Genomic DNA, 71903 nt, shown 5'->3' with positions numbered 1-71903 from the left:
CAGGTGCCCTGCTTTTTAGCCTTAGTTCTGCCACCAAACTAACTCTGTGACCTTGAGAAGTGTACTTAACCTCCTCTCTGGATTTCAAGGTCACCACTTCTGTATCTCTAAAGGCCTTTCTTATTATTAATCTATTTCTTAGAGAAAATAGTCATCTGATTATTATGAGAAATAATTAAATTTTTAAAAGTTGATTCAGAACATAGGCCAGATATAAGAATGACAGGTTTCTCAACTTTCTGCCTCTACTAAGCCCTGGAAGAATGAAGGGAGGGGGGAACGCACTGTGACTATCATTAGTGTTTCCCTCTTGCCCTTTTCCTTTGGGAGGTAGTGAAATATAATGGTTAAGACACAGGCTCTGGGATAGACTGACACGTTCAAATTCAGCTCCATGACTGACTGGGGAATGTGACCTCTCTGAACCTCTGTGTCTTCATCTGTGAGATAGGGGTAATAAAACCTACTTCACCTGGTTGTTGTGAGGGTTAAATGAGAGATACCATGTGATACCGGGCCCATAGCAGGGCTCAGTGAATAAAGGGTAGTTAATACAATTTGCAGAGTCACTGAAAGTCTAGCTGTACAGAGCTTCTATGTCTAGATTCCAACGATTTTCTTTCATCATTATTTCTTGGCACTCCCAGCACCATATGAGGCTTATAGACCACAGGCTTTACGTGTTTAACTTGAAAAAGCAGCACTGTTTCCCCCTGGAGTGTGGTTCCACTGTGGTGTTCGGCTACACCCAGAGAAGGAGGTTGGTAAGTAGTCGTGGAAGCGCACCTTCTAGGGCAGGAAGGCTCCAACGGTTCTTCTTGGAGATTACCATTCTTCTACCCCATTTTCTGAGTCAGCACAACAAGCATTTAGAGGAAGTTCCCTTCTTTTCCTCCTGATTTCTTCTCTTCTATCCCTTTTCCATTTCATCCTCCCTAAAGTGTGTTCGATGGTCAGGAATGCAGGTGGAAAAGAGAAGGAGCCAGAGACATCTCTTCCTTTCCCCCAGCTTATGCAAAGATGCTTCTGAACACCCTTGAACGACATGGATCTTAAACTACATGGAGCTTTGTAAGCCTGCAGCCCTCTTGGTTATCTGCATTTCAGTTAGAAGGTCTAAATAGAAAGCCCCTATTACTTCAATTGCTTCTTCTCTGTTCCAGGTTAACAAGACCCCCAGAGGCCAAGGCATGAGCCCAAATGCCCCACAAACAGGACCTGTGTTAGCCTCAGTGGTTCCCAGTCCCAGGAGTCCCCCAGCTCCAAACCCTGAGCTCCATGCAGTAGGGGAATTCTTTCTTGGAACTCCCAGCACCATATGAGGTTTCACCTCACTGAGCCCCAGTTTTTATGGCAGAAAACCATAGTCCCTACCTTACAGAGGCAATGTGAATACTCACTTGATTTTCTCCTCCACTCATGGTCTTTCTCATCCCAGCACATGCCAATAACATCTGTCCAGTTGCTGAGGAATCATCCTCAACTCCTCTCCTTCTTTCGCCCATCCCCCCACACCCAATACAATATGTTAGCAAATCTTGTTGACTTTACCTTCAAAATATATCCAGCATCTCTGACTTCTTGTGACCTGCACCATTATCCCACAGATCCAAGTCACCACCCAGCTCACACTTGAGTTACTGAAAATTTCATACTGGCCTCCCTGCTTAAGCACTTGCTGCTGCGCTGTGGTCTTTTTTCAATACAAAAACCAGAGCAATCCCTGAAAATATGTCAGATCATGTCACACCTCTTTCCAAAACCCTCCAATGACTTTTCAAGATAGTCGGAGTCAAAGGCAGTTTCTACAATGACCTCCATGGTCCCCGTGTCCTGGCTCCCTACTGCCTCCCTGATCTCATCCCTTCTCACTTGCCCCCTTGATGACTGCCGTCCAGCCACACTGTCCTCCTATTGCTCCTCAATATGCCAGGTATGTTCCTACCTTGGGGGCCTTTGTAATTTTGTCCCCTGTGCCCAGTGAACTTTACCCCCAGGTATCCACGAGGTGGTGTTCTTCATTTCCTCAATTCAAATGTCACCTCTAGGCAAGCTCTTCCCTGACCATCTTATATAAAATAACAACTGCCCAACCTGAGACACTGTCGATCTCCCTTTCCCTGATTTTTTCCTCTGACCTACTATATATTTGCTTATTTAATTATTACTGCCTGTTTCTTCTCATTAGACTGTATGTTCCATGATTGGGAACTTTATTTAGCTCACTATTATATCCCCAGTACCTAGAACAATGTCTGGCACATAGTAGGAGCTCAATGAATATTATGAATCTCACATTATTTAGAATTTATCTATGTAGGGCCTTCTCTTTCATGAGATAACCACAGTGTCTTATGAAAGGAAGGACAGTGGAGGGGAGGAACCCAGTGAGAAATGATCTCCTAGAACTTCGATATCAAGATGATGGGGATGATGATGATGATAATAATGATGATGACGGCAACCATGGTGGGGAAGGGGATGACCCAGAGAGGATGGCTGCTGACACTGTGAGGCTGTGGGGGACCTGCAGTGTCACAGTCAGCTGACATTTACCGCTCGCTCACCGCAGGCACTATGCCAGGAATCTCACATGCTTCCCCCCGTCCATGCCCAGCGAGTCTTTGATGTAGGCATCACAGTGGTACTGATCCAGTTTACCGACGAGGGGGAACCACTCTTACACAAGGTGACGCATCTTGAGAATGGTGGGAGTCGGGCTAGAATCCAGGCGATTGATCCTGGAGCTCATACCCTCAACCAACACATGAATGTGTAGACCAGTAAGAAGACAAAGCCTAGTATGATGAGATAATTTATCCAAGGCTAGCCAGCCTTCTGATGAAATCCAGACTCTTAATAAGCACCATGAATCTCAGACCGGGAAGGACGGGAAGGGCTGTATCTCAACCTGACACTGGTGATTTACCTCCACAACTGCTTCTTCTCACCATGCTGCTGACGGACCTATTGTTCACCCCTCAGGAGTGCTGTAGGAGAAAAAGAATTATGAGAACCACTGCCTTAGCATGACATTAAAAAATCCTTCATAATCTGGGCCCTGCTTCTCTCTCTCTAGCCTCATGTCTTCCTCAAATCTCTTCCTACCCTACGTTTAGCCAGGCTCAGCTTTCCTATAGTTGCCCCAGTTTGCCATATTCTCTCAGGAACTCAGCTTCCTTGACCCTTTCCCTGCCCCACCCCCAGTCTGGATAAGATGTCCCTCCCTGGGCCTATCCCAGCTCCCAGATGGGTCATAGCACTTACTATGATGTACTATAATTGCCTGTTTGCTTACTGTCATTCACACTGAACCTTTCAGGGAAGAGGCTGTCATCTGTTCCTTTTTCTCATCCCTGGTGCCAGGCAGTTTGCCTGGATTGAGGAGGTGCTCAGTCCACAATGGATTGGTCATTGAATGGCTACAACACTGTGTGACTTAGGATGCCAGACTTCTGATTCTCAGCATCCCCCCTTTCAGGGTACCCACTCTTTAGTGGGTGGGGGTGTTGGGAAAGTCTCAAAGTTTTGAAAGTTTAGAAGTGGGTACTATGTGGAAATGCAATGTTTTGTGATAGGCTCAGATAATTTGTTAATTTAACCAAAAAACCGGAAGAGGTGTGTGGAGATGATGGATTCCTCAGTGAATGGAATGGAGAGGTAGCTGCAAAAACCGTACTCTTCAGAGACCATTTTCATCCTGCCCTGCCTTGCTCAAGCATCTCCCAAGTCTCCTTATTAGAGTCAAACCACAATGGCCAGGAGTGTGTTGGGGGGATGGGGCTGTGAGAACTAAGCCTCCCCACTCACCAAGGATTCTACTCAACCTACCTCTCCCTGACCTACAGCCGCCTGCAAGCCTTCGTTCTTTGTTCCAGCTCTTCTCCCCAGTCCTTCTGCCTGGAAGTTCCAACTGCCTCCTTCTCTAGGAAAATCTAGTCCCTGACAACCTCCTCCCACCACCCCAGTTAGTCCCTCCATCATGTGGGTTGTTCAGAATGAGGAAGGGTGGTAAGGATACAGATTGGGTTTGATGCTATGTGGTTGTGTCCCTCTGGAAAGTTGTTTAACTTCTCTAGTCCTCATTTATAGTGTAGGATGAATACTTCACAGGATTCATGGGAAGTAATGAGTATGAAAAAGACCATTATAACTGTAAGTTACATGTACATAATTATCATTAATGTGTGTCAACTAGATAAATCCAGCCCCTCTATAATTCAGAGCCTATCTGTGTATTTTCAGCTAGAAAACAAAAAAAAAAACATCCGTAAGCTGTGGCTTATAGTACCAATGGCCTAAGGTTGTGGTGAGGTTTCAGTGAAATAATATCAGTAAAGCACCCAGCATACCCTATTTCAGCAGAATGGAGATTATTATGTGATTAGTGTGATATCTTATCCCCACTAGGCCATGGACCTCTAGAGGGCAAAAACTTTGCCTCATTCACTGCATTATCCTTAGTGCTTATTGTTGTGTGGATAATTGACACTAAGAAAGTATTTCATGTGATTCATGCATTGGGCAAATTTGAGCATCTGACCTAGGCAAGGGGGCCAGAGCAGTGAACAAAGCCATCCAAAGTCCCTGCCCTCATGGAGCTTTCATGCCAGCAAGGGAGACCAGACAAATAACACATGAATAACTACAGCATGCTGGATAGTACTAAGTGCTAAGGGCAAAAAGTATAGTGAGGAAAGGGGAACAGGATGGCCATGGGATTGGGAGGGGGGTTGCAACTTTAGATTAGGTGGTCAGGGAGGTCTCACTGAGAAGGTGACATTTGAGTCAAGACCTGAAGGAAGCGAGGGGGCCAGCCATGCAGACATCTGGAAGAAGAGTCTTCCAAGTAGAGAAAAGAGTGAATGCAAAGTCCCTGAGATGAATCTGGGGAGCAGAGAGGTCAGTGTAGCTGGAGCAAGTGACTAGTTCAGTCAACAAGTATTTATGTAGCCCCTACTTTTTTTTTTTTTTTTTTTTGCGGTACGCGGGCCTCTCACTGCTGTGGCCTCTCCCGTTGTGGAGCACAGGCTCCGGACGCGCAGGTTCAGCAGCCATGGCTCACGGGCCCAGCCACTCCACGGCACGTGGGATCTTCCCGGACCGGGGCACGAACCCGTGTCCCCTGCATTGGCAGGCAGACTCTCAACAACTGCGCCACCAGGGAAGCCCGAGCCCCTACTATTTATTGAATAAATGAATACATGAGCACAATGCCTGGGATGTGGTCAGCTCTCAGCATGTGTTGCTGTTATTATCATCACTGTCTTCATCACTCTTATCTCTAGGCCACTCCCACCACCACCCAGTACCCAGCCCACAACCCTGCACCTAGTTAGAGCTCAGTAAACTGAATCTCACTATGTCCCTAACCATTAACACCTGGTTATCCCTTGAAGTTTGGCTTCATTGGAGATATGGTTTCCTGACGGCTGACCTTTTGCTCTGAAAATCCTTAGGTTTTAAAGTAATACCAGAATTGTATGTAAGTGCAGTATTGTATCACTTGGGTTGAATTCCTCAACCTTCAGAAAGGTAGACAGGGCAGACTCTACAGTTCAGATTCTGTGACTTCTGATTAGTCCTGGGCTTCTTCGTTTTATAGGGACAAACAGCAAGTGTCTGGGCTCTGGGCCCAGCATCCCCATCAGATCTGGGATATCACCTGGAACCCAGTGGCCAGAACGAGCAGCCTGCTGTCCGCAACTCAGATTAGCCTCTGAAAAGGTTTCTGCCTAAAAGGGGTGGATGAGAGTGAGGGAACTAGGAGCTCACCAGGAAACTTTCAAACACAGCGATCCTCACGGTGATTTGGGAGGCCTGTCCAGTGATGTGGAAACGATGTGGAAGAGCTTAAGAGTCACTAATGAACAAACGAACTCCTCTCTGAGTCTCTGCCAGCCAGGAGATTTCAGGTCACTTAGGAAGGAGACTCCTTGGTGAGGTAGGATAATCTCGTACTTTTCTCACAGCCAGGAAGTCAGTATTACTAATTTAAGCCCCTCTTGCTTCAATAAGCCTAGGTCCCCTTGTTCTCTCTTCAACTGAAAAAAATACCACCCCTCTCTTTGTCTATTTCTCTGACGTCCAATGAAGGCAAAGCAGACTTCTAATTATAGGAAGCTGGCAATTCAGTTGCAATGTCAGTCTTAATGCATTCATCCCTTCTGCAACTCAAGCCCCTCCAGGGCCTTCCAAGACCCCTGTTCTAAAGTGGACTGTGACCAGGGGGCAGAAGGGCCCTTCTTTTGCTGTCCCAATGTTTTCTCTCGTTGTTCCCAAACACACCCACCCCATAGGCAGCTGAGCTCTTTCTCTCTCCTCTCTGGTACCACACAAGTTCCTGCCTTCTAGAATGAATTCATTCATTCCTCCTCTCCACCCAAGAAAACACAGTTCTTCCAAGAAGAGAGCACTGGCTTTAGAGCAAAGAAGACATTCTCATTTTAAAGAAAAATAAGGATGGGGCCCAGAATGTTTTAGCGATTGGCCTAAAGTCACACAGCTCGTCCCTATAGTGTCAGGGTTTGAACTATGTGTGTCTTATTCCAAACCCCTCTCCCTTTCCACCAGTCCCCACTGCCTCTTGGATGAATGACCTCCAAGGAATACTGATTAGCACCCAATCCCAAAATAAATATTTGGTGTCAATTTGAAATGCAGGGAAGCATGGAAAACTGGTTTAAATGAGTACTATGTAGAGAACAGAAGTGATATCAAACAGAAGTGATATCAATAAATATTTGTCAAACCACTGAATGAATATCAGTGAAATGAAGTTAAGGCAGGTGGATCTTCTGAGAAGGAATGGCGTTTTCCATCCTCGAGAAAGGAGATTCTTTGCACTGTAAACAGATCTGCATGAGACGTTTTTTTTTAATGACTACGCCTGTGTTATTTTCACAACAGCTGTCCTTGGTTTACAGGCTAAGCTGCCCAGGGGCTGGGATTATCTGTGCCACTGGGTAGAGGTGGCCTGCAGTGGAGCCAGATTTTGCCTTTGCCTAGTTTATGAAGGCAAGGCCTTGGTAAAGTTCAAAGCGTCTCTCCATTTCTCTAAAGGAGAAGGGTTCCTTTCCTAAAAGGTACAGCATCTCTGAAGGTTTCTGAAATCTCTGGGATTAAAGGACGACCTGGACCTCTTTCCGTTTCTCACTCTGACATGTATTTGCATGTTTTCTCTGGAAATGTCTTACATCAGTTCATCCTGAAGCAGCCCTGTGCAAGCCAAAGATTCATTCAAGAGGAAGAGGGAAGAATTGTTTAATGTGTCAGGTGCTGAGCCAGGCATTTTATACCTAATTTCCCATTAAATCATCACAACCCTGTTAGGTAAATGTTATTAAGTCTGTTTAGGGCAGAAAAATAAGAAGACTCGGTGCGGACAAGCGATCTGCCTAGATAACAAAGCCTGCAAGTGGCAAAAATAGGATTGAAACCTATATCTGCCTGAGTCCAAAATCCACCCAGCTCTTTCTACTTCTTCCCCAGAGGCTTCCTGGACGTACAACTGAATTCAGCTTGGCACTCTCTCCATCAGCTCCCTACTTATCCAGTTAGCTTTATTCTCCACAGTTTTCTACATCATCAGTGCCCAGGGAGTTTTTAAAAACTAGACGAACACTGACCCCATATCAAAACTGCTAATGGGGCCTTCCCTGGTGGCGCAGTGGTTGAGAGTCCGCCTGCCGATGCAGGGGGACACAGGTTCGTGCCCCAGTCTGGGAGGATCCCACATGCTGCGGAGCGGCTGGGCCCGTGAGCCATGGCCGCTGAGCCTGCGCGTCCGGAGCCTGTGCTCCGCAACGGTAGAGGCCACAACAGTGAGAGGCCCGCGTACCGCAAAAAAAAAAAAAAAACCACTGCTAATGGTCTTGGACTTCTCAGCCTCCAGAACAGTGAGGAATTTCTGTTTACAAGGCACCCAGATTATGGTATTCTGTTATAGCAGCCTGAGTGGATTAAGGCACTCTTCATATTCTTCCTCAGTTTTCACAAAGAGAAAACATTTATTATTTGAAGGGAGATTTACTCCAAGTGTGCAGACGTATATTAAGATGTGGTTACGAGGCAGAAGACTTGACTTTCTCTATGTCCAGGGTAAAAAAAAGCTATTCATTTCTTACTGCATTGGCTTGTCCCCAAAGAACATCCTTGCAACCTGCAAGATTCAAGATTTCCGTACAAATACCTAGATTCAGAAAATCTCTCACGCGTACTTGAGAGTTGCAATATTAAGCATGAAAGTTATATGTAAATGTTAATCATGTTTGTCACTGTAAAATAAGAGTGGGGATTTGCATGATTTGCTATATCGGATGTACAATAGAGGCAAAATCTTTGGGCAATGCATCTTTTTAAAATAAATTTATTTATTTATTTTTGGCTGTGTTGGGTCTTTCTCTAGTTGCAGCTAACGTGGCCTACTCTTCACTGCGGTGCGCGGGCTTCTCATTGCTATGGCTTCTCTTGCGGAGCACGGGCTCTAGGCGTGCAGGCCTCAGTAGTTGTGGCACACAGGCTCAATAGCTGTGGCTCGTGGGCTCTAGAGCACAGCCTCAGTAGTTGTGGTGCACGGGCTTAGTTGCTCCGTGGTATGTGGGATCTTCCAGAACCAGGGCTAGAACTCGTGTCTCCTGCATTGGCAGGCGGATTCTTTCTTTCTTTTTTTTTAATTAATTAATTTATTATTTATTTATTTATTTTTGGCTGTGTTGGGTCTTTGTTGCAGTGCGCGGGCTTCTCATTGCGGTGGCTTCTCTTGTTGTGGAGCACGGGCTCTAGGCGTGCGGGCTTCAGGAGCTGCAGAGCACGGGCTCTAGGCGCGTGGGCTTCAGTATTGGTGGCACACAGGCTCAGTAGTTGTGGCTCGCGGGCTCTGGAGCACAGGCTCAGTAGTTGTGGCACACGGGCTTAGTTGCTCCTTGGCATGTGGGATCTTCCCGGACCAGGGCTCGAACCCATGTCCCCTGCATTGGCAGGCAGATTCTTAACCACTGTGCCACCAGGGAAGTCCCTGGATGATGCACTTTGAATTAACACAGTTGAAAAGAAAGAAGCTGACCTGTTGAAGGTTAGTAAGAAATTATTTTTTTACATGTTTCCACTTCTTATCTTCTAAAAATAATCCAAAAAAAAAAAAAAACCCATAAAGCTGCTAAGGACCAAGGCATGAGTACTTCTTTAAATCTTCACAGTCAATAGATATGTCCATCCCTGGTTAAGAATCACTACAACATATGGACCCTTTATTCCAGACAAACCCCCATTAGTGCCTTATATTTCCTCCCTTCCTCACCATTTCCCATGCAAGTTCCCTAAACTGAGCAATTCCAGTTGTCCTTCAACAACCCCTACCTCACCTCTCCATCAATGACAATTCTGTCTGTCATTTTTACTAATCAGTAAAGAAGACTTCAGTAAGTGTTAAATGTTTGGAAAAAAATGACCAATTTTGATGCTCAGATCACCCATACACTGTGACAAGCTACAAATGAATTAAATCATTAAATACAAAAGTTTCAACTTTAGGCAAATAGAAAATAAAGTGAATCATATCTTAAGATTTTGGTGAGGAAATGGAATTTAAACATGGAAGAAAAAGGTTTTATTAAAAGGGGGGAGTAGATCAGATTTAACTACACGAATACATAAGACTACTATATTAAAGAATAAGGAAAAATATAGGAAAAATATTTGTTGTAAATATGGCAAGCAAATGTTAGTATATTATTATCTAAAAAGGTCATACAAATAGGGTAAGTGCTCTGAAGACTGGAACCCTATCTTGTTTGCTATTGTATTTCCTAAATCTATAGATGCTTGCCCTATAATAACAGATCAGTAAATATTTGTCGAATGAAGAGATTTTTTTAGAAACCTTAAAACCCCAGGTGATAAGTGAGAAAGACATGAAAATAATTCACAAAAGAAATACGATTACTCAACACATAGGAGCATATTGCTAACCTCACTTGCATTATAAGAAATAGAAGTATTTAAAATACCAGTGGGTTATTATTTTTGCCTATGAAATTAGCTGAGATTTTTTTTTTTTTTTTTTTTTGCGTTACGCGGGCCTCTCACTGTTGTGGCCTCTCCCGTTGCGGACGCGCAGGCTCAGCGGCCATGGCTCATGGGCCCAGCCGCTCCGTGGCATGTGGCATCTTCCCAGACCGGGAGCATGAACCCGTGTCCCCCTGCATCGGCAGGCGGACTCTCAACAACTGCGCCACCAGGGAAGCCCTGAGATTTTTTTTTAAACCATGACATATAATGCCAAGGCAGGCTCCTTCATGCTGTCATTGATTCGGCCACTTTGGAGGCTAGTAGAAATGGGCTCCAGGTTCTAATGGTATCGAGATGATCACTGTAACGGGAATCATTGGTTGTATCTGACCGCAACCCTCCATCCCCCTCTTCTGACAGACCCTACGATGCTCAGGCAGTGCACCTACCTTCTGAGTCAAGGGGAAAGGACAAGATTAAAAGCCGCTTGACCCTTTGCTGGGACTTTCACACCAGCGCTGGCTGGAAGAGAAGCCCTTCCTTTTCTCTGGTTGTGATTCAGTAAAGATGTGACTCTGGAAGCTGCCAGCAGTCATCTCTGTTGAAGGATCACGAGAGTATATCTGTAGTAGAAAAAAACCCAAAGATTGGTTTGCAGAAAGAATCGGATTGGCACTAGATTCTCTGGTTCCCATCATTCCTGAGGTCATTTTCTGTGTCCCTGCCCTCCCCACGTGTTGTTGACATGAGCCAATCAACCCCCTCCCTAAGTGTACACCAGAGTGGGCTCCTTCTGGCTTGCAAGAGCCTATTGTTAAATTTTTAGGAATTTTGCCAACAGGTTGTTAAACAGTTAGAACTTGAAATCAGCCCTGTGAGAAGTATTTACTCTATAGCCACAGGGGAGTTTCCAGCCCATGGAAATCTGTAAACACTGCAAGTCAGGATTCTTTTTTTTTTTTTTTTTTTTTTTTTTCTGGAGAGACAGTTGTTAAACATTTACCAGCACACCCCTCTCTGTAAGCTACCTGAGCTGGATTTCTCTAGCAATCCAGAAACTTCGGGCAATGCAGCCAGAGATGCTGACAGCACCCAAATCCCACCTGAAACTTTTATTATCCCCAGTTTACAAATAAAGAAACCTCCCCAGGCAGTCCCCAAAGGAGGCAAAACTCCAAGGGGGAGTTTTATTTTTAGCTGGGCTTTAGGATCTGCACCTCAGAGCAGAACTCTGATGCATGACTGTTTAGCAAGGTCACAGCTAGACACCTAAGGGGGCAGCCTTCTCCCCTGACCTGAATTCTGGGTCAGCCATTTGCAAGGAAAGGTGATACAGTGCACATCCATCAGTGCTGGGTGAGGTGGAACCACAGAGAAAGAGATCTCAAGAAAATGTGCATTTGCCTCTGAGCCTAGCAGGGAGCCCTGGCAGGACCAGGGTGGGTCCCAGGCCTGCTTGCCATATGAGAGTTTGGGGAGCAAACAAAATTCCCGGGCATCCTTTGGGAGTTCATGCTGTGGGTCACCTGTTCTCTCAGACTGCATTCAACAGATCTGGCAGGAAAAAAAGAAACTGTACCCATCTCCAGACTTCGTTCTGCCTGGTGATTCTGCCCACTGGCAAAGATGACCCAATGAGTGCCTGGGCATCTGGTTAATCACTTCCCTCCTCTTCCACCTCCTCTTGGAAAAGAGGCAAAAAAGAGGGCTGTAAGGAAAGAATCTGGAGATAGGAACCCCTTCTCCAAATGCCCTCAGAATTCTCTTGACAAGTAGGAACATTAAAACTAGTCATACCTTCTACAGCAGGGATTTCATTTCTAAAGAAACAATACAAAATAACAGAAAAGGTTTGTGCACAGACTTGTTTATTATTGAGTTATTTTGAATAGGGGAAAAAACCCTGGAATCCACACAAATATCTAACAATAGGAGAATGATTTAGTAAATCACAATACATCAATTCAATTTAATGTATCGCAGTCATTAAAAATGCTTTGAAGAGATTATAATAAGATGGAAAAAATTCTTATGTTAACTAAATAAAAATTAGGGCTTAAATTTTATATTTGGAATGACTGGCAATATAAAAAGAAAAGAAAAAAGCTATCTAAACTATGCATTAATTGAAAACTGGAAAGGCATACTCCAAAATGTTAACTGTAGTTTTCTCCTTTGGGTGGTGGAACTATTGATGGTTTTCAGTTCTGCTTTCCTCTGTATTTTCCAAATTGCATTCAATAAACGTACATAAAAATGGATACCATATATTGAGTATTACTGAGTATTTACCTTGTGCCAGGCCCTATGCTAAGTACTTTTCATAGATTATTTTATTTAAATCTCCCAGCAAGCCTATGAGGCGGGTACTTTTAGTGTCTCCAGTTTACAAACTGAGGCTCAGAGCTTAAGTGACTTGCCCAGAGTCACACAGCTGATAGCCAGGATTTAGAGCCTGGCCTGTTTGATTTCAGAACCAAAGCCCTCTATGCACCCCACCTGCCCCAATAAGAGAAGAAAATAGATAAATACTTTATATATAACCATATATATAAAGTAAGCTTCTTTTAAGCAGTAGATCCACCCTTCAAGGCTAGTCCAAGGCCTACCTCTTTTGTGAGAACTTCTGTTCCTGTCCCTAACTCTGGCACTGATGTTTGCTCCCTTCTTTGACTCTTACATTGCTGGCTATCTTTTCTTCTCACTCTTATTCTTTCCTTCTTTTCTGCCTCTCCTCCCTTTTGCATCCTAGATATCGGCTACAGTGTCTCTGTACCATAAGGTAAAATGAGTTAGGTGTTCCCAAATTCATGTTCTAAGGGAAGTTTAAAAGCCTTACCCAAATATATGTGTTCTAAAAAAAAAAAGTGGTTCTGACGAACCTAGGGGCAGGGCAGGAATAAAGACACAGATGTAGAGAATGGACTTGAGGACACGGGGAGGAGGAAGCTGGGACGAAGTGAGAGTAGCATGGACATATATACACTATCAAATGTAAAATAGATAGCTAGTGGGAAGCAGCCGCATAGCACAGGGAGATCAGCTCAGTGCTTTGTGACCACCTAGAGGGGTGGGATAGGGAGGGTGGGAGAGAGACGCGAGAGGGAGGGGATATGGGGATATATGTATATGTATAGCTGATTCACTTTGTTATAAAGCAGAAACTAACACAACAATGTAAAGCAATTATACTCCAATAAAGATGTTAGGAAAAAAAAAGAATAAAAAAAAAGCTTTACCCAAGATTTCTCCAAATTCCCCGGGAGGCTCCTTTCTTAAGATTATTTTCTTAAGGCTGTTTCTGCCTCTAACTTCTGACTCCATTGAACTAGTTCATTCAGGAAATGGTCTCACCTTTCTGTCCCTGACCCAGATGGAAACTCAGCTCCTTCCTCAGTTTCTATAGAAAACCTACTCTACCAGGTGATCTGAACATGTAGACTTTATCAAAGGCATTGGAGGGCGAGGAGAGGTTTACACAGCTGAAACTCAAACAACTTCAACGGGAATATTTTTCCTGTGAAAACAAAACAAAACAGAACAAAACAAAACACAACACTCTGGCTCCCAGGCCCTGGAGAGAATGTATTATTTATTGGTTGCTTTGCTCTCTGACTATCTTATTGGATCATCCCTCCCTGCCTCCCTCCCATTGCCCTCCTGTCCCGCCCACACCCCACAGCCAACCCTAACTCTCTCTCCAGCATGCACAGCACAGGCAAGCCCCAACCCCCAGGCTCAGCTCCTGACGCTTCCAGGTGCCCAACTGAACAAAAGGACCTTTCATCGAAGCCGAATCCACTCCTTACAAAGCAGTTGTATTGGTGACTTCTTCTGTTACTCTTAAATATGTAAATATAATTGAGAACGTGCTTTGTGCCGGATGCTGGAGATATACAAAATTGGAAAAGTACGCAAGCAACAGTTCTAAGAATTTAATCATTAAGTTCCTTAGAACTCACAGCTTATGGAACAAGTAATCCCCATACCAGGTCATTGGTGCTATAAGAGAGATGGGGGCAAAGTGCCGTGGGACGTCAGGGGATGGAGCAGCCTGTAGATTGGGGCCCCTTAGAGACTCAAGGCCGAGACCCACAGGAGTCTTGAATTCTGAGTTCCTTTCTCAAGCCATGGGTTCAGCTGGTGTTCCTCACATTTCTCTTCTAAAAGCTGCTCTTTGGCTGTGGCTGGCAAGGTTCTTTCCATTGTATTACACGATATACAGCGTTTATGACTGACAATCACCCCAATTTGAAACGCGCAGAACATTAGCTCTGCACTAGTGCTGTACCACCCTGCAGGGTACTGTGAACATCTGCAAGTCTATTTGGTGGGTTGAGCAACAGAGGATATTGAGGGTTCTCCAAGGAAGTCAACGTGTGCTAAGATACTCAATAAAGTCCATTTTCAACCTAAGTTTCCTGTTTTTTTCCGCTCCCCCCTCCCCCCCCCCGCTTTCAAAACCAAGTGCAAACCAGAGCTCTTTTGTCAGATTCTTTCCAAATAAATGGGGGCGAGGGAGGGCTGGTGATCTCTGTTATCACAAAGGATGTTGCCTGTCTTGACACTGGTTTCGACAGTTCCTTTACAAAACACTGTGACTGTGCTTTATTTAGTTTTAGCTTGAATTTTGAGCATGGAACCATTGGTTGTCAAGACACTCAAACTGCTTGTCTTAGAAGTTCTAATATTTGTGAAACACGTTACACGCTAGTTATTGTGCTAAATATAATATCAAATTTAATCCCTAAAATGAGCCTATGGGGTGAAGGATATGTCAGATTTAAAAAAAAAAAAAAAGAAAGAAAACCGAAGCTCTGAGAATTTGCCCCAAATCACACAGCTGATAAGTAGAAGAGCTGGAGTTTGAAGCCAGGTTCATTTGAGTCTAAACTCAGGGTATCTCTCAAATGCAATAATCTAGTGAAATAAAAATATTGGTTTTGAGGTCATTACCCAGTAATTTGAGATTGGAAACCAAATATTTTACCTTTTAAGGATATAATCAGGATTTGCCTTCAGTATCATCATATACTACTATTAAGTTTGAAGTGCAGATTGTAATTATTATTGTACTCCAGATCGAGATGTTTTAAATTCATTTTATTATAAAAGAGATATACGGTTGCCATAAAAATTTTAAACGTTATGAAATATAAAGCGAAATAGAAATGTCAATAGCCCACAAAATGTGAATAGACACTTCACCAAAGAAGAGCTACAAATGGCAAATAAGTATAGAAAAACACACATCATTAATCATTAAAGAAATGAAATTTTAAACCACCCATTAGAAGAGCTAAAATTCTCAAAAGTCTGATCCTGCCAAATGCTGGCAAAGATATAGAGCAACTAGAACACTCATACAGGGCTGTTGGGATGTAAAGTGGTACAACCACTTTGAAAAAACAAATTTGCAGTTTCTTAAAAAGTTAAACATACACCTAACATGCGATCTAGCTATTCCATTCCTAGGTACTTACAAAAGAGAAATGAAAGCACATGCAAGTACAAAGAGTGGTCCATGAATGCTCATAGGAGCTTTATTTGTAATATCCCCAAACTATTTTTTTTAACAAATAATTTTTTTAAACTAATTTATTTTTATTTTTGGCTGCCTTGGGTCTTTGTTGCTGCATGCGGGCTTTTCTCTAGTTGCAGCAAGCAGGAGCTACTCTTCTTTGCGGTTCACAGGCTTCTCACTGGATGGCTTCTCTTGTTGCAGAGCACGGGCTCTAGGCGCGCGGGCTTCAGTAGTTGTGGCTCGCGGGCTCAATAGTTGTGGCTCATGGGCTCTAGAGCGCAGGCTCAGTAGTTGTGGCGCACGGGCTTAGTTGCTCCGCAGCATGTGGGATCTTCCTGGACCAGGGCTCGAACCCGTGTCCCCTGAACTGGCAGGCGGATTCTTAACCACTGTGCCACCAGGGAAGTCTCTCCCCAAACTATTAACACTCCAAATGTCAATCAGAAGAATGGATAAGCAAATTGTGGTACAATGATACAACGTAATGCTATTTAGCAATTAAAAGGAATTAATTACTGATACACTTAACAATATGGATGAATCTTACATTAATTTCATTAAATGAAAGAAGCAAGACCAAAAATTAAGACATATTGTCTGATTCCATTTATGTGAAATTCTAGAAAATTGAAATCTTTAGTGACAGAAAGCAGATCAGTGGTTGCCTGGAGATGGGGGTGGGGCAGGACGGGATGGTGGAGAGCGAATACCAACAGGTGTGAGGAAAATTTTGAGGGTGATGGATATGTTCACTATTGTGATTGTGGAAACAGTTCCATAGGGGTTCATATAGGTCAAATTTTATCAAATTGTACACTTTAAATACATGCAGCTTATTGTATGCCAATTACACCTCAATAAAACTGTTAGACACACACAGTGAGTAAGCCCAAAACCCTCTCTTGAATTTACCACTGATACCAATTTTATGATCATCTTTCTGAACATTTGCACAACAGGGATCATATTATACACTATGCTAACAACTTGCTTTTTTCACTTGGATATTTTTTATGTGGTACCCACAAATCCACCTCATTCCTCTAAATGGCTTACTGGTAATCCAGTGCGTGAATGTTTTGTGATATTTAACATATCCTCCATGTGAGGACATTTAAGTGACTTCCAGTTTTTGCTGGAGAATTTTTTTAATCAGTACAATTCTTTCCTGAGTTATGGGCACCTGACTTAAGAAACTTCCTGCCTGTGAAAACAACCCCTTGCTGGTGCTTTCTCCTCTTCTTCGCCAGCAACCAAGCTGTTCTGGCTTACTTACTCCACCTGGTGGGCAGTGTGGGAAACCACCAAAGATGTGTTATTTTTCCTGTGTGAGTGGGTCTTCTTGACACCAATTTGCCCTTGTCAAATCCATCTTGTCCCTGGATACCAGAGTGACGTTTCTAAACATAAATCTGATCCTCTCACTCTCCTGATGAAAACTCATCACCTAAAATAAACACAGAACCCCTTATCAGAACATACAAAGTATTAATACTCTGGCCCTTGCCCAGCTCTCCAGCCTCAATTTTGGTAACTCCCTTCCCGGCACTTTGCACTCCAGAAATACATAGCAAGTTATAATTCTCTAAACACACAGTGCTGCTTCATACAGCCACATCTTTGTATCTGCTATTTGCCCTCCCTGGAGTGTCACTCTGCCCTCTCCTATTCCATGTTTTCCTAGTAAAGCCCTATTCAGCCTTCACAACCCTACTGAAGAGTACCCTTCTCTCTGCAATGGGGTTTGGTTTGCAGTTTACAGTCTTGTCCGTTTGGAGGCTACAAGGAAACTATCCTAGCAAATGGAGAGTTTCCTGACTTCTTCCCTATTTCCTCAGGAGAGAAATTGTGGAGTCATCATGACTCTCCTTTTGCTTCATTTGGGATCCAAAGGAAGGTATTTCATCCCTTTACTCATTCACTCAGCAAATATTTATTTGTTTCACTTTTTCAGGCACCAATATAGGCACATAGGATACATAAGTGAACAAAACAATGAACCCTGCAGTAATGGAGGTTAATTCTAATGGAGAAAGAAAAACAATACTAATAAACATAAGTAAGCACATTTTGTACTATGCTAGAAGATGTTAGGGAGAAAAGAAAAAGTCAAGCAGATCAGAGGGTTCTGTCTATAAAGATATGCATATCAAAATGTACAAGTAGGCTTCCCTGGTGGCGCAGTAGTTGAGGGTCCGCCTGCCGATGCAGGGGATGTGGGTTCGTACCCCGGTCTGGGAAGATCCCACATGCTGCGGAGCGGCTAGGCCCATGAGCCATGGCCACTGAGCCTGCATGTCCGGAGCCTGTGCTCTGCAACGGGAGGGGCCACAACAGTGAGAGGCCTGCGTACTGCAAAAAAAAAAAAAAAAAAAAAAAAAAAAATGTACAAGCAAACAGAATATTGCTGCTATGGGAGATGATTTCCCCTCTGTTTAAGCCAGTTTGAATTGGATTTCTGTTCCTCAAAAGCATCTGAACTAAGCCAAGGCACCCGCCTTGGCATGCCTTCCTTAAGAGCAATGGTTGACATCCACTAGTTCCATCTGTTCCTTTCACAAGGAAAAATTAATTACAAGGAGGTGCCATAGTCTCGGATTCCACTTGGGGATTTTCCTGAGGGCCTTTGATGACACTATGTTCTTACTCACGTACCATTCAGTTATATCCATCCCAGGTAATCTCCTTCTCGCTGTCAGGCATGGAATTAAGACAGCTTCACCTCAAAGGGAACTCCCAGGTCAGGATTCCAAAGGAGCACAGCCAACTGTTATTCATAGGCATGATCTACGCAAGGGTCAAGGCCACCAGCACAACCCCAGGATAACCAGCATCATCTCCAGCCTGAATCGCAACCTCAGCCTCCCAACAGTTCTTCTTGCTTCCTTCTTGCTCTGCTAGGCTGTTACCTTCACGCAGTCAGGGTGACTCTTTTAAAACATCTATCACATCCTGTCCTTTCTCTCCAATCGCTTTTTATCACTTACAGGCCTTGTGTGATCTGGCCCTGGGTTACTTCCCACCTCCCACCCCTAACCCCTTCCCCACCACATTCCAGCCATGCTTGCTGCCTAGCTGTTTTTTTAAGTATGCCAATGTGCTCCCACCCCCTTTGCACTTCTTCCCTAACATCTCTTTTTTCTCCATTTTCCATAGGATTAAAAAAAAAAGTAGATTGGCGAGTCTAACAAAGAGAAAACAACTAAATAATGCGGGATGTAGCCATTTGCCCTTGCTTTTAAAGTCTGCACACATTCCTATTTCTCACCTCTGTGCCTTTGGTCATGCTGTCTTCTTATTCAGAACACTGACTCCCTTTCTTCTTCCAGCTAACGCACTAATTCACCCATCAAGACAGCCTCATTCATTCATTCATTCACAAAATATTTATGAGGAAACAAAACAATGCACCAGATATTACACCAGGCACCAGAGAGACAGCCATGAAGAGTGATGCAGCCCTTACCTGCATGGGGTCCAAGTGGAAGGAAGAGATTTAATAGGATATTTAATGAGACAGCGATGGTATCCGTTTCATCTGCAGCCACAAGAAAGTGGCCGACAACTACTCCCCTGTCTCTAAGAGAGACGTCAGACTACTTGGATAGGACCTACAAATGAGGCAGTCAAAAACAAGTTTTGTGACTGGTGGCTCCTCATCCACTCAAAGGTAGAGAGGGTTAGACTTAGAGAGTCCAGGAGAGACACAACACATAAATAGGGAAATCATGGAAGGGGACGAGGGTACCTGTGGAAGAGATGTGGGCAGGTCGAGAACAAGAGGGACAAGTCATCTAAAGGGCTCATCAGGGGAAGAAGAACCTGCAAAGACTGGGAAGGAATAGACAGAGAGGTGGGAGAGTCTGATGCACAGAAACAAAGCAAAGAATGTGCTTGAAGATGGGGAGAGTGTTGAAACTGCGACATTTGCTATACAGAGGTCAAGTAGCTTGAGGACTGAGAATTCACCATTGGATTTGGCACCTGGAGGTTTTCCAGGAACCTCCCTCACAATTCTCAAACTAGCCTAAATGTACTTCTTCTGTGCTCCCTTGGCATCCCGGGTGCTTTTAAAAAACGGTACTCCCTTGAAATTATCTGTGTTATTCTCTCCCATCAGACCATAGCTATTTAAATTTAAATTAGTTAAAGGGAAATAAAATTCAACATTGTGTTCCTCAGTTGCACTAGCCACATTTTAAGTTCTTGATAGCCACCTGTGGCTTGAGTACACTGAGATCAAAGAATAGTTCCATCATTGCTGAAAGTTCTGTCGGACAGTGTTGCTCCAATCTCGGCCACTGACCACAACAGTAGCATTTCCGAAGTATCACATCAAGTGACATTCTTAGGTCACTACTTCCCATCTTCCTTCTTCCTCCAGTGTCCCCGTCCTAAAGGATTTTCATTCCCACAGAACCTCAAGCCCCTTGACTTTATCCGCAGAGCTGAGCCTCAGACCTCAGCTGGGGCACCCATGGAGGGGCTTAACATATCCCTTCCAGCCTCATTGTCTCCCTCTAGCGCACAACCCCACCCCAATTGTCATAGCCTTAACAGGGAGCCCCTAGCAAAGGAGAAATGTAATCTGTAGGGTCTCAGCCTCAGCCTTTTCATGCATTACAAATCAGAGCACAGAAGGTGGGTTAGGGGTGAGAGTCAATCATTTAATAACTGGCTGACACCCTAACAAACCTTCCCTGACCATTCTCCCATCCACCTCCCCCATCATTTCAGTCCCCTTTCTGGGCATTATTTTTTCCATAGCTTATTGATACCTAAAGTCATAGTATATATTTGTGATTTGTTATCCACCTTCCTTCCTAAGTTGTAAGCGCTTGGAGGTCTGGGCCCTTCCTTGACTATCTTGTATCTCGAATGCCTAGGATAGAGCTTGACACATGGTAATTGTTCTATAAAAGCATGCTCTATATTTATCATATGTTATGTAAATGTTATATGTCATGTATGTTATTATTAAAAATTATATTTAATAAAGGTATATAATACAGCTATATTTTATATAGTTTATATATATTTATTACATGTCATAATAAATGAAATGTTATACATTTATTTTATATATTGTATATATAATAAATGAAGGTATATATAATTATAATCTATTATTATATATGTATATTATGTATTGATTATATTAATATACTTTTAAATTTTATATGTATATACTAAATGAAGTTAAAGCCAACTGTTCCAAATCTAAATAACAGCTTACTTCTCACTCTCATAAAGTCCGAATGGAATTTCCCGACTAGCAGGCATCCAGAGACCCAGGTTCCTTCCATCCTATGACTTCTATCTTCTAGGGGAGAGTGGTGTCTAAGGGCCATCCTGGAAAGGGGCACCCATCCCTCCCCTCCCCTTCCATTGGCCAGAACTCGGTCACATGTTAACATCTAACCTCTGGGAGGCAGTGCACCAGAAGGAAAAGGAAACACAGGTATGAGTGGCTAGACAATCTCGGCACATATTCACATAGACATACATTTCATTTTATTTTCATGGGATTTCCAAGTAGTTGGGCATTATTCTTCTCATTTTATAGATAAGATTGTTCAGACTCTGTAAGGTTAAACTGCTTGTCTAAAATTATATAGCTAATAGGTGGTAAGGCTGGGATTCAAATCTAGATTCATTTTAATAAACCCGCCTTCTTTTATGCTAATTTAATTTTTGCTAATTTCTCCCACTCCAGCTACTATCCCCCAAAGAAAATGCTTACATTGTTAGGTGTCTTCATAAATAGCTTTAGAATGGTTTGAAACACTGGTTGATCAAACACCAATTTTCACAAAGTTCTGGGTAGTCCTAACTGATCTTTAATCTTTCTTGGCTTGCCTGGGGCTTATTTCAGCTTATCCTAGGTCCAGAAAATCTACATAGATTTTCCTCAAGAACCTCTCTGGTCAGCTCCTATGTAGTTCTGATCTTATTTAGAGAGATAGCGAGCTATGTTTCCCATTTAAACAGAAATAGGGGAATGTATTTCCTTCCTACTTTCACAGCTAGCTCCCTAATCCCTCTGACTACCTTGTATATTTCCTGGTTTTCAATCAAAGCAAAAAGGAAAAGGGGGAAAAGAGTTATATTTAAAGTTGTCAGAGTTATTTCTCTTCCCTTCCCTGCTCTGCTCTGGGTTCTTGGGGACTACATTTCCCAGCCTCCTTTGCCAACTGGCTTCAGGGTTTGGCACTGGAGGGAGACAGGAGGGTAGGAAGAGGGGAGACGCACCCACTCTTGTCCCTCCTCCTCCCCTCTTCCACCCTCCACCTTTAGAGAGCCTCTCCAGCAAGGCTTATCTCCTCTATGGCTTCACCTCCTACTCCTCAGTTCCTCCTTCTCTGGCCTCACTTCCCACTGGACAGTCCTGACACCCAGGCTCTGCTTTTGTCCTTTTATTCCTTTAGCTCTAGAGATGGAAGTAGCTTTCCACTGATTCTATTATCTGGATTGTTTCGCCAGCCCGTAACAGGACTTTTAGCTCTTCCTTCCTGTCTATAATTTGTTCTCCCTATTGAATTCCCTGTGTTTAACTATATGGAACAGACTCTCGTTTTCCTGAATGGATCTTGAGTTATTGGCCTAATGGATAGAGAATAGTAATATTCACATTGATATGTCAATACTGGCTGCTCTGTCAGGCTCATTCATTAGCTAAGTAAATGGCTCCTGTAGCACGAACTTGATGGATTCAAATTTGTTCCTTGGCAGAATTTTAAATTATCACATGTCACAGATCTTTAAGTCACTCAGGAAACTGTTGCCCAGTTGAAACTATAAATATTAAATCAGTATATAACGAGTATAATAATAGTAGCTATAGTTTATTGATCCATACAATGTACGTGGCAATCTGCTCAACTCCTTATAAACATTATCTCTGAGTTCTCTGACGAACTATGGGGTATTTGTTCTAGTCAACATTCTTAGTGGCAAATTATAGACACCTACTTTGAATAGATACTAGAAAGCTCTTGGGTACTTCATGGAATTAACAGGAAGGCTGAAGATCCAGGCTTGGGAAAGAACAAAAGGAAGTCAGGCATAGCTATCTTGTCCCAGGGATGATCTGCTTAGGACTCCATGCATTGGGACACCACCACTGCAGGCTCTGTGAATCATCCCTACCTGCCCGTGGTGGGCAGCATCTAATAGGTATGCTTAGGTCCCATGCCCATGGCCCAGTGAGGGTCTGGGAAGAATGTCTTCTCTCCTTTCAGCTTCGGTAGTAAAGTATTAATGGGATTACCATATTACCCCCTTTTTGGCTTCTATAGTAAATAGTAATAATGGGACTACCATTTGGGAAGCTGGACCACCAAAATGACAAATGGCCCCCACAATATCACTATCCATATTTTATACCTATGAAGGTAAAGCATGTGTATCAATATAATGAGTGATACATGCGAGCCCTCTGGTATGTACGAATCCAAAGCATCCCCTCTTTCCACCAGAATACATTTGTTCTTTATATACAGGTAGTTGGTACCTGAATTGATTTTCTCTTTGAAAACTTTGATCTACATATATCTGTAAAATTTTAAAAATCATTTTTAATTTACAAGTATAATCACAATAGCCTTCTATTAAATAAAGAAGTCAGCTTGAGCATTAAAATTCATTTGACCACAATTATGTTGTACCCAGATTTTCAGGATTTGCTGATTATGTAGTTAGAGGTATACTCTTAACATGAACAATCCCTATCAGGGAATCGGCCAGAGACACCTTGCTGTTTACTTGCTTCTTTACTCCAGATTTTCTTAGCAGAATTTACTTTTTTTTCTTTTTCTGACTGCTTCATATATACATATGAGAGATGCATGGGCAGCTTCATATTTTAAGAGAGTTGGCACCATTTCATTCTCCTTGCTACCTGGAAGGCACAGCCACCCCGGTACCTGGTCCAAGCACCCTTCTAGAGTAATGCAATGTGATTATAAATACTTTGGGCACTTAGTTGATACAGTGCTGGTATGCTTGTTGGCATGTTGTTATGGAAATTAAATAATAATGCCAATAGGTAATACTTTGCATGTGACTCTGTGTGTGTGTGTGTGTGTGTGTGTGTGTGTATGTAGAGAAGGCACGAAATGAGCTTTGTTTTCTATTCTTGACCAGCCACTTCAGTGAGTCACTCAGTATCCCTTTGCTCAGTCATAAACCCTGTAATACCTTCTACTCGAACCCTCTGGAACTTAAGTAAAAACTATTGTACAGACACCTGAATGTTCGGGGCTCTCAATTTTTTATCCTCAAAAAGTAATATAATTACTTAAGTCCCATACCACTTTGGTTTATCATCAAAGGAAAGAAACCCTTAGAGGTTGCAGGTGGGGCAAAACATGTTTTTAAAATCAAAGGAAACTCCATGCACCTTGACTGTCTAAGAATTGGGCTTGAAGGGAACAACTTAAAAAGTAAAGTTGAGTATTCCACCCCCCAGCATAAATAATTTTGACATACCTTAGTGAAGGGCCTTTTGCAAATCTATTCCTTTCCAGAGTTTACATAAAAAGCTCCTTTTCTTATCATGACTTTAAAAAAATATGAGTACAAAGGAGATGGGAAAACTATTGTGTAGTGTTAATAGCCCTCCATCACTAAGGCATATTGAGGAGGACATTCAATGATAAGAGTAGTATCATTGTGAGGCCATGTGAAATTACATTAATAATGTATGAATGAATACATTCTCATTGTAAAAAAAACAAGCCATTTGTATGTATATAGAATAAAGGAGGAACATCTCCCAACTTCCTTCCTTTACAGTTGGGAGGCTAACTTTTTAGTCCATTTTTATGCATGTCATGTATACAAAATACATACATGTGCTCTCTAGTGCCAGCTCTCTCTCAAGCATAAATGGTATCACCGCACAGTGACTGTTCTATAATTCATGTTTTTATGTTGAACGCTGTATCTGAAGAGTCACATTTCTTAATCTTTTCCTTTATGTCTTCTGGGTTTTGCCTTTACTTTTAGAAGCTCTTCCCCCACCCCGCTGGGTGTTCCAATTGATTTTTAAATTGAGGGCCCAAATCTTCATCCATGGTTGAAGGACTATGAAGACATTTAGAAAACAGCTGCCTGCTGGCCCAGAGGTGGGATAGAGAGTATGGCTGTCTTGGCTGAGCTCTGAGCCATCATCTCTTTGGCCTCGCATAGGTGTTCCTTTGAGCTTCATCTCTCCTTGGCCCCTCCCACTTCCTGCCCAGAGCTGTCCTCATTGCTGGCCCTCGCTCTCTTTTTTGGCTTTCCGAGGGACAACCGTGGTTGTCAGGTAAGTGGAGGGGGCCCATGGAGGGTGAGGGGGGTACTAGTTAAGAATGGTTTTCTTTTTAGTATGGTAGGTGTGAGGCAATTGGAATGAGAAATAATCTCCAATTTTACACCAATTCAGTTGAGTAGAGTCAGGGGAAAAACTGGTTTTGGTGAGTTGGAAACTTGATCAAGAATCAACATTTTGATTCTCTCTCAGAACTGGTAAATGATCTAAATCTGCCTTATATTCAAGACCAAAAGAAAAAAAAAGAAAGACAAATCTGCCAAGAAGGTGTGGCTAAATTTTGAACATTTAGTAACGGATCATCTTGTTCATATACTAGCCGAATTATTTTTCTTCCTTCTACTTTCTATTGCCCTTCCCCCCCCCGCCCTTATTGCTTTTTAGTCCTTCCTAGCACGTTAAGATGGACAGGGGAGAGAAAAAGAGATGGGATTCCATTTAATCAATTTTTCTACTTACAGTGGAGTCATATATTATGTGAGGGGTTAGGTTCTAAAGAGAGATCATAAGGTCAAAATCATGTGCAATCAAAGTTATCCTTGAAAATTCCTTAAGTGGACCATAAGACCTTGGAAACACCTTTTTTCTTTTCTTTTCCTTTTCCAGCTGTTCAGCTTTCAGGATCTTAGTTCCCCTACCAGGGATTGAACCCCGGCCCCGGCAGTGAAAGCACCGAGTCCTAACCACTGGACCACCAGGGGATTCCTGGAAACATATATATTTCTTCACCTGAGCACTATATAAAGTAATTGTCTTGTATTTGAGGACAGATAAAGGGAAAACAAGCACCTTAAACACTAGACTCATATTCTGTGTGGTGAGATCAGAACCAGCGACATGATTTTCGAGGTCTTGTGCAAAATGAAAATGCAGAGCTTCTTGTTTAAAAAATATTGAGAATTTCAAGTTGGCAGCATCAGAGCATTAAACCTAGTATGGGGCTCTTCCAAGGTCAGGGTCTTGAGCCACTGCATGCTCACGAAACCAGCCTTGGATAAGAAGTTTGGAACATAATTGAGAAGCTTGGAAACTGAGATCAACTCAGGAAAGCGAAGCCTCACAACTCCCACAGAGAGAAGAAGGGGTTAAAATCATTGGCAGAGTTCCAGTTATGCTGCTGTGCTCCACACTCCCCATCCTATCTCTGTCTAGTTGAATTTGCATTATGCTAGATCAGCACAAGATGCAGCCCTGCTATAAAAGTTAAATGGCTGAGAGGTTGCAAATCCATATTAAAATTACATTTTGGGATTTTCTGATTTATACAAGGCTTCACTGTAATTTAAAACTCAGATTTAAGATGTGTCAAAAGAAAAGTAGTATTTACATTTCTTTACCAAGCAAAAATTTTGATCTGTCCTTTGTTATTTGCCAAAGGTAACAGATCAAATTTAATCTATTGTGTTAACTTAAACAAACTGCATTACCATGAGTTCTCTAAGTGATTCAAAACAGAAAAGTTAGAAAAATTAGGTGTGATGTCTTCTTCAAATAAAAAGCTAATTATTTTACTTACTAAAGAGGTTGCCTTTTCAGACAGTTTTTTTGGAAGGTCATGAACATAATCTGAGCAAGGAGGACTTTATTCTACGACGGCCTGAGCTCTCTGAGTAAGAATATGATACAAGGCTCTTTTTTTTTTTAAGGAAACTACCTAATGCTTTACAGTACTGTATTTCTTCAAAGTGATTTTATATACAAGCCAGGCTAAGGACAATTAGTCAGGTAATTGACCCAAAGGTTTCCAGATAGCAAGTTATTTAACGTTGATGTAATAGAAGATTGTTTTTCCAGGAGAATTTTTCTCCTTAGCATGGGTCTCTGGTTTTACCCTACCTCTTCTGCCTCAAGGTTCTCACCCCAGCAAAGGCTGAAACTTGACTCATCTGCTTTGATAAAAATTGCTTCCTCGTGGCTTTGAGAGTTACATATTTGAGCTTTAAAGTAAGTGTCATGCCCAGGGTCAGGCAGCTGGTGACCCAGGTAGACTGGACAACTCTCCCGACTAATGCTTACCTGCTTCACGTTATGTAATACGGCAAAACAATACTTAAGCTCCTGCAAAGCTAACAAAGGAAGCAAAGCTGCAATGTGTCATTGTCACAGTGTCCAGAAGTCTGGGGGATATTTTTAGTTAATCTTTCTATTGTGGAATCTTTAGGGTGGTGATGGCAGTTGTGTGGTGGTTGTTATTTGGCAAGAATTGAAATTAGAGGCTTCTGTCAACCTGACTTCTGATTCCAACAAACGGTATAAACAAGGTTCATAGGAAAGAACCTGGGTGGCAATAGCATTTTCTCTTTAATCTCTTGATTTGTAACAAGTTGTGTATTTTAGGAGAAGGGAGGAGAGAGTGGCATAAGGAGACACAAGTACTACAAATTTATACAGATCACCAGCTAAGGTTGTTCAGAGTGGTTTGCCAAATAGTTTCAACAACACTGATTGAGTGCTTACTGTGTACAGCTCTAAGCACTGCTTTATCTCATTTCATCCTCACAAAAACCCAATGAGACAGTTATCATGTTTCCCCATTGACCAAGATCTCATAGCAGTATGAGCCCATGTTGTGACACTGAATGATTCCATCTAGGTTAACTGGCTTTCTGCCCTCCTTTAAAATGTTGCTTGTCTGGTTCTTTTTCTAGAACCAATTTTGCTTTCACAATCCAGACATGATTTCAGCACTAAATGGAAGTACTTGAGCCTATACAAAAGTCACTTACATTCTTGCATGAAACTGTCTCTCAAATAACACCAATGTACACCTGACAGAAGATACAGTGGCTTTCGTGTGTGCGGTTGGGGGAAGGGTGTTTCTGTACACTCTGAAGCACACCCACAGCAAAGCCGAACAGTAGGCCTGACCGCACCGAGCTCCCTGGGACTGCTTATTTACATTAACCGCTGTCGAAACTTCTCCGGGAGATAGATGCCCAAGAACCCTAGGGGAAGTAAGATGCTTTATCTTTTGCGTCCACACGAAGTTTACGTCTTCAGAGAGCCTGGGTGGGTGTGACTTCCAGGAGCTAATCGTTCTGTCCAGCCATATGCAAATCTGGACTCCTGCTTCTGTGGAGGTGCAGACACAAACATAGGTGACAAGTTGGCTGCTGACGTGAGTGGGAATGCACTTGCCCGTTTGTGGGTTGGGTTGTCTCAGTTTAGACCTTGTGATAGTGGGCACTTAACTTGGATCGCCCGGTCTAGATGAGGGGTGTTCGGGCTGTAAAAGTTCCACGCGCGGCCGGGGACCTAGCAGCATTGCTTACGGTGGTGCGCCCCGGGAGCCCGGGGTCGGGGGGGGGGGTCAATCCAGCGCTCCACAAGCACCTCCGCCGGTGGCTCCGCCCTGTCCCCAGAATCCCCGCTCCGCCCCAAGAATCCCCGCTCCGCCCCGTCCCCAGCGTCCCGACAGGCCCCGCCTCCAACACGGAGAGCTGAGGATGGCACCGCTGCCCCAGTTCCGTAAACACTTCTCTCCCCGCCCCTAGCAGTCCCCGGACCGCACCACTCTCAGCCCACGGGGGGGAAACCGTTCCCTCTCGCACCCAGAACACACCCAATCCGAGCTCTCCTTGGGCTCTTTCATCCGAAGCTGAGGGAAATGTCCTGTATTAGGTCAGATCTGTCAGAGCTCGGACATGGAAGCTGAAGTGCCCTAGATTTCCCCTTCTCCCCGATGCCGTCTTCCCCCCTCTCTCCGGTTACGTGATGGCCACGCCGTGGCTGCCTCTCTAGAGTCCCTCCCGGCCCTTTAAATGCCGCGTGGGGGTGGGAGGGGGCCGGGGAGGTTGAGGGTTGCTGGACTCGTGGGCTTCTGAGGTGTTTATGCCGTGCTGGGCGAGGGAACACGCAGAGACGCCCGAACCGGGCTCACTCAGTCGCCTTTCTCCTCCGTCTGTCGCCGCGTCGGAGCCGGTGCGTACCATCCCGGGGAAGGGGGTCGCGGGCTCTGAGGCGATGGGCCCGGATCGGCGGAGGGACACGTCGCCCCCGGGCAGCCTGAGGGTCTCCCCCACCCCACCTTGGAGCGCCGTCCTGGGACCCGGGGGCAGGGGCGGTAAAGGCCCGCTCCTTGCTCCCCCAACCCGCCACATCACCTTGTTTGACCTCGAACCGCTGTCCCGCGTGGGAGCGGGACGCGGGCGCCGAGTTGCCACGGTGGGTGTTGGAGCTGCCGTGGGCTTTGGGCCCTGGAGGCGCCAGGGTCGGGGCCGCTTGGCCTCTGCTTACATCCCCCTGGGTCCGTGCCAGCGACCGCGCCGCGAGCGGCTTCCCACCATCGGGGCTCCGGGAGCGGGCATCCTGTCGCCTGCAACCCCTGGCCCGGGTGGGCGAACTGAGTCGCTGTCGGGGCCGGGAGGGGCCCCACCTGTGTGTTTGGGGGTTGTTGCCCGGGTTTCCTCGGTGCTCGGCTCGGCCTACGCCGTCCCCTCCCCCAAGAGTTTGTTTTGACAGGAAACGTGCTGCTGGAGGGGAGGGGCGCCCAGAGGACGTGGGCGAGGGGTGTGCTGATGCGTCCCCACGACTGTACCCTCAGTTGCGGGGAAGAGGCGGGACATGCCCACCAGGCCCGGGCTCGAACCCCTGGGGCGGTCAGGGTTGCCTTGTGCTTCCCAAGGCTGCTACTCTGTGTGGCGCCACTTCGGGTCACAGCGATGATTTGAGGTGGCACGTGGACGAACGTGGTTAAGTGTTTTCGTTAGTATTAAGAAACACTGTTCCCTTAAGCCGAGCGACTTCACAATGATATAAAGTTTCCTTTCAAACTAAGTGTATCTAAATGCAAAAATCTAGTTCAGATAAAGAGAAGTGTTTGATAGAGCACAGGTGAGGATGGAAATGTGGAAACAGGCGTGAAGAGTGGCCCTCAAGTGACTAAAGTTTATGCTGTCTTCGATGGTTATCCAGTTACTTTCACCTTGAAGAAACTAGACAAGCTGTCCTTGTCCCCGGTCGGCCCCTCGGCCCCCAAGATCCTCTTGGTCCCGTGGGTCTCCAGCCCAGTCAGAGACCTTGCTCTGTCCCACCTGCAAACTTAATGAGGTTATGACAGTGGTTCCCACTGCAGGAGGCGCTCGGCCTGCCTTTTCCTCTTGCCTCCAGGGATTTCATCTATCACCCTGGCAGCCCGTGGAGTTTGCCTGACTTGAAGTGGCCCAGAGCTGAAGATACCCAGTCGTGTGTGGAAGCAGCTTCAATGCCATTTTGTGGAGGGTTGAGGGCCCAGAGGGGGAAACAGGTACTAAAACAGGCCAACCAGGGGTGGGAGAAGAAGTGTTTTCAAGTGTGAAAAGTGCCTAGAAATCCTTCTCCCTGACGTTGTAATGTTATGTGTGGCGTGAACATCTGCTTTTTTAGACAATGACTGGCTTTGTTGGCTTTTATCTAGCTCTTTGTTGGCTCTAATTTGATGAAGACCAGTATTCTCTAGCTGAATGGAGCAGGCACCTACCTCTCTGCCCTGTGGTTTTTGCTTTGCTGCGTGTGAATAACTTTTTAAGCGCTGCTGCTGTTTAGGACTGGTTCTAAAGCAGCACTTTGCAGAAGATGAAGATTTTTCCTTATCATCTGCAGTGTTTTCTTCAGAGCCCAGTCCTACTCCTCTGACTCCCTGCCCTTTACTACAAATATATGAATGCTTGTCTTTGCAGCTGACCTTGATCTGGTCTTGAAGAATGATACCCGCTAGATATTTCTTGAAATATTCTCTTTTCATGACTTAACCTTAATTGAATGGGTTCCATTCCTCAGGCCCCTGCTGGATAATCTGAATAATTCACTTCAAAATGCTTTTGACTCATGCTAACTATAAGCAATTAACCCTTTTGATAATATTTGGGTTTTAAGGAGGGATTTTGCAGTGCATAAAGAATGGCTCCCTGATAGAGGATTTTCAGTCAATCTAGTGGGGTGGTTGAGAATAAGTTTGGTCAATGGACTCTTTCAGTGATGCCCTTCACAGTATAGCACTTAAGCAGACACCCTGGGGGTAAGGTCAGCTTGTTACCACATGTGCAAGTGTCCACATGGTAGTGCGTGGATCGATGGCAGAGTGGGAGAGGAAAGAACGAGCAGTACACCAAATTTTCTGCAGCCATCCTAGAGTGGTAAAGAGCACAGGCTTTAAGGATCCACTGCCTGGATTAGAGTTGTGCCTCTGCCGCTGCTATGAACCCTCGAGCAAATAACTTAACCTCTCTGAGCCTCAGGTTCTTATCTATAAAACAGGGATAATGATGATACCTTAGCTAACAAGGTTATGATGAAGATTCAAGAAGATAAAACATTTTAAGCACTTATCATGGGGGCCGAGCCATGGTAAGTATTCAATAACTGTTAACTCCAATTGTTATTATGTGCTATCAGTTAGCATCAGGAGGTTGGAAAGGCACAATGTAAAAGTTTCTCTAAGCTCTGGGACTGTGAGTCTTTGCTAATTTGCACTGGGAATTGGAGAAGGGAGATGTAGCTTCTTCCCACAAGGAGCTTAAAATTTAGTGGCGAGGCAGATTTGCAGAAAACAACTATCGTACTTTAAATGACTGCATAATGGGAATATGAGCAGTGTGAGTGAGGCAGAGAAGGGCGGCCCAAGTTGTCTTTTGAATAGAACGTGGCTTAATTTGTTCATCAGTGATGCTCACTGAGCTCCTTCTCTATCCCATGCGGTGTTCTAAGCTCTAAGATGACAAATTTAAATGGAATTAGTGGAGATATTAAGGAAGGTCACTTTGAAGTTGTAACATTTGCTTTCAAATCTGAATGACAACAAGGCTCCAACCACACAGAGATCAGGGAGAAGAACATCCCATTGGAAGAGAAAAGCAGGTGCAAGTGCTCCAAAGGAGGAAGTTTGGCATGTCTGAGGAGCCCAAAGAAGGCCATTGTGTCCAGAGCATGAAGGATTAGGGGGAGAGTGGTAACAGAATGAAGTGGGCAGAGGCCAGATCACAGAGGGGTTATAAACCACTGCCAGGAGACTTCTTAAGAAAAGGAAACCCACCTGGAGAAGAACTCTTAAAAAGGATGATTTCTTTTGCCTTTTCAGAAGGACTCTGGACGATTTCCTGTTTTATTCACTAGGCACTGTTCAAGAAGGACATTGGGATGGGTTTAACTGTCTAGAAGAGTTTCTGTAATAGAGTGGATCTAAGCTATTGTAATGGTGGGAACAATCAAGATCTGAAAACTACAGGAGACTGGGCTGTTCTGAAGTAGACTTGAACTTTTGGTTCAGTACTTCTTCTCTTTTAACCTTTTGCTTGGAAATAATTTCAAATTTACAGAAAAAGTTGCAAGAACAGTACAAAGAACTCCCTGTTGTCTACCTTTTACTCATATTCACCTATTAACCTTTTGCTCCATAGGCTTTATTGTTTTGTCTTTTTCTCTCTCGTTGGAGAGAAAGTTGCATGTATCGCTGGCCTTTTTTCCTAAATGCACAATCACAGCACATTTATCAACTTCAGTAAATTTAACATTGTAATACAGACAGTAGATTCAAGTATTGTAACCATGTTGTCAATTGATGTAATGATGTTCTTTTTTTTTTTTTTTTTTTTTTTTTGGGGTACGTACGCGGGCTTCTCACTGCTGTGGCCTCTCCCATTGCAGAGCACAGGCTCTGGACGCGCAGGCTCAGCAGCCATGGCTCACGGGCCCAGCCGCTCCGCCGGCATGTGGGATCTTCTCGGACCAGGGCACGAACCCGTGTCCCCTGCATCGGCAGGCAGACTCTCAACCACTGCACCACCAGGGAAGCCCTAATAATGTTCTTTGTAGCATTTTTTTCTTTGGTACAGGATGCAATCTAGGATCATCTATTGCAGGCGGTTGTCAAGTCCTCTTTCATCTGGAACATATCCTCAACCTTTCTTTGTTTTTTATGACATTGATATATTTTTTTAATTCATGACTTCCTCTAATAAGAATAAAATAATAATTGGTATCTGTCGAGCACTTAGTAGGTGTTTAAGTACTTGACATAGACTATTTCAATTAATCTTCACAACAATTCTACAAGGTAGATAATAGTATTGTCCCCAATTCATAAATGGTAAGTTCCCTGTCTCCAGTCAGTAAATATCTCGAGTCGAGATCAAGGAACCAGTCCATCTGGCTCCAGAGCCGGTGTTCTAACTGCTTCGGTGACATGTGCATTGTCACTGGTGGATCTTTGCAGTCCTGAACCAGCACAGGATCATTTGCAGATAGAGTTTGCTGCAGAAAGGAAATAGGAAGTAAAGTCGGTAATCTGGATGCAGCCTGAGGATCACTGGCAAATTAAAAACTGATCTCTGCTCCATATGTGCTGGAACACAGGACTAGCCCCTTCAGGTCTCTGTACCTGTTCCCTCCTCTCTAAAATGTCAGTGGTCATACTGCCATTCATTCAACAATAAGTATTCAAGTGCCTGCTGCCTCCCAGTCATTGACCTTGGAAAGAATGACATAATACTGCCTTTATTATTATAAAATGTGGAACGGTACAATGAAAAATGTGATGATTCTCTTTGAATAGTGACTCACTGGAGTGTTGGAGGCTTTGTTTTGGCGTTATCTTCTCTCTTCACATTGACTTTACATTTGGCCAGTGAGTAAATCCTCCCAGGTAGGATGAGAAGTGGTGTTCCTGGAAAGTTGTTTGGTTGGTTTGTGAGTCGCAATGGTGAAGGTTAAGTAAATCTGGGTTTGTCAGTATGAGAAACATTACCTTTCTTAAAGAAACAACCTGTTTTCGTTATCACTATTCTAAGAGAGAATCCAAAATAGCTTTAAAAACAGTCTAATTACCGTCAGTGTCTTTGAGTCAAGTAGCTTTGTCCCCAGATGACCTGTATGGAAACCAGAGACCAAGAAAGGTAAGAGCAAGTGTGAAGGAACTTACAGAAAACTGTTTACACCGTGATGGGCCATTTGCTTTTGATTTTTGTATTTCAAACAAATGCAAGAATTCTGTCCTAGGTTAAATACCGGTCTTTGTTATCTGTAGGGTAACATGCTTTTATCATCATGGAATAGAGCTGTTCTTCCCTCTAGAGTTTTTAATGACTGAAATGATGATAATAACAACTACTAAAGCAAATAATACTAACAATAGCAAACATCTGTATCCTGTTTACTCTGTGTCAGACACTGTTCCAAGCACTCTACATAGATTGACTGAATGAAATCTCACACCAACCCTGTGAGTTAGGTATTATTAATATGAGGACGCAGGCGATTTCTTGATAGAGTAATAGTGTGCATTTTGGCTTCAAAGAAAAGTTTCTGCTTGGATCCACTAAAACCCAGATGTAATGTGGAGGCTTAACTAAACAAGAGTCTCTAAACATTTTGATGCTTTTACATTTTCTGTTACATCCCCTATGCCAGAAGCTCTACCTCCAGTGAATTGTTGGAAGAAAGCGTAGTTGCATGTTATTAAGTATGTCTGCCATGAGCGCATTTAATTTCTCAGAGCTTCTAGTGATGCCTCATGGAACTCTGGGTTTATAGCATGTTAGCAATTCCTCACTAAAAGGCACCTGGTAGCTGGCCCAGCCCCCTCAGAAAAATGAGGTGAAGAGAGCAGACTCGATGTGGATAAAGTCATGCAGCACATCAACAACAGACCCAGGCCTTACACCCAGGACTTCTACCTCCTAACCTAGAGCTTTTTATTTTTTTTAATCTTTGTACTTAGCTGCCTTGTTAGACACAGTTAAGAAACCTATGAAGTGTGCTGTTCAGCTGGAGTAGAAAAGTGAAATGGAGAGTTATAGCTATTAACCCAGTTCATAAATTCCAATGGATGGAAGCTCTTATTCACTCTTACTTGGAAAAATAGCCAAAGTGAAGAGAAATTGAGGGCAGAGCATCACAGCACAGTTGTTACAGTTGAATGAATGAAATAATAAAATGGAAACAGAGTTTAAGATATTCTAGTAAGAGTGTGACAGGACCAGGGAATATTGAGTCTTAAGCCTAATAAAGCAGGTTGAGGTGGTAGGTACTCTGCTCCAGGCCTTGAACTTTGACAGCAGCAGGGCTGTAAATGTGAAGTGATAATCAGTTTGCAAATGTTCTGGCTGCAGCTGTACCAGATGGGATTCAGTGATTCCCATTCAGCTAACACCAAATGAATATTTGTCACATACTTGACACTGATGATGGTGGGACGAGACACAGTTCCTGCCTATTAAGGAGAGTCGGAAGTAGCCACAGGAGGAAAATAGCTACAAGGGTCTAAGTGCTATTGTGCAGATACAAGAAATGTGCTGCAGGTGTACAAAGAAGAGTGCCCTTAGCTCTGGCCACGGCGTAGAGGGAAGGCTTCCTGGAGAAGCTAGCATTTTCGAGAAATGCCATCAGTGAGAAGTAAAATGTTGGCGAAGAGAGAAGCCTAGAGGGAAGGGTAAGCGCACCAGTTGGGATCTGGGGTTCGGTGGAATTGAAAGGGTTGGAGCAGACCCTTTTCTTCTGTCCTCTATCCTCACCCGCACCTGTCCCCCTTCCAGCAGATGGGAGTTAACGCTCAAGGAGAATCTAGTTTGCCTGTGGTAAAGGAGGTGAGTTCACTGCCGAGGATGTCAGGGGTCGGCCCTCAGTCTGTGTCCGAGATGGTTGGCTTCTGGGCTTTAGGAGAAGGCGAGTGTATCTACCGGGGAGCTTCCTGGCAGCTCGTCCCCACTCCCTGCCCTTCGGTTTGCAGAGGCAGCCTCCAAGTTGGTGGTTTTCTGTTTGCGAAAGTGGTGGGCTGAGCACGGGTGCATTTCTACAAGTGGCAGGACTGGAGAGGTTGTTTAGGTGAGACCAGGGGCAAGTGCCCTTGGCTTTTGACCTTTAGTAGGTCCCTCTCAGGCCCATCCATTTCTCTGTCATCACCCAAAGGATAAAGAATAGCACTGTTTCTCTCAGCAGAGGCTCGATCCCCCTACCTTGGTCCCAACCCTGCCTCTCCTTTCGCGTGCTTCCTCAGCAATGCCTTGGTTTCCCGTTCCTTGTCCTCTAGCATCTGGCACACGCAATTTTAGGTAACTGGACTTGAGAGCCATGAGAGGATGGCCCTGTGTATTTTGTTCACTGTTACTTTTCCCAGTGCCTGGTGCATAGTAGGCACTTAATACACATCAAAGGAATCATTGAAGAAACTGCAGGCATTTCCAGGCATTCCATGGGTAGTTGTGGTTTCCCATTCTGATAGCTTTAAAAGCTCTGAGTATCTCATTGCTGGCTCAGGTTTAAAGAGATTCAGTGAACCCTTACTATCATTACCATCTGTTCAGGATTTGAGGTGCCTTTCTCCTCGGGCCCAGGTTTCCCCTCAGTGTCAGCTATCACCACACTCATATCAGGGCCAGCTTCCTCCCAGGCCTGGCTGAGGATCCTGGGATCAGGCCTGAGCGTCCTGGGTACCCAGGATCTCCTTTCCAGTGGCTGACTGGGCCCAACTGCCCTGCCCTTCCCTGGGAAGCAATCTGATGTCCCAGAAACAGCCGTGGATATAGAGTCCAGGGACTGGTTTTATGGCACAATATGTCTCCTGGTGTCTGTTCTCCCCCCAACCTGTGAATCAGGATCTTTTGTGCCTGTTTGTTCATTGGATGGCGGTAGGTACTGTCTAAAGCACAAACGAAATACCAGGCCTTAGTCTTCATAGCGTGACAGTTCATGGGAAAATGGAGGAGAAAAACCTATATACTTGCTGGCCAGAAATTTTAATTAGTCTTCCTCTTCCCCTAGGAGGCTCACAGACAACTAAAAAGGCTGATTTCAAAAATATTTTATTTAAAACAAAGACAGAGGAACAATAATAATAGCAAACATTTGAATGCTGTGCTAAGCACTTTAATAAGATTAATCCTGTTTCATCTTCAAGCAACCCTATGAGGTTAGTCTTTCAGCCCAGCTTGACTCATAAGGTAGGGAGTTAAGTGACTTCTCCAAGGTCACATGTCAAAAGACAGAACAAGCTTCAAACCCAGAGCCCCCCACTCTCACTCTTACCCTCCCACGCTTTAGCACCCTCAGGAGGAGAGAGTGTGTGCTCTGCGCGTTGTTTTTTGAGGATGCTTTACTGCTGGGGGCTGCTCCACGTTCACACCAAGTATGTCCTGTGTGAGCTCACACCTTGGCTGTGGAATCCCTTTCTGGAAGGCAGTCTTGCAGGCCTAGTGATAGCCTGGCCCGGGTGCCATGAGAGGAAGGAGGTCATCTTCTGGGGGCCTTTCCAGTGCTGTGACACATGCGACACGGCTTTCTACATTGAACGAAGCACCAGCACCACTGGAGGGAGTACCGCAGAACGTTGACACAGGGTCTGTTTGTTTGTGCAGGTGCTGTCTCTTTACCCACACTCCAGTGACACAAAATGCCCTTCAATGGTGAGAAGCAGTGTGTGGGCGAGGACCAGCCAAGTGATTCAGACTCTTCCCGGTTTTCCGAAAGCATGGCTTCGCTCAGTGACTATGAGTGCTCCAGGCAGAGCTTTACAAGTGACTCTTCTAGCAAATCCAGCTCTCCTGCTTGTAAGCCAATGGGGAGTGGAGGTGGTTCTAGACACACATGTTGGATTTTAAAACTCGGAAATGAATGAGAGCAAAGTACTGACTTTTCCCTTCTAGATGTACTGGAATGGCACTGCCAGGGCCCTGCAGCTGTCTTGTACATGCTCTCAGCAATAAATTGCCACTGATGTTTACAATCTGCCCATTTTTATTTTCATCATTGTCTCTGATCTGCTTTGGTTTGGCTATAAATCAGGTCTGCCAACCCCACCTGTCTTCTCTCTAGATTAGCAGAAAGCTACTCCTTCTTGAGATCATTTTTTGAGCCACATTCAAGGGTAAATTCAAATCGGTCCTTTCTTGCTTACATAGAACGAAACTTGCCCCAACTCAAGGGTCAGGCAGGAAATGAAATAATCTAAAGGGTTTCCTACTGATTTCAAAAACTGTTGTGCAAATCACCCCAGAAAAGTGCCCACGAGGAGAATTACTGCACCAGGAGTACGAGAAGGAATGAAAGGAGTGCCATGGTGAAGGGAGATGTCTTTTTCCTTTTTTGTGTGTGATAGCTAGAAATGTGTGAAGACGTGTGTTTGTCATTTTTTTTTTAGCTTTTTAATTGACATTTTGTATGGGAAATATAACTCCTTAAGCTGCCCAAGCAAATGCAGAGAGAAGCAACTAGCATTTAATATGATCAAATGCCCACTTCAGAAAAAGTTTGTTCATTTGTATTTATTTATTTTAACATCTTTATTGGAGTATAATTGCATTACAATGGTGTGTTAGTTTCTGCTTTATAACAAAGTGAATCAGTTATACATATACATATATTCCCATATCTCTTCCCTCTTGCATCTCCCTCCCTCCCACCTTCCCTATCCCACCCCTCCAGGCGGTCACAAAGCACGGAGCTGATTTCCCTGTGCCATGCAGCTGCTTCCCACTAGCTATCTGTTTTACATTTGATAGTGTATATATGTCCATGCCACTCTCTCACTTTGTCCCAGCTTACCCTTTCCCCTCCCAGTGTCCTCAAGTCTGTTCTCTAGTAGGTCTGCATCTTTATTCCTGTCTTGCCCCTAGGTTCCTCATGACCTTTTTTTTTTTTTTTAGATTCCATATATATGGGTTAGCATACGGTCTTTGTTTTTCTCTTTCTGACTTACTTCACGCTGTATGACAGACTATATATAGGTCCATCCACCTCACTACAAATAACTCAATTTCGTTTCTTTTTATGGCTGAGTAATATTCCATTGCATATATGTGCCATATCTTCTTTATCCATTCATCTGTCGTGTATTTATTCTAAATTAGTACATTCTCATTTAAAAAAATGGAAAGGTAGATAAGTAGAAAGAAAAGAAATTATCGCCTATAATGTCACCCAAAGATGACAGGTGATAGTGCTTTGTCATATCTTCATACTGCAGATAGATATACATTTGTATATGTATGTGGACTTTTTTCACTTATTATTATAACTAAAATATTTACTCATGATAATGTTTTTTTTAAAACGTTTTTATGACTGCTTACTACTTTACCAAGTGAAAATACCATCAATTTATTTAACCTCTGATTTATCATTGGGCATTTAGTTCATTTCCTTTTTTTTTTTTTTTTTTGCTGTTACAAATAGTGCTTTATGAACATCGTGGTGCATAAAGCCTTTCTAGGAATTCCTTTGGATATAATTGGATTGCTGGACCAAAGGATACAGACAGTTTTAAGGAGAATCTTAATGGGAAAGAGAATTGGCAAAAGAATTTATTAGCAGCCCCCCAGCTTTCAGTGCTTTTTCTCACTCTTTATTACTATACATGGAGTTGATGTCTCCAGCAGGGTACCTAGGTGTCCTGAAGAAGGGTTTTACTAATTGTATATCAGCATTCCTTCCTCCTCCTCTTCTTCCTCTTCCATCTCCACCTTCTCCACTACCTCCTCCTCTTCTTATTTCTAAAATTATTTTAAGGACTTCCCTGGCAGTCCAGTGGTTAAGGCTCCATGCTTCCAATGCAGGGGGTGCAGTTTTGATCCCTGGTCTGGGAATTAAGATTTTATATGCCGCGTGACGCAGCCAAAAATTTTTTTAAAAATAAATTATTTTAGGTAGCAAAGTATTGCCAGTCAGGATTGTTGTTTGAGGTAATGATTTTTAATTAACAGAAGCCAAGAGTTCCAACAACAATTTCAAAAAGACATGACTTGTTAATTTTTTGAATAATCTTTACAGATAACTAAAATAATTCTTTACCCACTATTTCCTACTGAGAAGTAGATTATCAGCTTATCAGATTTATTTTATTTTAATTATCTACATTTATTGAGTTCTTACCATGTTCTTTACTTAAATTATCTTGTTTAGTCACCTCAGGACAGTCCTACGAGGAGGTAAGTTATGCTTCAACGAAGTCAAATGATAACTACCAATTAGCAAAACTTAGAATTGTGCTATACGGCATATACTTTTCAAAATTATAGTTTTAAAAAATCAGTTCATTTTGAGTCTGCTTAAATTAATGGGAGTTATGAATTACAGAATAAAAAGTAGTCATCAATTTCCTGTAGAGTACATGTAATAAATGCAGATATCAATATTCGCTAAAAAATGAGGTGATTTAATTTTTAAAAATAACTTATAATAGGCTATATTAATAAAATTTTCTCAGAAACATTTGACAATTTATTTTCTTTATTTTTTTTTGAAGTTGTAAAGAATAGTTTTATTGCTTTGCCAAGCAAAGGGGCCACAGGGGGCTAATGCTCTCAAAACTGAGTGTCCTGACCTGGAGGGGTTAGTGAGGAGTTTTATAGTGATGGTTCAAAGAGGAGGACGTGATCAGCTCGTGGGCTTTCTTCTGATTGGCTGGTGGTGAGGTACGTGGGAGTCAGCAGCCTCAACCTTCTGGTTCCAACTGGTCCTGGGTCTGAGCGTTGTGGCAGCATATAGTTAACTTCTCCCACCTGGTGGGGGTTTCAGTATCTGGTTTCAGGATTTAATGAAGCTCAGGTTCTTGATGTCTCATGGCAGAAAGAATTCAGTGAGAGACAAAGTGATAGGTAAGAAGTGGATTTATTTAGAGAGAAACACACTCCACAGACAGAGCGTGGGCTATCTCAGAAGGCGAGAGCGACCAACAATTTATTTTCAATACAGTAACTGAAGCTATCAAAGGAGTTCTTAAATTTTTGGAGCCTTAAGTATTAAGTGGGGGAATCGATCTATTTTGATATATATTCTTCTTACTGAAAATATATGTTGGAGTAACTTAAACCCTGTGTGCATCAGGAGGCTTCATTGGATGACAACTCCTTCCAGAGCATTAACTGGTTTTTGTCTTCCTTTCAGCAACAAGCCCTCCCAGAGTTGTAACATTTGATGAAGTGATGGCTGCAGCAAGGAACTTATCAAACATGACTCTTGCTCATGAGATTGCTGTAAATGAGAACTTTCAATTGAAACAAGATGCCCTCCCTGAGAACAGGTAACCTGGAGGCATGTGTTGTGCATAACCTGTGCTGCAGATGTGTGTGTGTGTGTGTGTGTGTGTGTGTGTGTACTGCAAACACAGATTTTCACACTGATTCCTGGACAGTCTCATATAATATCCACTGGGAGTTAACAGTATTTATTTTAGTTCTCTAACAAGGTCTTATAGTTGTTTTTAAAACCACTCCTCTAGGGTATATGTTACTCATAATCTTTAGAATTCAGCTTATATGTCTCTTCCTGAAGGAAGCTTTTCCTGACATTCCTGAGCTCACTAGACTACATTAAATCCCCTTCTAAAGACTCCTATAGCCCCCTCTACCTCCCTCTTGTTAAGATGTTTTATAATTTTAGGTTCAAAGTCTGTCTTTCCCACTTGACCAAAAGCCCCATTAACGGAGAAACTATGTCTATGTTGTTTGCTCTGTCCTTATTGCCTAGCAGAGTGCCTGACATATAGTACCTGCTCAAGAAATATTTGCAGCCTGACTTATTAAAAACTAATATTCAGGTTGTGAAAGATAAGTAAGTGCAGCTGAGCTGCCAAAGTGGTAAGAGGTGATCCAGAAGCCTCTGGAGGGAGGAATCACAGCTGCATAGGCACCCCTGGTTAACCTCATGCCCAAGGGGTCTCTAGTTAGAGCCATGCCCTTATATCCTACCTCAGTCTTTCTGGTTTTAGTGGCTCACAGGTCCCCTGGCACAAAAAGGAGAAAAGTCTTGTAGCCATTACTGCAGGTAAATAGTCTTTAGAGGGAAAATTGGCTCATGGGGGCTTCCCTGGTGGCGCAGTGGTTGAGAGTCCGCCTGCCGATGCGGGGGACGCAGATTCGTGCCCCGGTCGAGGAGGATCCCATGTGCCGCGGAGCGGCTGGGCCCGTGAGCCATGGCCGCGCTGAGCCTGCGCGTCCGGAGCCTGTGCTCCGCAACGGGAGAGGCCACAGCAGTCAGAGGCCCGTGTACCGCAAAAAAAAAAAAAAAAAAAAAAAAAAAGGCTCATGGATAACGGCACTGAATCTTAAAACTCACAGTGCCATTCATAAATTGGGAGGCATTCTCTCTGTCAATTAAGACAACATATAATATTTGATTCCATTCAGAACTTTTTTTGTTTTAAAGCAGGAAATTAGTAAACACAATAATTTTCCTTCTTTAAAATATGGATCATAGACTTCCTCCTGGGGATGTTGTTTATAATAATCACTAATACTTTTTAGGATTACTGGCCAAAGTAGGTTTATCTGTTTGGTTTTCTATGGTGACTGCATTTTACCATGATCCTTTATATCAGCTGGGCTGCTTACACCCCCAGGCCAGGCCACCATCGTCTCTGACCTGTACTCTTTGTGTCCTAACTAGTTGCCCGGTCTCCATCCTTAGCTCCTGCATTGTCCATCCTCCACATCCACAGGTAGCCACAGTGATCTTTCTAATGGGTAAATCAGATTAGATCATGTCTTTGCTTATAGAACCCTTCAATGGTTCTATTACACTTAGAATAAAAATGCAAACTCTTTAGTATGGTGAGCAAGGCCCCCCTTCACTGACCATGTCTCTTCCTCCTTTTCCTGCTGCCTGCTGTGCTTCAGCCACACTGAAGCTTCCTTGCTGATCCTGGAGTACACCAGCTTGATCCCGTCCCAGGGACTTGGACCTTCTTCCTTCCTTTTTTTTTTTTTTTTTGCGGTACGTGGGCCTCTCACTGTTGTGGCCTCTCCCGTTGTGGAGCACAGGCTCCGGACGCACAGGCGCAGCGGCCATAGCTCACGGGCCCAGCCACTCCGCGGCATGTGGGATCTTCCCGGACTGGGGCACGAACCCGCGTCCCCTGCATCGGCAGGCGGACTCTCAACCACTGCGCCACCAGGGAAGCCCCTTCCTTTTTTTTTTAATGTTTTTCCCGTAGATCTTCACCAGCTGCTTTCTTTTCCCCATTTGGGTCTCAGCTCTAAGGTTGCTTACTGTCTTAGAGAAGCTTTCTTCAACCACCCCGCCAAATCGGCACCTCTTCATCACTGTGGACCACATTGTCTTCCTCTGCCTTCCTTGTGGCTCTGAAATTGTCTTACTCCCTTTCAGTGTGTTTTTCTTCTGTCTCTGCTAACATGTAAGCTTTTTGAGAACAGAGGCTTTCTTTTCACTACACCCAAGCGCCTGAAACAGGGCCTACCACATATTGAATTTTGAATAAACATTTATTGACTAATAAAAATGAATTTTTGAAGTTAAAATAAGTATGTTTTATGCAGTACAGAAAAGACAAATTGGGAGTGTTTGTGCTTTAAATTCAAAAGTTGCAAATACAGGCTGAATGAAGGCCCTTTAGGATCAGACAGACCCCGGGGTTTGAATCCTGGCTCTGCTGTGACCATATCTGAGCCTCGCATTCTCCACAACACTCACTCTAAATGCATGTTCCTGGGCATATAAGTGCCTTGCATGTAAGTACTTTGATACTGTGGAAGGTACGAATTCCCCTTCTCTTCATTTTCTGCCACGGCTAGAAAATGTGAGCAAGGGAAACAACATGTAGAGTTGGGACACATTACGTTTGTTTAAAAGTGAATTAGCGTATCATTAGCTGCTGATTTTTCAGATGACCGTCCACAATGACCAAGTCGTTACTTTTTTTTCTTTTTTTTATCAAAGCATAAGCGTTTATTATTTGTGACAAATAAGGAGACAGGGTGATAGCTCTCAAAGCACTGTCTCTTGTTACTCTTTAAAATATGGCCGACTCTCATATTTTACCAAGTGGGGGGAAACACTTGGTAAAATAAGTCAGATTTCTGATACCAGGTAGGAATGCTCATAAATGATTTGACTGATTTCATCTCCACCCCTTCCTCCCTACCTCTCCCACTCCCCAAAATTAAAAAGCTTGTAGCCTTTGGGAAAACTTAAACTCCGACATCCCTCAAGGAGCTGTGATGTCGTTTTAGCTCACTCCTGGTTGGTGCCTTCAAGCCAAGTACACGAGGCCTGTAAAGTTCAGAGCGAAAGTCTGTCCCAGCAACGTTTGTCCTTCTCATTGTTCTGTAATTGCTCGAGAGAGTCTCAAACATTGGAAATGGCATTTATGTTGAATAAGTCTATTCAGGCAACTAGAATAAGTTTTTACATTTAAAGTGGCTGAGTAGAATATAGTATTTGCACTTACGGAAACCGTTTTAACTCATACTCCTCAGAAAGCTAATTTTCACTTCTCATAGCATTATTGTATATTTAGCTATTTGTACTTTAAAAGAAAAATTAGGAGATATGCTTAACTATCAAATTACTAATTCATTCACCATGCATTCAGTGAACCCTCAGTAAATGACAAGTGTTATGCTAGGTACAGTGGCAGGTACCTAGAAGAAATGACCTCTACCTGAGAGAGGTGTATAGCCCTGTGTGGGATAGAGACTTGCAGGTAATTACAGTTCAGGGAAATATGCGCTTTTCTAAAAGCTGTTGCAAAATGGTGTAGGAGTTCAGTAGGAATGTGTGTTTTATTTATTTATTTATTTTAAATTTTATTTATTTATTTTTATGGCTGCGTCAGGTCTTAGTTGTGGCACGCAGGATCTTCGTTGAGGCATGCAGGATCTTTTGTTGCGGTGCACGGGCTTCTCTTTAGTTGTGGCGGGTGGGCTCTGTAGTTTGTGGCTCACGGGCTCTAGTTGAGGCACGCAAGCCCAGTAGCTGTGGCGTGTGGGCTGAGCTGCCCCGCGGCCTGTGGCATCTTAGTTCCCCGACCAGGGATTGAACCTGCGTCCCCTGCACTGGAAGGTGGATTCTTTACCATTGGATCACCAGAGAGGTCCCTGTGTGTTTTAACATACACCTATTTTAGGGCATTGACGTACAGGGTAAAGCAAGGTGGCCACCTACTCTATTGTTAGCTTTTCCTAGGAAGGCTCCTATTTCAGCAGTTTTGGTCTGGCCAACTTTAAATGGGACATCTAAGCTGAAGCTGGCAGGCAATCAAATGCATGTCTCCATGGGCCAATCTGTTCTGTTCCATGCCATGAAACTTCAGCTGTTAAGGAAAGAGCAATTTTGCCATCTCATCCCCAAAATCTAGACCAAGTCTAAAAGTCTGTGTAGAAGAGTAGCTAGGTAAATTATGGTATCTCCTTAGGACGAAATTTTATGAACATATCAAAAGCTATACGGAGGAAGCATTTAAAAAATCTAGGGGAGACACTTAAGACAGAGTACTAAATGAAATAATATTGTACAGACTCAGTATTAAAACAATTATATTAAAACAATGCATTCATTGAACATATGTCAAATACGTCAAAAGATTAATAACAGGATTATGAGCAATTTTTATTCTCTGTTTTTCTGCATTTTCTAAGATTTCTACAATAAGCATCTTTCTTTTATAATCAGGAGAAATAGTGCTTATTTTAAAATTGATCCATTTCATTCCTGTAGCTTGGCCGGTAGAGTGAGGCACGTTGTCCACCAGGCCTTCTGGGACGTCTTGGAATCAGAACTGAACGCTGAGCCCCCTGAGTATGAACACGCCATCAAGCTGTTTGAAGAAATCAGAGAGGCAAGTTGATGTTGTCTGTATTAATTAGTAATTTTCCCCCCAAAGGCTGTTTTCGTGTCCTGCAGAGAGTATTGGAGACTCTTCTGAAACCCTGAGCCAGTTCAGTCACCGAAAGGGTTTTTTCCTGCACCTCCTGGAATGGGGTGCAGGCTGGGAAAACAGGGCAGCGGCAGGAACTCAAGCCAATGCTTAGCATGTAGGGCAGTGGCTGTGGTGCTTCAGAGCACGGAGCCTGAGTTAGATAGACCTGCTTTAGTGACAGGCTCTCTCTTCTTAAGTCTGTCTCCGGAGTAGTTGTGAGAATTAAATCAGATGACAGTCATAGCTAACTTTTACAAGACACTTGCTCTGTGCCAAGCACTAGATTATTCATTTATCCTTACTATAATGCTGTGAGGTAGTTATGCCTGTTATTATCTTATATAAAGAAACCAAGTTCCCTGACTCACCCAAGGTCATGCAGCTTTGAGGGGTGGAAGGGATTTGAACTGAGGCACTCCGGCTCAGAGCTTGTTCTCCTAACCACGTGCTGTGTCTGTAAGTACAGTGTCTGCTGTGTAGTGAATACACAATATAGGTTGCTCATATAATATGTAATATTTCACATGTAAATATATTATACTAATAGAGCCCATGGGGATGTTTCTATTCGCCCTTCTTTAAAGGGTTCTTTTGGAGCCATGATCTGCAACTTGTCTGTGCACGTTTTCTCTGTAAACTTTTTGAAGTTCTTTCAATAGTATTGCTTCCTTGCCAGTTGTTTTCATTCTTATAGTGTTAGTAACTTCCCATGGGAGGGGAGGGGAGGCTTTCATTCAGAAGACAGAGCTTTCTTTTTAGAGTCAGGACCCTGGAGTGCTCCTCTGATCCACCACTTGATGCAAACTTCTGTGGCATCCGGGGCATTAAAATATGGACAGGGAGCTTGGTCATCTAGACATTGAAATTAGAAATGACAACCTTTATTCATGTAAGGATGCTGTTAATTTTTCTTTCCTTTCCCTGTATAGGTTCTCCTCTCTTTTCTGACTCCTGGTGGCAACCGGCTTCGCAACCAGATCTGTGAAGTTTTGGACACAGACCTCATTAGGCAGCAGGCTGAGCACAGTGCTGTCGACATCCAAGGCCTAGCCAACTACGTCATCAGTACGATGGGAAAGCTGTGCGCTCCTGTGCGAGATGATGATATCAGAGAGTTAAAGGCTACCTGCAACATCGTGGATGTGCTGAGGTTAGCGGTTCTGCTGCTTGCATTTTCTTAGAATACCTTTGAGTTCATTCAGAAGGGAAGTGTGGGAATTGAGGAACGCAGAATAAGGGTTCCTCCTCTCCCAAAGGAACCCTTGACCCTAGGAAGAAACCACCTAAGCAAGGGACAAGTCAGTCATTTATTGTGTGCATGGAGTTTTCACACTGAGTGACCCAACAAGGTTGTTAGCTGGCAGTGCTGGGCCCTAGAGGTGCAGTGATGAAAAACGCAGATGCAATCTCTGATGCAATCTCTGATTACAGTCTAATAGGGAGACAGCTCTTGAACAAGGAATTACAGTTGTGATAAGTGCTATGAAAAGGGAAGTAGAGGGGATTAATGGAGCCTCCAGCAGGGGGACCTAACCTAGTTAAGGTTCCAGGAAGGCTTCTTCATTAGTTAGGGTATTGCTAGCTGCTATGACATGTAAACGCTGAGTTCTCAGTGATTTAACCAATAAACGTTTGTTTCTCACTCATGTCAGAGTCCGAGTCAGGGATTCTTGGTCAGGCAGCCTTCCATGTGTCATTCAGGGACCCAGCCTCCTTCTCTCCTTGGCTCCACCCTTGCCCAGCTCCTTGGAGTCCTTTACATTTAGCTGGTGAATGGGAAAGAGATCATGAGGAAGGCATATCCAGTGTTTAACCACCTAGGCCCAGAAGCAATGCATTACATTGACTATACCTAGTCCCATGGTACCACCTACATTGAAGGTGGCCTGGGAAACGTGGCTGCTGTCTGGGAACACATTTCCCAGCCACAAATCCACACTGCAGGAAGGCAACATGGACCTTTGGTGGTCGTCTAGCTATCTGTGCTGCAGCTTCCCTCAGGAAGTGATGTGTACAGTAAGATCGTAAGACTCTAATCTGGCTGTGTAGACAGTAATTTCTTTGTGATCCCAGAGGAGAGAGGAGTCTGCAGTACTTTTTGCCATTGAGGGGAATTCTTCTCCTTTTTTTGAGAATACAGCCACATTGAGAACTAAGTTTCACCTAATAGTATAGGAAAGGGAAGGGGAAAGGAAGCTGGTTTGCATATAATGGGTTACTTACTTTATGACTCTGGGAAAGTTGACAACCTCTCAAAGTCACACTTTCCCCATCTGTAAAATAGGCTGTAAGTATCCTTAGAGTTGCACTCAGCTCTGGCAGATTGAGATTCTCCAGTTGTAGAATCCTTGCTTTGAAGGATTTTCTGTGGTGTTCATCTTCCTCGTGTATTGAGCACCTACTGGTTGTCACTCTCCCCTGCATTTTGTGTTCACTATCTCATTGACTCTCACAACATCCCTCCAAGGTTGATCTTGTCCCTTTCTTTCACAGATGAAGAAACTAAGGTTCAGAGAGATTGAGTAACTTGTTCCTGGCCACAGAGCTGGTCAGTTGTAAAGCTGCAATTGAATACAGGGCTGCCTAACTCTAAAATGCAGTGTTTTTCCCCCTGTGCTTTACTGCCCTGTCCTTTCTTTCCTTTTCTTTTTCTTCTTTCCTTAGGAACAGAAACAATGTACACTATGTTCAGACTCCATAAAATTTCAAATGAAGATTCCTTCTTGAATTTTTTTTGTCTCATTGTTAAGAGTCATTGTTTATGCTTCTTAGTGTCTATCAGTTTATGGCTGAATATAGTGGATCAGCTGGAGGTGTATTTGCTAAAGCAAATACTCTTGAGATCTCTGGAAGAATACATTTGGAATGCATGTATAATGCCTTTTGTGAAAAGTGACCTTGTCAAAGTGATTGGAATTTTAAAACTGTTTCGTGGATGTTTATATTTTCCAGCCTGTAAAATTAGTAATAGTTAATGAATTTTAGATTGATTTCTTAATCACCTCTCTAACTATTTTAACTCTAAAATTTTTAGACAAATATTTCATGTCCTGGATCTCATGAAAATGGACATGGTCAATTTTACAATTAGGAGTCTGAGACCACATCTCCAACGCCAGTTGGTAGATTATGAGAGAACCAAGTTCCAAGAAATTTTAGAAGAAACTCCGAGTAAGTACAATATAAGTGTGTATATATATTGAAATTGGGTGAAAATATGATATTTTTATTTTTCATATCTTAAATAGTATCACTAAAGACTTTGGGCATTTCTGTTCAACATTTTTTTAACTTCTAAAATTGACATCATAAACTTATAGCTATTGACTCTGACCCAGGAACTGTGCTAAGCACTAGTCACTTTTTTTTTTTTAATTTATTTATATTTGGCTGCATTGGGTCTTCGTTGTGGTGCACGGGCTTCTCACTGCAGTGGCTTCTCTTGTTGTGGAGCATGGGCTCTAGGTGCACGGGCTTCAGTAGTTGTGGCATGCAGGCTCAGTAGTTGTGGTGCACGGGCTTTGTTGTTCTGCGGCATGTGGGATCTTCCCGGACCAGGGCTCGAACCCATGTCCCCTGCACTGGCAGGCAGATTCTTAACCACTGTTGCACCAGGGAAGCCCTTCATACATTTACAAAACAAACAAACAAACATTTATTAAGCACCTCCCGTGTCCCAGACACACCTTGGGTGCTATGGATAGAGCAAAACAGAATAAAGCTGCTGCCCCCAAGGAGCTGACCTTCTAGTGGGCGTGACAAACAAAAAACATGTATTGTCGGATGTGTTATTAAGTGCTATGAAGAAAAATAGGATAAAGGGACAGATAGTAACGGGACAGCAGTGAGGGTAGGGGGTGATTTTTAGATGCGGTGGACTGGGAAGGCCTCTCTAATAAGTAACTATTTGAATGAGGAAGGAATGAGGAATTAAAGGAATGAGGAAGGGTCATAGGAAGATGTGAGAGAATAACATTCCAGGTAGAGAGAATTGCACATACAAAGGCCCTGCAGCAGGAACTTGCTTGTGAAATTGGACAAACACAAGGCAGACTGTGTGGCTGGAGTGGAGTAGGCAGGAGAGAGTGGTAGCAGATGAGGCCAAGAGGTAGGCAAAGGCAGGTCACAAGGAGCCTTGTTAGGAAATGAGAGTAATTTAGGTTTCATTCCAAGTGTGATGGGAAGTCACTGGAGCATTTGAGCAGGGAAGCAATATCTGATTTTGATTTTTTAGGTATACGCTGGCTCCTGGGTAGAGAACAGATTGTACAGGAGCAAGAAGGGAAACAGGTACCAATTAGGTGGTATCGCAGATGGTGGACTGGTCCAGGTTGTAGTGGTGGAAGTAATGAGAAGAGGTCAGGTTCTGGCTGTATTTTGAAAATGGAGTAACAAGTTTTGCTGAAAGTTGGATGAGAGAAAAAAGAGAGTTGAGGGTGACTCTAAGCAACTGGGTAAAGAGTGATGCCTGTTAGAGAGATGGGAGAGGCCAGGGAAAGGTGGGAGATGGTATGGAGTCAGCATTCAGTTTTAGTTGTGTGAACTTTGAGATCTTGTTTGACATCAACATGAAGATGCCAGGAGGCATTTAGATATGAGACTAGAGTTCAGAGGAATGATGGGCACTGGGGATATACATCTGGGCATCATCAATATCTTTATAGTGGATAAAGCCATGGAACTGGATAGTAGCTAACATGTATAGAATGCTTACCACATTCTAAACACCTTATCTGTTTTAACTGATTTAATCTTTACCAAACTTGGGGAAATTACTCCCCATTTTATGGATGTGGAAACTGAGGCATAGAGAGGTTAAATCACTTCCCTCCACAACACAACCTGTGAATTACAGAGCTGGGACTCACCCCAAGCAGTTTGACTCCACACTCTTATCCACTCCATGCTCTTATCCACAGTATTACACTGGATGAGGTTACCTAGGGAGTGAGTGTAGATACTGAATGGGCCTGACCTGGGACCTCTAGAGCATCTAGAGCTTGAGAAGAGGAAAAGGATCCAGCAACAGAGACTGTGAAAGGGTAGCCAGAGAGGTGAAGACAGCCAGGAGAGGGTGGTGTCCTGTAAGACAAGCGAAGAACGTGTTTGAAGAAGGAAAGCACGATCAGCTGCGACAAGTGCTGCTAAATGGTCAAGAAAGATGAAGGCCAAGGCTTGACCATTGGATTTGACCGTGTGAGGATCCTTGGTAACTGTGATGGGAGCAGTTTCAGTGGACTAGTGGGCATTAAGACTGGACTGGAAGAGACGTCAAGAAAGAATGGGAGTAAAGGAAGTGTTACCTCATTGAATCCCCACAATTACTCAGTGAGAGAGGTACTGTTATTCCCTTTGTTTCACAGGTGAGGAAGCTGAGATGCCAGATGTTGGACAGCTGGCAAGAGGCTGGTTAGCTGGTTCCCTCATTGGCAAACCCTTGACAGCAGCCTCTGGGCTTTGGTTAACCACAGTCTAAGGCTGGGTTAGGTGATGCACCCACCCCACCCTACCCCTCGTGGACTGAGCTTTTCTGTCAAGGTGGTCAATATGATAGCCTCATGTAAACAAAGCCAAACAGATGCCACTTTAAAAGGGGCTCCAGCAGGCTGGAGCCTGTCCAGGGAAGAGGGCATGGGCCACGGAGGGTGACAGGAGGAACAATCAGTGAAGCTGGGCCCATTCTGCTTGATAACAGGGAGACTCAGGTGGGCCATGAGCACTGCCTTCCCTGTCGATAGTGATTCAGGGCTTTGGTTAAGCTCTGTAGGGCAGACTAGGACACATGGGAGGGAAGCAGCAGACAGCCAATTTTGGCCTTCCTAGGAGCTGGAGCTGCTGTTTTAACTTTGGAATGGGCCTCTCTATTACTGATAGTAACCCATGCTAGCTAACATTTTGTTTGAGCACTTATTGTGTGCCAAGTCCTTACTATGTACCAAACACCATACGTTTATTAGCTTATTCAAGCTACACAAGTCACCCTATGAGGCTGGTGCTGTTATCACCTACTGTTTATAAAAGAAGAAACTGAGGTTAAGGTATTTACCCTAGGTGACTGCTAGTAAGTGGTAAAGCCTGGATAACCCAGCTATGTCTGCCCCAAAGCGTGTGCATTCAACCACTATGCAAAACTGACTCTCTCCAGACAATGTATCGACTATCTTGGGGGGATTTGCAGAGAGAGCTCTAGCGTCAAGTGACAGATATGACTAGATGACTTCTAAGGATCCTTCTACAACAAAAATTCTATGACTTCAGAGCTATATTGTTTTGGCTTCAAAGGCAGAGAGGGATTATGGGACATAGAACCCTACATAGAACCTGGATCTGAAACCTGAACTATGATAACCACATTCTTAGCAGCATTTTCCTGAGATTCATTGGTTGGTTCCATTTGTGTCCCTGTATATGTGTATGTACACATGTGTGCAAATGTCTTCATGTCGTGAGTCAAGATAGCCTGTAATCTTGAACAAATTCCTTACTGTAGGGTTGAATTACAGTTTCATTCATCTCAAATGATTTGTTTCTCTCCTTAAAACCCAGGCTTAGTGACTTATATTTCATTTGCACCTTTCACATTGACTTGGATATTTCCAGAGATTTAAGAATAGAATAAATCCAGCTGTACAAGTAGGTCATTGTTGCCCAGATCTAAATATGTTCCCAGAGAAATCAAGAGTCCAGGAAGCAGAGTGTATGTCAACTATTAATTATATCCTCAAGTCACTCTGCCAAAAGTCGGCCACTGTGCCCTAGTATCAAAATAAGAGTCTTACAGTATTGCACAGAAGGACAAAAGTGTTGGATTTTTGTGTGTACATGATTTTTATAAAATAATTATTCAGAAAATTAATACAGAGAAGTACTCTGGGTTTCTTAATTGACTCCCCCCAAAATTGTATTTTGCCAACAGAGAGATTTTATATAATTGCCCTATTAAAATATACCCAAGAAAACCTTAGGCAGTGATTGGGTGGATGTATTAAATGTCAACAAAGTAACCACATTAGATCCAACAACTAAATTATCTGTAGAAAGAATGGCACATTACCCCTGGGGGGCTGGGCCACAAGTAATTTTTCAGATACTCAGAAAGAAAAGGTTTTATTTATTTAGATAATCTCTTATATCTGATAAAATGTTCTCAGGAACTTGATTTCATGTGGTTCAGAAATCCTTATGGGACATAAATGTTTTTCAGAAATATATAAAACTGCATTATGATTGTCTTTGCCTGGCACCCAAGGCATTCAGGAAATATTTATGAAACATTTTAGAGATGAGCAAGCTGATGCTTAGCAACGACCTGCCCAGAGACAGAGCCACACAACTGAGAAGTAGCGGAGCTGGGACTGGAAGCCAGGTCTCTCATGGCCAAGTCAGGAGTAAACCAAGCTGCTGCTTTGGCTCCTTTCTTTGGATTTTTAAATTTGGTGTTATATCAGCTGGGGTATATCGCAGGCAACAGAAACTAACTGGCTGATTTAGCAGAAAAGGAAGTGAATGGAAGGAGTGGGGCAGTTTACAGAAAAGCGAAAATACCTGAGTCTGCGCAAGGCCAGAAACTGGGAGGGCATCAGGAATCTGGGGAGGAAGAAACAAGGAAAAGTTCCGAGCTCCGTCCTCAGATGGTTAATGTGCACTTCAACATGGGCCATCCTTGAACGCTGTGGTCATCATTCAGAGTCCTAGGAAGGAGTCTGATGGGCATATGACTCAGCGAGGCCAACCCCTGGTCAGGGAGATTGCCTAGTCATGGGACCTCTAATTGATGTTCACAAAAAGAAAGCATGGAGTGAGGGAAAATGATTTCTCAAAATCAGTACCAAAAAAAGGGAAGGTGAGGTGTTGCTAGGCATAAAAGAGTGGATGTCATGGATAAGAGAACTACATTCTTCTAACTGAAAATTGGGGTATTTGCTCTGAATATTTTCCAGAATATTGAAAATAGAGGCCATCTAAAGCTTTGGACAACATCAGGGACTCCCATCCATGTATTCTGCACCATTCTCCTAGTTTATTGAATGGTGCCTGTTCAGAATTGTACAGACCAAGAGCTAGCCTGGCCATCCCCCAAGTCCAGGATGTAGAGTCATTGCCTTTTTAAGGGTCACTCAGGTTTCATGCTTAGGTACCATATTAGAAGTCGGGTAGAGATGGGAATTGTATTCCTTGATGAATCAATACAGGGATACCCTTGATGCATTCATCTCAGAAAGCTCAAATACTAAACTCATTCATACCAAACTGGCAGAGTTCACAGAGCATTCCCTGGACTGATTTCTCTGAAGCACTAAATAGCACAATCAATGGCTTTTACGTAATGTAAATATTTACATGTGTGTTTTGTGTTGATAAAGCTTTATGTGACCTTATCACATAGGTTGTTTGCTAGGTTTTTGCCTTAGACTCAGTGACTTAGTTGGCCAACCCATAACCCATATCTTTTTAAAAAAACTTTATTGAAGCATTCAATACATAGAATAAAAACACGCCAACTCTAAGTGTATAGTTCTGTGAGTTTTGACTAAAGAATATGCCCATGTAACCACCACTAGAAACAAGAAATAAAGCATTTCTGTCACTCCAGAAAGAATCCTCAGGCCCCTTGCAACCAACCTCCCCCCATCGAGGTAAAACTGATATAATTTTTATCAATGTAGATTAGTTTTGCTTCTTTTAGAATGTCATATTAAATGGAATCATACTGTGTGTTCACTTTTCTGTCTAGCTTCTGTCACTCAACATAAGGTTTTTGCTATTCATCCATGTTGTTGTGAGTATCCATAGTTTATATTATTGAAAGTTATCCTATTATATTGTAATCCTATATGATTACATACCTCATTTATCCATTTACCTGTTGATGGACATCTGTGTTGTTTCTGGTTTTAGGCTACTATGAATAAAGCTTCTGTGAACATTTGTGTACCAGTCTTTGTGTGGGCATGTGTTTTCATTTTCTTGGATAAACACCTAGGAGTGGAATGGCTGAGTCATATGGTAAATATATGGTTAATTTTAGAAAAAACGGCCAATTATTTTCCAATGTAGTTGTGCCATTTTATACTCACCATCAGTGTATGAGAGTTCCAACTGCTTTACATTTTCACCAACACTAGGTATTATCAGTCTTTTAAATTTTACCCTATATATATTTATAGAGAATGTGAAAGTATCTCATGTGGTTTTAATATACATTTCCCTGATGACTAATGATGTTTAGCATCTTTTTATATGCTAAATGGCCATTTATTTATCTTCTTACGTGAAGTGTCTCTTCAAATCTTTTGCCCATTTTTAAATTGGGTTGTCTTATTGATTTGAAGAGCTCTTTATATATTGTGGAAGCAAGTCCCTTGTCATATTTTTGTGTTGTGAAACTTTCTTCCCATCTGTGGCTTGCATTTTTCATTCTCTTAACCCTATCCTTTGAAAAGAAGAAGTTTTTTATTTTGATGAAGTGCAAATAATAAAATTTTCTTCTATGGTTTGTGTATTTAGTGAATTGTTTACAAAATCTTTGTATATCCTAAGGTCATGAAAATTTTTTTTTGTATGTTCTAGAAGTTTCAGACTTTTAGGCTTATGAATCATTTCAAGGCAGTATATTTCAAGGTTCAAAATTTTCCATTCATATATCCAATTCTAGAACTATTTGTTGAAAAAGACTATCTTTTCTCCTTTGAATTGCTTTGGCATTTTTGTTGAAAATCAATTGACCATACATTTGTGATTCTATTTCTGAACTCTTTTTTTTAAAATTGAGATATAATTTACATACCATAAAATTAAATTAAAAAAAAAAATTAAATTTTAAATGTGTATAATTCAGTGTTTTTTAGTATTTTCACAAGGTTATGCAACCATCACCAGTATTTAATTCCATAAGATTTTCATGCTTCCAGAATAAACCCCAAACTCATTAGCAGTATCTCCTCATTCCTCCCTTCCCTTAGCCCTTGACAACCACAGTTCTACTTTCTGTCTCTATGGATTTGACGGTTCAGGACATTTCATATAAATGGAATCATATAATATGTAGCTTTTTGTGTCTGGTTTCTTCCACTTAGTATTATGTTTTAAAGATTTACCCATGTTGTAGCACATATCAGTACTTCATTCCTTTTTATTAGACTCTCTAGTCTTTTCCATTGATCTATATTTCTACTCTTAGCTGATACAACGCTATCCTGGTTACTGAGGCTAAGTCTTGAAGTCAGATAGTGTTAGCTTCCAACTTAATTCTTTTTCAAAATTGTTTTGCCTATTTTAGGTCCTTTGAATTTCCATATGCATTTTTAATTAGTTTATCTCGTTCTGCAAAAAAGCCAGCTGGGATGGTGATTGGAATTATGTTGAACTGACATCTTAATAATGTTGAGTCTACTGATATGTGAACTCAATATCTCTACTTAAATCTTTAATTTATTTCAGCAATATTGTTTTAGTTTTGGTGTACTGGTCTTGTAATTTTTTAAAATTTATTTAATTAATTTATTTTTGGCTGCATTGGATCTTCGTTGCTGCGCACAGGGTTTCTATAGTTGCAGTGAGTGGGGGCTACTCTTCGTTGTGGTGCACAGGCTTCTGATTGCAGTGGCTTCTCTTGTTGCGTGCAGAGCACGGGCTCTAGGTGCACAGACTTCAGTAGTTGTGGCATGTGGGCTCAGTAGTTGTGGCTCGCGGGCTCTAGAGCACAGGCTCAGTAGTTGTGGCACATGGGCTTAGTTGCTCCATGGCATGTGGGATCTTCCCAGACCGGGGATCGAACCTGTGTCCCCTGCATTGGCAGGCAGATTCTTAACCACTGTGCCACCAGGGAAGCTCCTATTTTGTTAAATTTAATCTCATTTTATGTTCTTCTGGTGTTATAAATGTTATTTTATAAAACTTTTTGTTTTCTAGCATATAGAAATATAATTGATTTTTGAGGATCAACTTTGCATCCTGAGACCTTGCTAAATTAACTTATTAATTCTAATAGCTTTTTGGAGTATTCCTTAGGTTTTTCTATAGTATATACAATCATGTTGCCTTTTATTTCTTTGGATTATCTTATTGCACTGACTGGGACCTCCAATCAGATGTTGAATAGAAGTCATGAGAAAGGGCATCCTTGCTTTTCTAGCAGAAGAATGTTTATTGTTTGAGCATTAAATATGATGTTAGCCGCAGCTTCTCATAGATGTCATTTTTTGGGGTTAAGGAAGTTTTCTTCTATTTCTAGTTTGTTGAGATTTTTTTTTTTTTTTTTTTTTTTTTTTTTTTTTTTTCAGTACGCGGGCCTCTCACTGTTGTGGCCTCTCCCATTGCGGAGCACAGGCTCCAGACGCGCAGGCTCAGCGGCCATGGCTCATGGGCCCAGCCGCTCCGCGGCATGTGGGATCTTCCTGGACCGGGGCACGAACCCGTGTCCCTTGCATCGGCAGGTGGACTCTCAACCACTGTGCCACCAGGGAAGCCCTGTTGAGAATTTTTATCTAAATAGGTCACATATTAAATTTGTTCCCATGCTTTTTCTGCATTTACTCAATTGGTCATATTTTTCTTCTCCTTGATTGTGTTAATGTGGCGAATTAGAGTGACTGATTTTTTTTCTAGTGTTAAACCAAGCTTGCAATCCTGAGATGTTTATCCAATCACTTGGCCCCGGTATATTATCTTTATCTTATTGCCTTTCTAATGCTTCCTTAAGGATTTTTACATCTGTATTTATGAAAGATGTCCCGCTGTAATTTTCTTTTCTTATAATGCCATTGCTTGGTTTTGGTGTCAGAGCAAAGCTGCCCTCATAAGATAAATTAGGAAGTGTTCCCTCCTCTGCTTTCTGAAAGAGTTAAAACACCCTGTGTCTTCTAGTTTGATTTGCATGCACAGTGTGTATTAGTAAACATTTTACTGCATGACAGTTGAAGGGAAAGATATCTTCAGGCATATAGGACCAAATCAATTTGTCAGTCTAAAGGAGACTTTAGACTCAAATAGTCTAAAGGAGACTATTTGAGTACTTAAGCCCATGGTTACCTCCAGAGATGGTGAATTAAATAGGAAACCTACCGGGTCTCTCATGCCAGGTATAGAGAGCAGAGGTTTTTTGAGAACCTACTAAGTGACAAGTACCACTGGAAAAACGTTTGATTAGTTTCCAACGCAAAGGGGTTTGCCAAGACAAGGCCAGATATCTCACACACCTATCAGGTTGTGCTGTGAGCTAAGTCAAGGGAAAACTATATAAAAAATAAACGTCATAGGCTTGGACTCTCAAGGAGTCTCATTTTCGTATCACTAGTAATATTAAAGGCACATGAACTATTTAATAACTTTTTTTTAGTAAATAGAGAAGCTGGTTTTCAGGTCAGCTATTTAAGAGAAATGACAGCCAGATCAAAAATCCAAAGGCAGATGTGCCTCAAGAAGGCAGTGATAGGGCTTCCCTGGTGGCGCAGGGGTTAAGAATCCGCCTGCCAGTGCAGGGGACATGGGTTCAAGCCCTGGTCCAGGAAGATCCCACATACCGCGGAGCATCTAAGCCCATGCGCCACAACTACTGAAGCCCGTGTACCTGGAGCCCGTGCTCCGCAACAAGAGAAGCCACTGCAATGAGAAGCCAGGGCACCGCAACGAAGAGTAGCCCCCGCTCGCCCCAACTAGAGAAAGCCCGCGCGCAGCAACGAAGACCCAACGCAGCCAAAAATAATAAATAAATTAAATAAATTTATATAAAAAACAAAAAGAAGGCAGTGATAAGGATGGGTCCATACAATCAAAAAAGGCTTCCTGGGCTTCCCTGGTGGCAGTGGTTCGGAGTCCGCCTGCCTATGCAGGGGACACGGGTTCTTGCCCCGGTCTGGGAAGGTCCCACATGCCGTGGAGCGGCTGGGCCTGTGAGCCGTGGCCACTGAGCCTGCGCGTCCGGAGCCTGTGCTCCGCAACGGGAGAGGCCACAACAGTGATAGGCCCGCGTACCGCAAAAAAAAAAAAAAAGAAAGGCTTCCCACAGGAAGAGACTGGACCACTGAGGACTGGCAGGATATGGACTGAGAGAACCAGAGATAGTTTCGGCGGGGTTAGTCCAAGACTTCCTGGCAGGAAACAGGAACGTATATTGGTGGGGAAGTGCTCTTGGGCCTCCACTGCCCCTGAGAAATTCTTAGGTAAATGCACCTGTAAAACCATTGCCTATTGTTCTGTTTCTCTCTCCTGGTAGATAAGGAGGTTTTTGAGTATAGGGACTGTGTTTACTCATCTGTGAATTCTCTGCACTTGGTATAGTATCTGGTGTATAGTAGGTGCTCAGTTGTCATTGAAGAAATGAATGGAGAGGCTCTTTTCCATATGAAAAACCAAGGGGTACCAGTGCCTCATAGGGTTGACCTCGATTTTGGAGCCACATAGAACAGTCAGTGTACTAGCTTGTGGGAGTGAAATCTCAGCGGATCCCTTAGAGAAAAGCCCATGTTTCCCCCTAAACTCATGCTCTTTCTGCTTTACCAGTTGTACTCAATTCTGGCTACATATTAGGATCACCTAGGGTGTTTAAACACAGATGCCTGAGCCCCATCTCAGACTGATCAAATCAAAATCTCCAAGAGCCAGTGCCCAAGATCACATTTCTTTCTTTTTAAAGTTCCCCAGGTGATTCTACAATCAGCCAGGATTGAGAACCTCTGCTACACTGTTGCTTTTGTTTGAGATAAAGAAATGGGCTTTTAAATCTGTCAGCTGTAAATGATTAAGCTTGCAGCATAAATGCTTATTACCGCCATATTGTAATTATATCCATGATGGTTTCCACTGTTTCTGTCTGTTGGGTACCTTTTAAATAAAAGACTGCAAGTCTTTTATATCTTTATAAACAGAACTGGGAAAACCAAGAACAACATTTGGCAACTGAGGAGAAACAAAGTTGTGAAATTCTGGAGGTGGTGTTGCTTAAGTGTGGCAAACTGAGCTGTTCATAAATTACCCCTGTTTCCAGGGTGACTATTTATTTTGTTCTCTGGGTCTTTTTAAAAAATCTGCACCTGTGTTCAGTCTGCATTTTTAAGCAATCTCCACCTTATAAATTCTACCAAATACATAATTTTATAAGAAATGTGGTATAAAAAGCAATTTATTTCTAGGGGGAAACCTTAGAACTGGGTCTGAAGTAAAATAAAGTGTGCACACCAGCATGCTGGGAAAGGCATAGCTCTACTCAGACACTCCGAGGAGGGGTCTGGAACCCAAAAATGTTTAATTAATCATCAATGCCTTTAATCTAAATACCTTCTCTGCACAACACTCAAGGTCATGTGTGAGCTGGCCTGTCTATCCATCTGATGCCGTCTGCTGCCACTCTCTCTCCCGCCTAGTTCTTTATAGACCAGCAGTACAGATTTGCTTGTAGCATCCAAATTACCATATTTTCTCACTATTCCGGGTCTTTGTGTGGGCTATTCTCCTATCCTGGCGTGACAGCTCTTTCCTCTGTTTGCCTTGTATCCTGAAGTGTCACTTATGGAGTTCCTCTTACAGCCTGTCCTGGACAGCCTCTCCTCCCTCCACTCCTGCTGTGTCGTCTAGTATTCACTGTATTCTGCTGTAATTGTGAGCTTACAGGTCTGTCTGCCCATCTGGACTCTAAGCTCAGCTCCTTGAGGGCCATGGCTGTTTTGTCATTCATGCCCAGCACCTAACCTGACATCTGTCATGTAGAATGCACAAATGAAGGAATCCATCAGCTGTAGGACAAATATGTGGCCTTTGTACTTGCAGGTGCTCTTGATCAAACTACAGAATGGATAAAAGAATCTGTACATGAAGAATTACTTTCTCTTTCTGAGACTGCTTTAACTCCCGGGGCCAAAAACAGCTCCAAGCCAAGCCTGAGCCCTACATTGGTGCTAAATAATAGTTATTTGAAATTGTTACAGTGGGATTATCAGAAAAAAGAATTACCAGAGGTGAGTGATTTTTTTTTTCCTTCACTCAAGTTTTCCAGTATTCTAATTCTTAAGTTCAAACTGTGAATCCGCTGGTCTGTCTGTGTTGCATGTTATTTAATGACTTTACTGAAATCAGATAAAAATGGGAGTTTGGATGTAACATTGCTTATTTTACAAGTTCATGGTATTGAGCTTCCCTTACTATTTTTACATTTTAAATAAACATGCTAGACACTCATGACAGATGGAGCACGTCTTCAGGAACTGACAGAAAAGCTGAATCAACTGAAAATGATTGCCTGCCTGTCCCTAATCACCAGCAACATGGTGGGTGCTATGACAGACGGCCTACCTGAGCTTGCAATCAGGGTAAAAAAGATTTCAGCTGTTCTACTTGAAGGCATGAACAAAGAGTAAGTTCCAAGCATTTTTATCTGCTTTGCCTTGTATTCAGGGTCTGCATGTGTTTCAGAGAATGTAAATAACCTTGACATCTGGATGTGATATTCAGGACTGTGCTTTTGAGAAGCTTAGCTCACACCTTCTTTTAGAATTTCTTTTAATATCACTGAAGGCTTAGATGTCCCATCATAGGAAAGGAGAGGTCTTTTCCATAACAAGTGCCAGGGTGAGTATAGTGTTTCCGCTCAGGATGGGTGTGTGCAAAAGCTCTTCTTTGACAGTGTTGTGGAAAAAAACAACAAAATGCAGAAATCCACCATGCTCAGTGTTTAGAACGCCCTATCAAAGAGGCTTTCCGATTCAGTTGTTCCAACTCCATAGGTTTTCTGCCATGAAATGTTTACCAGCTTCACTGACCCAGCCTCTATGAAATCTTCACAGTGGTGACATCTCTGTCCTTCAGAGATGCTCTGCAAGTCCAGTGTAAGTTTTGTTTTTGCCAAATTCATTTCCCAGTATCAAACCTTCATTGAATACTAGAATCCCATTTCAATTTTGCATTTAGATCATCCTATTGGGAATCCTGTCCAAGTTAGAAAATTCCTAGTCTTAGCCAATGGCCAGATGTTTCCATGGGTCTTATATGGGTCAGCTCCTCTTGCTGGTTCCCCTTTCAGGTGTTTTCAGGGACTTTATTCCTCTCTTTGAAGGGAGATACACCCAACCTCCCATCCTCCTGCCCATTACTTAGAGAGCACATAAATGACTTGATAAAATCCTAGAATATTAAAAGCCCAAAGAAGCCCAAGTGGTTATAGCATCCAAAGTTCTCATTTTGACCTGAAGCTCAGAGAGAGAATAGGATTTGCCTTGGGTTGCACACCAAGAAAAGGACAAGCCAAGGCCTGAACCCTGGCCTATGTCAAGGCCCTGCCCTTTCTACTGATCCTGGTGCTAACTTGCCAGGCTCTTTTATTTCACGTTCCAGGACCCAAGACCTGTAATAAAAAGAAACCTGCTCTGGCTCTGGTTTTGCAATAGATCTTATTTTAGCATTTTCCCACACTGGGTAACCATTATTTTCCAGGAATTCTAATTTATTAAGCCTTTAGTGAACCCCCAGTACTGCTTAAGTATTAATATAAAGCACACAGCAAAATGGTTACTAAGAGGACAGGCTTTGGGGTCAGGCAAACCAGGGTTTAAATCCTAGCTATGCTACTGACTTGTTATGTACCATTGAATAAGATCCTGAATCACTCTGAGTCTCACCTCCTCATTTGTAAAAAGGGAATAATTGTACCTACCTTAGGGTTAATGGAAACTTAAGATGACTGTGTGAAGCACTTAGGGCAGGTGTCTGGCACATGGTGTAAGTGCTTGATAAACGTTAGCTTTTAATAACTACTTAGTTGTTAAGTCATCTTCTTTATAGTTGTTTTGCCTATCTGATTATATTATTGTTTTGTCTAATTCCCCCCACCCCATCCCCCCATCTCTTATCCTTTAATTCCCATTTTGCACAAAGTTGTCTTAAAGACCCTTTCTGACTAGTGAGCAGCAATTTTCCATCATCATTCCCCAATAGTGCGGATCCAACAAATGCTGTTTCTAATTACACCTTTTTCCTTACCTGTTAAATAACCCACCACTAACTACTTTTTACAGTTTTCTGGACTGTATATATTTGGGATTACTGATCAGTTACTTGAAAGTAACAATGCGAAGGAGTTTCTTACCTTCCATCATGATAGGTCAAGAGTTTTAGGTAATTTGTCTTCATGGTATTGGCTTCTGAATATCTTCATTTCTTGTGTTTGATTGGTGTTAGAGATTTACTGCTCAGGCGTGGATAAAGGAATTGATCGTACCTCATTTTCCAAGCACATTAAAAAAAAAAATCTGTGAATGAATCCACTCAGACCAGAGGGTTTATTTTAAAAAGTAAATAGGTTACTTTTTAAAGAACCTACTCTTTCCCTTTCTGAAGATGGGGTTGCAGACTTATTTTCAGGGACCACATTTTTCTGTCTGTGCTTTCCTATTTAAACATTACCCACAGAATTGAGTGGTTTTAAGCATTTACAAGTCTGCTACATATAAAGGATGGTTGGGAGGAGTTACTATTTTCTAAGCTCATTCTAATAGAGGTAATTATTGTCTGTATAGGGAAAAATTGGTAGACATTTGAAATAAGTTGGTATACTTTTAAAACAACAACAACAACAAAAATCCTGCTAAATAAAAACTATCCCTGATGGGATTTTTGTTTCATGTTTTGTAGGACCTTTAACTTGAAGGAAGTCCTAAATTCTATCGGTGTTCAGACTTGTGTCGAGGTAAACAAGACCCTGATGGAGAGAGGTTTACCTGCTCTAGATGCTGAGGTTCAAGCTAATCTTGTAGGTCAATTCTCAAGCATCGAAGAGGAGGACAATCCTATCTGGTCCTTGATTGGTGAGTCTTCATGTTTTTATTGGTTTCTGCTTCAATTCCAATTTGCTTTACCATGCTGGTTTTGGCTAATGTTAAGTGTCAGTCAAATTTTAGTCTTAAACAGATTACCTGCTTCTTTTGGTGAGTGAATAAATATTGAAAATATGAAGAAAGCATTAATATTTTCAAAGGTTTGGGACTCATTGCTGCTTCTGTGTGTATATGTAGCAGAGTGGGAGGATGTTTCAGAGCCTTCTACCTTACTACCCAGCCGATAGGTTTCTATGAAGAAAATAACATCATGCTGCCAGTAATGTTAAATTCCTAGATCAATAGAGCAATCCAAACCAGCTGGCCGTATGTTCACAGAAAGTAGACACTGGCTCTGCGGGAAGCAAACCTGTGTGAGCTGAGGCCCCTATGTTGGTCAGGCTTAGAGAGACAGAGAGTTAAAAAGACCCTGCAACTGAGAGGCATAGTGGGTAGACTTTTTTTTGTACTTGATTGCTAGGAAAAGGAATATCTTAAGGTCAAGTTGTATTGGTGAGTTGGGGAGAATGTATCAGTTAGGACTTTTTCTATTACTTGTGACAGAGAACCTAAGCTTCTAAAGTGGCTTAAGCAAAAAGGGAATGTATTTGCTCATATAACAGAAAACAGCAGGGTGGGATTGGCTGCTGGGACAGCTTAATCAGAGCTTAAACTATGTCCTGGGTCCTGGTTTCCCCACTTTGGTCCCTCAGCACTGCCTTCCTCTGGGCTGGCTGTCTCCATGGAGAGTCTCTTCCCAACACAGCAAGATGACTTCAGCTCCAGCCTACATCTTTCTGTGTTTAAGTCAAGCCAAAAAAAAAAAAAAAGGAGTCAGTTTCCCTCCCCTCTTAGCTCAGACGGTGACCCCAGAATTGAGTCTCATTGACTCCAGAGGGTGGTCATGTCCCATTGTTGACTCATTCATGGTGGCCAGAGGGGAAGAGACTTAAACTTGAGACGTGTTCAATTCCTGGTGAGTCAGCTTTACCTGTAACACCTGGTCTGAAACTAGGGAAGAGATTGTTTTCCCCCAAACAAGATCAGGGTGCTGTGGCCTTAAGAAGGGAAGAGGGTGATGTGGAACACAAAGCGAGTGTCTACTGCAGAGGGTGAGGAATGGACCAGACAGAGGAAAGAGTGTGGCATTCGAATATACTAACATTCCAGGACTAATCTGCAAGTTTTCAAAGTACAGCACTGACTTCCCTAAGAATACAAGTACTTGCTATTATTTAGTTGAGGCTCTGAAATAGTTTCTCTCATTCTTATCCCTGGGGACACGGGATGCTGGAGATCTAGGCCACCCAGGCCACTTAATAGCTCTAGGCTTCAACCCCGCCCCCAAGAAAAGAGCCGTCTGGTGTGTAGCATGTGGGCTGCTGAGGGGTGACGGGTGAAAACAGTAACACACACAGCATACCTGCAGCTGCCTGTGGCTGAGCCCTTCCCTGCGTAACCTTCACTGCTGACATGCATCTCATGGCTCATAGTCTCCAGCTGAACGCCAACAACAGGGAGACGGTGTTCCCCGGAGAAAGAGGGGCAGGCCGTCTGCAGTCTGCCACGTACCAAGAGACCCCCCACTAGTGCACAGGCCTCACGAGGACGGGGTGCATATTTGCTCACTGCTATTTCCCTATACCATGCTGGGCCCAGAGACGACCTTTAATAAATATCTGTGGAATGGGTGAATGCATGGAGACTTAGAGCAGTTAAGTAACTCTCACCTGAGGTCGCATAACTAGCAGGGTGCAGAGTATGGCTTCTTCCTGAGCCTCTCTGACTCATATTCTTTTTTGTTTTGTTTTTTTTTAAACAGAAGAAATTTATTTTCTTACAGTTCTAGAGGCTGGAAGTCTGGGGTCAAGTTGCCAGCGTGGTTGGGCTCTGGTGAGAGCTCTCTTCTTGGCTGGCAGATGGTTGCTTTCTTGTTGTGTCCTCACATAGCAGAGAAAGAGAAAGAGAAAGAGGAAGAGGAAGAGGAAGAAGTGTAAGAGAGAAAAAGAGAGAGAGAGGGTGGGGTGGGGTGGGGAGAGTGACTCATATTCTTAACTGCTCTAATGGGCACTACAGTCAAAGCTGGAGCCCTGCTGCTCATTGGCAGCGTGGCCAGAGCATTGGGTGTCCTCCATGCCCTTGCTTTAGATCAGGGAAGTACTTGCAATGTCAAGGGAGAGGGAAGCTGGGGTCCAGGAGATGCCCCACCCCGAGGTGGCCTCTTAAAATCCAGTCAAGCAACTTTTTTCCACCCAGCTCTCCCCAGTCCAAGTTTCCTGTTCTTTTGCAAACTGGAAGTATTTTGTAACCTCATTCAAAGTATTGTTGCCTAGCAACATGAATGACTCACTTGAGCGTCCCTCCCTGGGCTCTGGAAGCCAAGGGCACGTCTTTGGCAGGGGCTCCATTTGGCTGCTCCTAAATGGACAGACGCTTCTGTCACCTTAGTCTTGGCCTAAAAACTGTGACTCATCCACAGAGGAGATAGAACCACTTGTCAGCATAATAACAGTTTTGAAAAAGTTTCATTCTTTAAACAGCCTTGTGAAAAGTGTTTGGACCGTATCTGTGATGAAAATAGACCCAGCTTCTGAGAGTCGACCAGCCAGCCTAACGGGGAATTTAGCAGACAGTTTCCTCTTAATTCTCTGCCTGCAGAGAAGCTGGAATACATTAAGCACTTAGAGGGATCCCTGGGACAGAAGAAGGGCTCCAATTTACCCCTGCCTTTCCTCCCCTGTAGTTCATGGTACCCACAGTCTGCCTTCTTTTGTTCTTAGTTGATGTGCTATTTGTCTACAATGGAATTACAACTCCTACTGTGTTCTTAGCCATTAAAAAAGGTAATTAGAGAGGGAGTTTTCCTTCAAACTATTTTTTTTCCAAATATATACCAAAACCATGTAAAAATGATTTATGGATTACCTGCTGTGTAAATTATTTGCATGCTAATAGCCACCTACATTTTTAAAAAGTAATTTTCAATTATACAAGTGATACATCCATGAATAATTTCCTCTTGTTGACAAATTATGGATAAGGCCCAAGTCATCTTTGACTGCCTTCTCCAGCCCCCATTCCTCTCTGGCTCCCATTGCTTTCAGTTTGGGGTTTATCTTTATAGACCTTTTTCATTCCAATCTCACTTTAATTCAAGCGGCATTTATGACGTGCCTGCCACATGCCAGACCAGGGATATTATAAGACAAAAAAATAGCCCTGACCCTTAGAAAGCCCACCGTCTAAGAAGGGAGAGATAAATTCTCAAGTAACAGTAATATGGGATGATAGTGTAACAGTTGCTAGGAAAAGCCACAGAAAGGAGGTGACTTTAGCATCAGCATTGAAGTATGCTCTCGACTTGTGCAGACATGAGGTGAGGTGGAAAGGCATTCTAGTAAGAGGAAACAATTTGGGCTAAGATATGGACATGGGACACTGGGGACTTTGAGTTCTAGGTCAGGTCTGGCTGAAATGTGTGATTTTTGGGAGAAGTGTTTAGAGATAAGTTTCAGCAATATAGTTATCTGTATTCGATGGAGTGTATTTTCCTTAGTAAACTTCCTTATTTGTGAGATTTCTGTTTCCAAAGCCAGAGAACATCCTTGGAGCAGCATGGGCTGGGGCATTTCAGGCTTGTCCAGTACCATTTGTCCAATACCACTGCAGCTTCACTTATTTATGCATTTGCGTGCTTTTGTGAAGTCGTCTCAAATGCAGATACACTGAGGCACTGAAGCAGGAAGAATGGAGAAGGTGGCAGTGCCAGTGGGGTGGCCCTTCCTTAGTGACTCCAGATTGTTGCCCACATGGGGGGTGATCATATAATTTATTTTCCACCCCAGGACACTTTTGAGAGTGCTCTTTTTAATTATGCCAGGACAGCAGGTGTCAACTTTAACTGTCCTGTGAAAACTCGGATGTGGGCTCACCCTTGCCATGTGGCAGTTTGGGCCCCCAAGTTTGCCAGATCTGTAGATTTTTCAAGAAGAACCAAAACTTTGATTTTCTATATGAAATCCCCTCGTTTTAAATGACTTCTCTTTTTAAAAAACACTACGTGGACCAAACTGGCAGTGCCAGTTTACAAACTCAGCTTTAGGATACATAATTAAAATTATGGACGTTGAGTTTTTGTAAAAGATTCCCCACCCCACCCTGAAAATGCTATGCATGTTTTGTTAGCTAGCTATTACTGCATAACAAATCACCCCAAAACTCCATCTGTCATTGCTTACGAGTCTGTGGGGCAACTGGGTAGTTCTTTTGATCTTGCTGGACGCACGCGTACATTTGTGGTCAGCTGTGGCTTGGGTGGGTAGCTCTGCTGATCTTGCCTGGGCTCTCTCAGGTGCTTGGGAGTTGGTTGGCTACAGGTTGGTCTAGGATGGCCTAAGATGGAACAACTGGGCTTCCCTCAACATGGTCCCTCATCAGGCCCAGGCTTGTTTACATGGTGGTGGTAGGCAGAGAGAGTGGGTTCAAACAATGCCTCTTGAGCACGGAACTCACATACCAGCACTTCTGCCACATTCTGCATTGGCCAAAGCAAGTCGTAAGGCCATCCCTGCTCCAAGGCATGGGGAAACAGACTCCAGTCTTTGATGGGAAGAGCTGCAAGGCTGCTTTGGAAAGGGCACGAATATAGGGAGAGGTCAAGAACTGAGAATGTTGCTGCAATCCACATACCACAATTACTGTTCTCATTTTTCAAAATCACGTGCTTTAATAATGGGACAGATAAAGATGCCTTCTTTTTCCCCAGAAAAACGAATCCAGCTATACATGAAAAGCCTACTTTGTCTGCCAAACCCTCCAAAATGCATGCCTGCCGTGCCAGGAGGCCTCACTGTCGTTCAGCAGGAGCTAGAGGTGCTAGGCTCGCAATATGCAAGCATTGTGAATCTCAACAAACAAGTGTATGGACCATTTTATGCAAATATACTTCGAAAGCTGCTCTTTAGTGAGGAAGCCACGGGGAAGGCGGAAGCTTCATCATCTACTAACTAAAGAGGAACTGACATTGGATAAGAGACTGGAAGCCCAGCACTTAGGTACCCAGTCTGTTTCCATCAATGGCATTTCAGATGCGGCACGTTCTCAGTCCTGTCTGTGGCACAGCGTTAGCCCGAATCTGTATAATTCAGTAATATTAGCATTGCAAAGACATGCACGTTGTAATGACCCTGTTTGTGCACTATCTACAAGTCCAAAAGAGATGTTTTTAATGAACAGCAAGCAATTTGTAATTAATTATATTACCTATATAATACTTGTAAATGTTTTCTTAAGCATATATATCTGGCTTATTCATTCAACCTGTAAGGAGTTGTATTTCACATCAAATCTAATGATTTTTTTAACTTTGGTACAGCTTCTTAAAGGGTTGAAAGTTGTGAACATAACCAAGGGGATTGATGTTCTGAATAAATGATATGAAGTAAGGGATAATCGTATTTTAAATGTACAATTAAATTTTATTAATGTGTAATAGAAGCTTACGTAGTATAAGTCCTCAAATTCTACAAATATACCAAATCACACTTTGTGATACCAACTGTCAGTATTTGTTTAGAATTTCAATGTATTAAATACATTTTAAAGCTACATACAAATTTTAGGTAAAACCTCCCTTGTTCATTTAGTGAAAATAGAAACAAACCCCTTCTAAAATTTTATTCTAGAGGGTGGATTCTTCTCACTTATCCTGCTCTCTGAGGGAAACAGTTTTTGCACACATCTCTTCGTGAATGTCCCTGCATTTCTCAGGCCACTGATAAGGTTTATATAAGATTTTAATATTTTTACATAAGGCAGGAGTGGTTTGAATTGTTTTACTTGTAAGAAGAAAAATTGATAAAACAAGATCCCCATTCTCAGTGAAATTCATGTCTGAAAAAGAAACAGTTGAACTCTGGAATTTTTAACCATATAATGTGCTAGCAAACGCCTTCTGCGCTGTTTAAATTCTTACCTGCTGTGACCAAGATGCTCTTCCAAGTATCATCATCATTTGCCACTCTTATGCATTGAATTAAACTTTGCCAAGCTGGCACTGGTTGTCAGGATTCTAGAGAAATCTGCATACTGTCCTGGAATTACATACTTCTTCCGAAATGTTAAGTGAAGCACTACCTTTTGGATGGACTCAGCCTGGAAAGTGCTTTATTTGCATGAAATGCATTTTGATTGTTTGGTTTTCTGAGGACTCATTGAACCTTAGTAATTTGATGGGGAAGAGTGGGTAGGAAGTAAAAAATAATGCTCCTTTCTTCCTCTCTTCCTCACCACGACCTTCACCATTATGGTGCTACCTAATTATTTGATAAAGTTCTAGGAAATGATTGTGTGAGTAAATTATCTCCGGTCTTTACATTTTGGAGGGATCTGCCAGAATTCGAGGAAATTTTGAAAGTCAGTTTTTTTTCCTCATGTGACCAATACATAAATCAGCCATTCTGTCCATTTGAGCAGCTGTGTATAAATGGAATTTTACTGAAGAGCACATCATTGGTCTCACCCATTGTTTCCCTCTTCCTGTATTTCCATTCTGCCTGTTTCCTATGCTTAGAAACCAAAAGGTGCTGTAGATTTTTGTTTTCATTTTTTCTTACGTTGAAGTAGTTTTCAACTGTGTTCACTTTGGGGCCTGGACAGCAGGGAGGGTGTGACATAGAAATGTAATGTGTAGCATAACTTTTTGTTGCTTTCTGAGGTGAACTGTATATTTAACCAGAAGACCAGGTGATACACTTTTTTATTATCAGATTGGAATCCATCTGGTATTCTTATATACTTGATTATACTGAGTTGCCAGCAGGAAAACAATGTGCAAACATTTTTTAAAAATGCATTTAAAATGAAGGGCATTCTGCCTTTTTTTTTTTTTTTTTCTAAGTGACAAAGTAAATCTCAATGTCTGAAGTCTGGATTTAGGCAACTACATTTATTAGGATTTTAAAATCCTATCCCTTAGCGTGTTGTTTACTTGGTTTTTACTGAAATGTTTACTTCTACTTTTGAGAATTTTCTTAACATGGTCTTGTTTTGTAATGTCAATTTTATTAAACACCATACACACATTTTCATTCTTCTTCTGCTAAAACATGTATTGTGTGCGCTAGTCAAATTTTAAAGCATTAAAAATTATTTCAAGATAGCTGGTGTCTCTTTGTTTTCTAAACCACCTTTGGGTAACTCAGGGCTGGAATACTGCACAGTCTTTATTGCAGTTGTTTTAGAAGGATTCTTCTGCTGATCATCAGAGCCTCACAGACATCAGGTCATGTTCATTCATTCATTCAGTCAACAGATAGCTATTGAGCATCTACGGTGTGCCAAGAAGTATCCTAGATCTTTGATACACAGATGACTAGACAGACACTGTCCTGAAGAAGTTTGTAACCTAATAAGAAGGATAAACTTGTGAACAATTGCAATAAAGTGTAATTCGGGCAATAAAACACATACACGTGGTGTTAGAGGAAATACTGCCAGACTGTGTTTCGTGGAGGTCACCCTTGAGCTAAAGCATGAAGGGTAGGCAGGAACTTGCCAAGAAAGGGAAAGGCACAAGAGGCCAAGTGCACAGTGGGTACGACGGTGTGGAGAAATGGTAAGCCAAGGGTCCAGCCTATAGAAGAGGGGAAGTGATGAGAGGGGAAACAAGCAAGGTAGAAGGCTTCTGGGATGTCATGCTCAAAAGGGAGGGTTTTGTCCCGAAAGAGATAACCATTGAATCTTTTGAAACAGGAGAAGGTTACAAGCAATTTATGTTTTGGAAGGATTGCCCTGGCAAAGAACACTTGCTGTTGGTGCTAGAATATTGTGTTGTGTGCGTATGTGTATACGCATGAACACATGGCACAAGAGTCCATGTAGAAATGGACTCTAGCTAACAGAAGCAGAAAGAGAGTTTATTGGAGAGGTTTAAGTACCTCATGGAATCTGTTTTACCTGGGGAACTAAGCTTGGAAGATGGGAAGAACCAAGGCAATGCAAGCATAGGACCTCAGCCAAGCTGGATTCAGAGATTGGTTTCTCAATTGTCCTTGCTGCTTTGCCTCATTTGCTCAAGATTTAAAGTCTCAGATATCAACATTCAGTTGGAAGAATCTCTATCAAGGGCCCAGGCTCTAATTTGCAGGGGATGGAACAAGACAGTAGCTGCCCCTTAGACTCCTGTGTTCCCACCAAGGTCACCCAACTAGGGATTTCTTCCAAAAAGGAAGGATCAGAAAGAGAAAAACAAATCCACTACCATGTGCACTCATGAGGTCTTTAAAACTTGAATGGGAGAAATGTGTGAAGAGGTCCCCCAATCCAGTATCGCCTCTAAGAATGACACGAAAAGATGATTCCAGGAAGGGCATAGTCATTGAAGTCAACCTTTATTGGTGTGTGTAGATGAACTGCTGAGCAAAGCCTCAGCATAACCTTATTTCTCAAACTGTAGTTCAAAGTTTAGGGAAGGTTGGTGTGTGTGTCGCGGACCCTACTCCATTCAGCCACTTAGAGACCCAACTTCCATCCATCTTCTAACTCAATAGTCCCTGAAACCTTCAGCGTCTCCTTAATCACTCAGAAGATAAGGGAAAGAAAAGGATCACCCACTTCTACTCATGGTGCATTGGGCAG

The 71903-nt window shown here is 42.8% G+C and overlaps 1 protein-coding gene across 4 annotated transcripts; it reads left to right on the top strand.

Moving 5' to 3' along the window:
* The first annotated feature begins 28604 nt into the window (after window positions 1-28604).
* Window positions 28605-70425, top strand: TCP11L2 (t-complex 11 like 2). Of its 4 annotated transcripts, XM_073788240.1 has the most exons (11): window positions 28605-28766; window positions 32466-35401; window positions 37169-37360; window positions 40695-40830; window positions 45264-45384; window positions 46395-46615; window positions 48500-48636; window positions 60229-60416; window positions 60630-60811; window positions 63085-63257; window positions 68032-70425. In XM_073788240.1, exons 3-11 carry the CDS (start codon window positions 37204-37206, stop codon window positions 68274-68276), a joined length of 1560 nt encoding a protein of 519 aa, XP_073644341.1. In that variant the 5' UTR covers window positions 28605-28766; window positions 32466-35401; window positions 37169-37203; the 3' UTR covers window positions 68277-70425. The 4 variants fall into 4 exon arrangements, with proteins under 4 accessions (XP_073644341.1, XP_004314148.1, XP_019773883.1 ...); XM_004314100.4 differs by lacking the exon at window positions 32466-35401 and having other exon boundaries at window positions 28608-28766; XM_019918322.3 differs by lacking the exons at window positions 28605-28766; window positions 32466-35401 and adding an exon at window positions 36576-36723.
* The last annotated feature ends 1478 nt before the right edge of the window (window positions 70426-71903 follow it).

This window comes from Tursiops truncatus, chromosome 11 (assembly GCF_011762595.2).
Source record: "Tursiops truncatus isolate mTurTru1 chromosome 11, mTurTru1.mat.Y, whole genome shotgun sequence".
In the NCBI taxonomy this organism is placed as follows: domain Eukaryota; kingdom Metazoa; phylum Chordata; class Mammalia; order Artiodactyla; family Delphinidae; genus Tursiops; species Tursiops truncatus.
The sequence above is the reverse complement of the archived record's forward strand: the minus strand, read 5'-3'. Positions and strand labels throughout refer to the sequence as shown.

Coding starts and splice junctions, on each gene's coding strand:
- TCP11L2 (XM_073788240.1), top strand. CDS start 37,204: ATGCCCTTCAATGGTGAGAAGCAGTGTGTGGGCGAGGACCAGCCAAGT. Junction 37,361..40,694: donor CAAATCCAGCTCTCCTGCTT/GTAAGCCAATGG, acceptor TCTTCCTTTCAG/CAACAAGCCCTCCCAGAGTT. Junction 45,385..46,394: donor TGTTTGAAGAAATCAGAGAG/GCAAGTTGATGT, acceptor TTCCCTGTATAG/GTTCTCCTCTCTTTTCTGAC.